Source organism: Lycium ferocissimum, chromosome 11 (assembly GCF_029784015.1).
Source record: "Lycium ferocissimum isolate CSIRO_LF1 chromosome 11, AGI_CSIRO_Lferr_CH_V1, whole genome shotgun sequence".
Taxonomy (NCBI): Eukaryota; Viridiplantae; Streptophyta; class Magnoliopsida; order Solanales; family Solanaceae; genus Lycium; species Lycium ferocissimum.
The window spans coordinates 23,662,260-23,734,348 of NC_081352.1; the positions used below are offsets into that span (position 1 = coordinate 23,662,260).

At 34.8% G+C, this 72,089-nt stretch overlaps 3 protein-coding genes across 4 annotated transcripts; 2 read left to right on the plus strand and 1 right to left on the minus strand.

Moving 5' to 3' along the window:
- The first annotated feature begins 11,614 nt into the window (after positions 1-11,614).
- On the plus strand, positions 11,615-24,416 carry LOC132036786 (uncharacterized). Of its 2 annotated transcripts, none has more exons than XM_059427167.1 (10): positions 11,615-12,041; positions 17,347-17,442; positions 21,202-21,286; positions 21,477-21,598; positions 21,750-21,774; positions 21,867-21,950; positions 22,035-22,064; positions 22,480-22,585; positions 22,685-22,749; positions 24,155-24,416. In XM_059427167.1, exons 1-9 carry the CDS (start codon positions 11,949-11,951, stop codon positions 22,746-22,748), a joined length of 705 nt encoding a protein of 234 aa, XP_059283150.1. In that variant the 5' UTR covers positions 11,615-11,948; the 3' UTR covers position 22,749; positions 24,155-24,416. The 2 variants fall into 2 exon arrangements, with proteins under 2 accessions (XP_059283150.1, XP_059283149.1); XM_059427166.1 differs by lacking the exon at positions 11,615-12,041 and adding an exon at positions 15,086-15,285.
- Positions 24,417-29,003: 4,587 nt separating this feature from the next.
- LOC132037039 (mannose-6-phosphate isomerase 1-like) lies at positions 29,004-34,651 on the plus strand. Its single transcript, XM_059427475.1, has 5 exons — positions 29,004-29,312; positions 30,422-30,589; positions 31,690-31,902; positions 32,541-32,807; positions 34,198-34,651. Exons 1-5 carry the CDS (start codon positions 29,004-29,006, stop codon positions 34,510-34,512), a joined length of 1,272 nt encoding a protein of 423 aa, XP_059283458.1. The 3' UTR covers positions 34,513-34,651.
- A 7,894-nt stretch (positions 34,652-42,545) lies between these two features.
- Positions 42,546-44,109, minus strand: LOC132038141 (uncharacterized). Its single transcript, XM_059428863.1, has 4 exons — positions 43,791-44,109; positions 43,554-43,697; positions 43,423-43,469; positions 42,546-42,716 (listed from the first exon to the last, which is right to left on the minus strand). Exons 1-4 carry the CDS (start codon positions 44,107-44,109, stop codon positions 42,546-42,548), a joined length of 681 nt encoding a protein of 226 aa, XP_059284846.1.
- Between the last annotated feature and the right edge of the window lie 27,980 nt (positions 44,110-72,089).

The window sequence follows — 72,089 nt, forward strand, 5'->3', positions numbered from 1 at the left end:
GAACGGTTAATCTTGTGCCAAGTAATTTCCTCTTATTCCTAAGTAAATTTAATAAACGGGGATTAATGCCCTGAGTTCTTGTTACCTGTTCTTACCAAACCCTGATTTACCTTCCCAAATAAACAAGGTTTATGGCTTAAGCTAATGTTTGCAACCATCAACTAACAATTTAGAACAAAGAATAAGTAAACCCTAACAATCCATTATGCATATATCAATCTCAATTCCCAATCACATAACACCCATCCTAGGGTTCACAACCTTAGTAATTGATTTAGCTACTCATATTGAAGAAAGAAACACGTAATATCATAGAATTCATAATGCTTACGATTGATTGGAATTAGAATAAAGTAATTGCAATTGTCTTGTCTTATTCTCCAAAAACTCCAAAAACAATAGAGTATTGAATGCTAAGAGAATAGTACTAAAATCTAACCAAGAATAATCTAAATAAACTCTACAATAAGTATTTATAATGGTCAAAGTCATGAGAAATAAGATGACAAAACTACCCCCCCCCCTTGGCACTATTCTGCGGACCGTATACGGTCCGTTAAAATTCCTTCATCAGCCGTCAAACTGCTTTCTTCAGACTTTCTGTGCTTCCTATTTGACGAACCATCAAATATTATACGATCCGTATAATTGCTCCGCAGAATTTCCCTTGGATGAGTTGCTCTCTGCTACTGCTTGACGGTGGTTTTTACGGTCTGTAGAATATTCTGCGGACCGTCTTTTACTCCGTGATATTTCACTTGGTTTACAAGTATCCTGTGACAATTCTACAATACATTTGACATTCCGTAGAATGTTCTGTTGTCTGTCTATTGTCCTGTCAAAATGCATGTTCAGTTAACTCACCATTTTACACTTATTTTTGCAGATTTTCACGTACCTATCCAACTTTCTCCATATAAACACTGAATACCTGAGACACAACCAAATTCACAAAAAACGATACGAACTTGCTTGAAAACAATTAACACTATCCGTTAAAAGCATCAAATGTGCCAAAATTATGCGGCACATCATATGTGTAACAACCTGTTAGGTCATTTTGTTAGTTTTTCCAATTTTGCCCTAAACAACCCCTCCCTTAGCTTTACTTTGATGTATTTGACTTTTGGGGATGGGTAGCACAGTTATCGAGGAAATCAAAATAGTATCAGAGTGAGAAACCTAAGTTTTGAATTCTTAAGCTTGTTCATGGGTAAATCTTTAACCAATAGTTGACTATTAGGTAAATGTATCATAAATAAAATTATATTAGTTCAGTTAGGTCCGAAATTTAATTTTCGACTTGGTAGGATAATTGGTCCCGGGCATTCGGGTGAGACTTGGGTCATTGGTCAGAAAGTTAAGATTTTTGATGTTTTGGGGCTGACAAGCAAGTTTGTAGCATATTTTATTATTGAAATGCAAGTTTGGTGCACGTAATGCGGGAGGTCTTGGGTGAGCTTCGGGTGTTGGATCAAAGTTTGGGACTTGATTTGGTTTTCTGGTGTATGATGTCTCGCACTTGCAATAAATGGCTCCTACCTGAACATCCACACCTGCACATGGTGGATCGCAGGTGCGAGGGAGGGTGAATTGGGCTAGGCCCGAACCTGCAAGGAAATAGCCGCAGGAGCGGCCCTGCCCCTGCCAGACCTGGTATGCATCTGCGGACGTGGGCAATTTAAGTGGGCCTTGCATGTGCAGTATTTGGATGCTAAAGCAGGCTTACTGGTGTGGATTTTGGACTGCTTCTGCGAGGATTGTTGGGCAAAACCTAAAAAATTCACCGTTTCGAGTTTAGTCTATCCATTCACAAATTTGGAGCTTGAGACCTTAGTTTAAGGAGATTTTGTGGGATTTTGCAAGATTCTTCCAGTGCATAAGCTTCTAATCCTCTTTTTTACCTTTATATTATCGATTATTAAGGAATTCCAGGTTAGAAATTATGATTTAGGTTGGAAAATTGGGGGTTTTAGCCCTAGGTTGAAATTGGGGATATTGACAGATTGAAGATCAATCCATGGTTAGTTTTGCTTGATTTTCTGATTTTAGGCTAACTAGACTATGGGTAAGCTATTTCTCAAATAAAATTCTAGTTTTTCCCTTAGGGTGCGCGGATTGGAAAATTTTGGATTCATTTTGGGATTCCTGATTAAAATATAGCAATATGGGTGTTGTTAGATTCGTGTGACCTCGTAGAATACTATTTTGTGACCTCGTAGAATACTATTTTGTCCTTATCAAACTTGAATTCTTGATAAATTACCATTCTGACCTTTGAGGTTTAGGACGGGATTTTAGATGGACTTTCAAATCCGAATCTATTTTATGGCAATATTGATATCCCTAGAATCGTGTTTTAATGTAAAATTTATATCTTGATAGACTTCGCTCATTCGGAGGCTCTTCGAAAAGGGAAGGTTCAAGTTTGAAGTGTCTGTGGCACCCGCTCGGTCTTGAGGTAGGTTACGGTTTACTCTTTTAGAATCCAAATGGAGGACATATATAGTCTATAAATGTTGAAAGGGTATTGGGCGTGAAAAAGGGTCCCACCTTAGTGGTTGTGGTGAACACTTGATTGGGTTCCCGTGTATTTGTTTGAGGAATTGTTGCATGTTAGGATGTTGTGACGGAGATAGCATAATAAACCTACAGGCATTGGTTGTGGTGATAAATCCGCTTAGTTTGGTATGGTTGTTGCTTATTTGGGCTAAGCTGGCCATGTTTGACTATTGCGTATACGAATTGGTTCATTTGCATTCATCACACTGTATCCCATTTCTATTATAGAAGTAGGATCAATCTTGATCTTAAGTTGTTATTATGTGATTTGTGGTGCATATACATTCATTATCTACTTCATGACTCTGTTGACACATGTTACCGTGCATTTTGTACTTATATATATATATATATATGTATGTATGTATATATATATATTCATTGTGATGAGGCATGTTATGAGATATGAGATGGTCTGTCGAGGCAAGGAAAAAGGTAAGATCGATGTGTTTAAGCCCAAAGGGAAATGGTTCCGAGTGATATGATTTGCGCGAATGTGATATGATATGATTGATATAGTTCTCACCAATGCGAGGGTACATGTCAGATGGCATTGAGAGGTATATGAATCTCACGAGTCCCCTATGGGTCATGACAATAAGGCATGGCCTATAGCATGCGTGTACCAGGTATGAGATTGTACAGTGCATTACATTCATTCATTTGATCCACTTCATTCCCATGTAATTACGTGATTACCTATTGAACGCTACGGAATGATGTTCGTAAGACCCAAAGGGAAATGGTCCCAGGTGAGATGGTAAAAGTTGGGTCGATAAATCATTCGTTCACTTGATCTACTGCATTTTCTACGTGATTACATGATTACTTTTTTGATTGTGTGAAGCATAACGTAATGGTTAAGCCTAAGGATTGTTAGCTTTAATGTACCACTAGGTGTGTTTTTCAATCTTTATATGCTTTATGTGTGATTCCTTCATTGACGGCCTATACTAAATATATTTTGGTCTTTACTTTCCGCTTATTGAATAAAACAGTGTAGTTAAGGGAAAGGTTCGCCCACCAGGGGGGATAGTGTGGGTGCCCGCACGACCCCGAGATTTTGGATCGTGACATAAAGCATGTTCAAAGTTCAAAGCTTTATCATTCAATTTCAATCGACCCTTGAGAGGTAAATCGCAGATGCATACATATAATAAAATATACATAAGGTTTAGTGCGGGCTTGTCCCTCACACACACAAACCTTACAAAAGAAACCATTTTTAAAGGTTGAACAGTATTTCGAAAAGAGACATACCTCAATTCCCTCTATATCGCTACCAAATGGATTTTTTGAGGTTCAACAATCACGCTACAATTGATTTAGATGAAAAAGATTAGAGCTTTACACTTTTCTCTTGAATTTCCACCCTTTTTGAAAACTAGGGTTTTTAAGCCAATTTCACGTCCTTGCTTTCATGCGATTCATCCATGGATTCTAATAGTATATAGAAGATATATAAACCCAAAACAATGCTCATAACTATACTTAAATTTCATAAACTTACCTTACAACGAATTCCCAACAACTTTCCTCTTCCACCGTTCTTGAATCGAATTTTCACAACCTATGGAATAGGTGAGGTCCCTAATGTTAATCTTCATTATATTAAGGTAAAAATCATAGGAATTGATCAAGAACTTACCTTAGATATGTTGGGGAAGCCTTAGGGTTGTTTGCTCTCAAAACCTCATCCTTCAAGGGTTTTCTACAAAGTTGGAATGTCTGATAAATAAATTTTTGAGTTAAGTGTTGAATTTATAGGATGGGGCATTTTGGACCCTACACCTCACTGAGCAAGGTCTATAGCATGACCCTATCTCGCTTTGAGCTTATCTCAACAAGCTCTTAGGTCCATGTTATACTTAGCCAATTTTTTTTGAAGTTTTTCATTTTGAGACCCTACACCTCGCTAAGCGAGGTCTATAGCATGACCCCCTCTCGCTTTGAGCATAGCTCAGTGAGCTTCTAGGTCCATTTTCACACTTAGTCAAAATTTTACTTTTTTTCAACTTGGTCGACAACGTTTGGTAAAATGAGTATAGCTCCTATTATAGAACTTCGTTTGACTCCACCTTATATGGATGGAAAGCTATCTCAAAGATCTATAAATTTCATGCTTTGGATATTCTCAGATTCCTAGTGAAACTACCCGGGAGATGGGAATAAGTTAGGATTATCGCAGACTTAGACAATTTTAAGAACTCTTATGAACTTCACTATTTAATTTGACTTCAAAATGAATATTTTTCACCCAAATTCGTCCCGAAAGGATTCATATTGCTAATATGTCGCATCAATACTCATTATACACATTCACACCTAACCCAAATTTACGCGGTGTTACATATAGAATCTCCACATTCCTTCTCCAAATTAGGTGCAACAACTAATAACACGTTAAGTAATTAAATCATCACACTCGTCCATCACTAGAGTCATTTCTATTAGTCGGTCACCGTTTCCCCTAGAAGCCTACAACGTAGTCAAACTTACCGATCAATTCATGTTCCTTTAGCATTTACTTCCTAAACAAAGTAGTCTTACAAAATAAACAAGCTCATAGTTTTAAAATGACTCCTTTTTATCACCATACCCCTGAGATATCAAGCGAACTTGCAAGCACGGCCTTTACTAAAAGACTCACTCTACTATTCCCACAAGGTTCAATCATCCATCGTAACTTTTGCCCAGACGAGCACATCCACCACTTGTGCTCGTCCTATAACTGAGATTATCCATTCGGATTACTTTCATTACATCTTTGTTCTGTCGAGTAATCGAAGACTCTTCGCACGCAGCCCAATACGAAATTTGATTTCCTCGTACCTTATCATAAAAGGTCATCTTCCATGTTACTTCTCTTTATAGCCTCATCAACTATTCCTCTTGTCCGATCAATTGATTCATCCAAATTTTCCCTTTGTCTTAAGAATATTAGTACATGTCCCATCCTATTGCACCTTAAGAAATCATTATGTTATGCCCAAACCTTCCAAGCGTAATCCTCAAGGCCACAACGCTTACCAGCTAATTATTTCACTAACTGTTATATCCCGTATTTTGTACATTGGGATAATCCGAGCTAACCATGATAAGTTAAGGGCAAGACTATTTCGGGATGCAAAGTAGAGACTTTTAACCACGATTTTGTTTTAAGACATAAATTGCTTATGATTTTGTTGGCATGGCATATTAAGGAAAATTTGGGGTTAAAAGTGAATATTGAAAACTTAATATTTCATGAACAAAAGGCCATATGGCCGTGTGGCATATGTGTGGGCCATGGGCCACATGTGTTAATTATATATGTGATATTAAATGACAATTAAATCACATTCATCATCTTCCACCCTTTAGAAAATTCAAGAAGCTTGGAGAAAAGAAATAGAGAGACATTCGGCCATGGCTTGGCCGAATTTCATGTCCAAATTATGATCAAGAAAAATAATTTCCTTCTAGCTTTTCTACTAATTAGAAGGTTCTCTACAACATGGAGTAGTTGTTTGAGCGAGCAAAGCGTCCATTCTTGCGAAACACACCCTAGCCGAGTAGTGAAGGCAAATGGAAAAGGTAAGGTTCAATCTCCTTTTACATATGTTATGGATGATTTGTGCATGTTGTGATATGTGGAAATGAGTGAAATTTATGAAAGTATGGATGTTGATGTTGAGCCGTGTGTGCTGGGTTGTAGCCGTGTGGTGTGTGTTGTGTAGGAGTGATGAATTAATTGTATTTAGCATGTTTGGGTGTTGTTGTAGTGTGTAGAAATGAATGAAATTCATGAAATTATGTATGTTGAAGCTTGGCCGTGTAGGGGCTGTTTTTGGTGGAACATGGTGAACTAATTTTATGTAGTATTTTGGTTGTTGTTTGTTATGGATTCTATGTCGATAATGAAGGTTTAAATGATTTAAGTTGAAGTTATAGCCGTTTGTGGCTTGTTGTAGGAGCTAATGGAATTTTAAGATAGTTTCTTGTATTTATAAGTATGATGTTGTTAAAGTGTGGTTTGTTGGTGTAGTTTGTGAATTTTGAAGAAAGAAATGCGTTGTTGTAGTTCCTATGGAAGTTGGAAGGTTTCGGGTGGCCTTGTATATTGGTTGGGTTGTTTGGATCATTGTGCGGATTGTTTGAAATGTTCTTGAATCTTGCTTGAATGATCTTGTATTAGTACTTGAACTTGTGAGCGTTGATGCTAGCTTGAAAGTATGTAGTTGAATTGAATGTAATGGAATGTCGTCGAATCATGTAGAAAGGAGTTATTGATGTTAGAATGCGTTTGGAATTGGTTGTTGATGTTTTTAATATAGTTGTTGGTATTGTTGTTGATGATTTGGCCGAGTTGAATTCTCGGGGTTGTTGAATTTACAGGGGAAATGCTGCCCAAATTTCTGTAGATAAAGTGCTAGTTTGGAATGGATTCCTAAGTGATTATGACTAATGTTTGGTGTCTAACGACGTTATTGTAGATTTTGAGAAGCCAAGACTTAAGTTCGAAATAGCTTAGGAAGCGGACGAGGTATATAAAGCTTACTCTTTCCTTCTTTTGGCATGTCGTAGACGGAAGTAAGATGTGACATGATTTGTGCCTTGGGGTAACTCCACTCTTATGATTCGAGCATGTTTACGATTCATTTCCACCTCTTAGTGTTGGCATTCTTAATGTGGTAGAACTATGGCCTTTATGTCTTTTGTATGATTGAATTCGAACATGGTATAAAGAGTTTTGCTCCAAAAGGATTTTATGTTGAAAATGTCCCTAACTTTCATAGACAGAACCGGATTGCTTTGATATGCTCGTAAATGATTCTATAACGTATAATGACTTTAACTTTCATGGGCGGGCCCGGATTGGTTTGATACATATCCGTGGTCCCCGAGATTTACCTTTGTATAGTCCTAACGACTTGTTTTTGAAAGAACTTAACATGATTTCCGTTTTGACTCTCGAGCGTCGACTACTTACTTATCCATTGAGTCTGTAATGATGATTTATGTGCATATGGTTTCTCACTACTCTGCTAGTGCATGCATCAATGCATCTTTCACTGAGTCCCGGGCCAGGACACGCATTCGTGCACATTCCACTGCATTGTTCACCGAGTCCCTCACTAGAGGGCCGGGACACGCTATATATATGTATATGATGATGTGATGATATGGGGATGGTGGCCAGGATGGCATATGATGATTCTATTCACCGAGTCCCTCACTAGAGGGCCGGGACACGCTATGTATATATATATATGATGACATGATGACATGAGTTTACTTACCGAGTCCCTCATTAGAGGGCCGGGACACGCTATATATATATATGCATATGTACATGAGTTAAGTTTCAGAGGCAAGCCTTACAGTTTTCTGGTTACTGTACTGATTTTTTGTACTCCTTATGTCAGTATGATTCTGCTTATTGTATTTCATGCTTTACATGCTCAGTACATATTCCGTACTGACCCCCTTTCTTCGGGGGCTGCGTTTCATGCCACGCAGGTATATACAGGTGAGTAGAAGATGTTCCAGCTGGATTGGCGAGCTCCATTTCCTCCCGGAGTGCTGCCGAGTCAGAGTGCTTATGTTATGGTATCTTGGGTTATGTTAGAGACTTTGCAGACAGTGTCGTGTATATAAGATGTCAGTTTTGTAAGCGGCTATGTAAGCCGATGTATCATTAAGTACTATGTTACAGATTTTTTATGATTACAAATTTTATTTGATTTAAAAAAAAGATGAAAGGCATGTGTTCTTTGAAAAGCTTTCCTTATGCATTCTTTTCACGATTTAAGGACCCAGTAAGGTTTGAGTATTACGGAAGTCAGCGGGTTCGCTCGGCCCTAAGTAAGGGTCGGGTGCCCATCACGCCCTATCGCAGGTTAGGGTGTGACACTAACCCTACCATATAAAATCATAAATATCTTCCCATCACTTTTTATATCATAAATGCACTTCCACAACTTCCGAGCCACTAAGCGCTTAACTATCATATAGTTATTTGCACCCTTAATCACATTTCATAGGGATATCATGAAACTAGAGAATCTGAATCACAACCCCACTTAATTGAATCTTCAAGTCATTATTGCAATTTGTACTTGATCTCGCGTCATTATCACGATGGCACATCTCGTACCATACTGCGCAATGTCACATCCAATCACTCATGAGCGAACTCGAGATTGTGTCTTCACCCTTAGTAAGAGATTGAAACAAAGAAGTTTAAACCTTGAACTGAATCACATATGCACGAAAAGGAATGAAGGAATGGATTTTTCCTAAGTGCTCCATAGGCTCTCGAAGATAAGTACAGACGTCTTTGTACTGATCCACAAGACTCTACTAGACATTATTTTTGTACTCGGGAGACCGGTGAACCTAAAGCTCTGATACCAATTTCTCACGACCCAAATTCTAAAGCCGTGAAGGCACTTACCCCTACCTGGCAAGTGAACCATCCACAACCGATGAAGCCACTTGTAACAAGTATATAATGCGGAAAGAAATAAATAAAGCCATTTCAGAGTCATAAACTAAGTCTCATATTCATAATTATGCATAATAAGTACAACCACCCAAAACCTGATGTCACAAGTACAAAAACTGCTAGGATAGCAAATACAAGTCTAGAATATCATCCGAAAACACTTTTGAATAAAAGTAAGACATAATAATGTAAAAGAGAAAGAGAGTCCGATGAAACGGATCAACTAGCAGCTCACCCCGAATACTTAAAGACAGGCTCCTCAGATCGATGAAGCCTCGAGCTACATTAGTGCTAGCGACAGACTCTGTACACCAAAAACAATATGCAACAGGTGTAGAGTGAGTACGGGAAGTCAACGTGTACTCGGCAGCATCGTCGACCGACCCTAAACTAAAACATAGACGAGGGTTGGTCTTAGAATACTACTTCAACATGTAACCGTTACTAGTCCATCATAATAATAATCATAATAATCACCGGTTACAAGCCTAGGTAAGATAACCTCTTAGTCCTCAAGTCCGTCTAAGTAGCCAAATAAGCAAGTGAATACAATTCAATCAACAGTTTAAGCACGTCATCCAAACAAGGAACCAATGAGATGATATGATATGCAAATGCTATGCAATGCAAGGTCTTTCCAGCACTACTACACACACGTTCAAAAACTATGAATCGTGACCCATGGAGGACTCGCGAGGTCTATATACCACCCGGAATCATTTCCTTTCGGGTTCCTAGCCTTACTAGGCTTCCATATTATCAACTCAGCCCGTTAGCTCACATTACATGTCACTATGCAATTGGGCTCATATCATCAGCACCACTTTGTCCGGAACCATTTTCCCTCAGACCTTACACATGTATCCTCAAAGATGCATGAGACACCAGATAAAGCATGAATATGACATGCACAATAACAACCAATCAAGCTAAGCAATAAAGACTCAATCTTTAGCTTTTTTCCACTTTTAAACGAGTATTTCGGAGTGATGAGAACACATAATTACAATTAGACTGGTAATAAGCATAGAAACAATAAGCAAGGGATCTCATGTCCCAATCATGAAACACAAGTCAATCTATGCTACCAGCTAATGCCCCAAGCATGACATTCAGACCGGACTATACAATGTAAATATACGCAAATACCCATAACATGGCACAGGTACTCGATACAAGTGTTCGTCACCTCACAAGTATTGGAACCCCCTTAGTTACCCCATCACTCGCTCTTTATTAGTCCATTTTAACCAATCACGACACTTTAAATAAAGTCAAATAAGGTCTCAAATTGCCCGATTTGAAGGCCGAAGCTCAAGTTGCATTTCAAAATAGAGCTTAGTAAAATTAGTGAGTACTTAAACGGTTTTTTATTTTAACTTCTTTAACTTAAATGGTTTTTTATTTTAACTACTTTCTATTATAACATTTGGGTAGAAATTCTGTTAAATTTTTTTTGTTGCATATAAATAATGTCATGATATTTTATTTTTCATAAGTGTCATTTCTTCGAGAAACATATTAATTCATCGATGAACTTTTACTTTATTCTTCTTCCTTATAATTCCATCCATGGAGGGTAATAACATTAGAGGGGGGCAAAAGATTTCAATGTCAAAAATAGAAAACGAAGATGGTCGCTATTTGACATTTTCTAGATATCACTCGGGTTTATACAAAAAGGCAAGCAAACTTGTTACGTTGTGCGATGTAGACATTGGAATAATACTCCTATCCCCTACAAGTAAACCTTACTGATTTTCCACCCTACAGCTGAAGCGGTCATTGATCATTTTTTGAATCCCAACTTACAATGAAGTGAAAGTACTCGCTTAATTGCGGGTGATGCACGACACAAGGTGAATAAGCTCAACGATACGTGTAAAGAGGTTGCGAGTGTAGAAGAAACTACAAGTGTTCAAGCACTTCTACCTGATAAAATGAAAGAACATGATCAAAAAGATTGATAGAAGTTAATTGAGCAGCTTAATAAAGACGAAAGTAACAAACCTTCGAACACCCCTAGACTACTCCTTAATTAAATGGAACCCAAAAGTTTGAAATACTCCCTTTGTCCCATAATAAGTGTCACCTTAGCAAAAAAAACACGTATATTAAAAAATCAATAATGCAATATGAAGTTTATCAAATTATCCCTATATAATCAAATAAATTACTTTTACCTTTTGATTAGAACATGCACAAGAATTAAACCTTTTGACATTGAGAATCCAACAATACCAAATTATTATGTAGCTTTTTCAATCATCATTTAGATGTTACTTTATTGTCTAAGGGTAGAATTGAAAAAGCTAGCCAATTTATGTGTTGATTTCCTAAGGTGACACTTATTATGAGATAAAAAATTGATTAAGGTGACAATTATTATGAGACGGAGGGAGTATAAAATTGCCTTTCTATATGTCTAAGAGGATCTACGTGGCAACCACGTATTGGGCAAACGAGGAAAAGACCTTTCGTATCTGCACAAATTACAGTGTCTTCAAAGTTCAAATATAGTAAACGACAAAAGTCTGCTCTGTTACTTTAGTCAAGAAGAAGAGATAATTGATTGAAACAATCTACTGCCAGTTAACAACTCCACCAACTCATTTGTAAACTAACTAAACGTTGTCGTATTAAACTTCTTCATCTTCCTTATTTCTTCTTTCTCACTTTCGTGGAAGTTACAGTGGTCAACCATTACGCGCAAGTCCCAAACTGTTTTTTTTTTTTTTGGTTGACGAAACCCACATTCAACAAAGTCTCTGTTTGACAAAAAAAAAATGAAAATTTCAACTGTTTTTGTTTAGCCAGTCCCAATTAAATTTGGGATTGAGGAGTAAGTTGGGTTTATAGGAGCAAAAAAGATTGAAGCTTTTTGAGGGTTTAAAGTATGAATCCAAATTGGGAGCTACAGAATTGTTGTAACCGTGACCAAAAGTTCTTTATTGGTACCATTGCTGTTTTTACTGTTGTCATTCTTATAGTAAGTCTTTCTTTTCTTTCTCTCTTCGGTTTTTTTTTTTTTTTTTTTCACATTGTGCTTTGGATCAAGTTTTGCTCCTTTTTGGTAGATTGAGATTTGTAAGTAAAGAGTTTTAGATTGAGATTTGTAAGTAAAGAGTTTTAGGCTAACTTTTGAAGTTATATGTTTCTGGTTTTTGTGGCTAACTAGGAGAGAAAGGCTAAATTTCGAGGTTATTGATATGGTTTAATTTGAAAAGTGAAAAGGGAATTTGCACAATGCTTTTGGTCCTTCTGAAGTCTGAATCCTCCGTTTCAATTTATGTGAATCTATTTCTTTATTAGTGTATGCCAAAAAGAATAACTCATTTCTATATTTGGAAATAATTTCATTTCTATATTTGAAAACAATTATCTTTCTACAATGATTTATAGCTACACAAAATATACGTGACTCATTTAACATCACGGGTTTAAAAGGCTAAATTTCGAGGTTATTGATATGGTTTAATTTGAAAACTGAAAAGGGAATTTGCACGATCCTTTTGGTCCTTCTGAAGCCTGAAATTTGATTGACTCTATGACTAGTGTATATAGCTTTAGAGCTTCTGAGTAGTAACTTTGGCCTAAAAGAAATACTCCCTCCATTTCAATTTATGTGAATTTATTTCTTTAATCTATTTCTTTATTAATGTGTGTAAAAAAGAATAACTTATTTCTATATTTGGATTCAATTACTCCCTCCGTCCCAAAAAGATAATCCTCTTTTGACTTGGCACAAAGTTTAAGAAATAAAAGAAGACTTTTGAAATGTGAGGTCCAAAATAAGTTTTAGATATTTGTGTGGCTGTAAATCATCTCATAAAGTTAAATTATTTCTAAATATAGAAAGGAAACAATATTTTTGGAACAGACTAAAAAGGAAAGATGGGCAATCTTTTAGGGACAGAGGGAGTATCTTTCTATAGTGATTTATAGCTACACAAAATATATGTGACTCATTTAACTAACGTGTTTAAAAGTTTCTCTTCTTTTTTAAAGTCCGTGCTCAGTTAAATGGAATCCGAGAACTTTTATAAAGTCAAATTCAGTTTGAAAGGGGGAGCATATTTTTATGTACAAAATATTGTATCTTCCCATTCTCTATTCTGGTCCTTGACACTCTTGACACCCTAAGAAATTACTGGTAAAATAGTGGTCGCCAGGAAATGGATAATTTAGGCGTCTGCTCGCAATGATGTGTCGATAGGATTTACGTCTAGGTGAAATGTTTAGCTAGCACCGAAAGGTGTGGCCTAGCGGTTGATTAAACTAGAATGAAACCATGGAAGCCTAGGGATAGAATCCCAGCACAGACAAAAATGTTACGTGATTTTTTTCGATCTACCAAAATCTTTATAGTTAGAGTTACCCTATATATATAGGGGTGGATAGGTATCCAGTGTAATAGTCGAGGTATACACATTTTATATTGAAACAAGTGAATAATTTAGCTATTTGAGTTGACATAGCCCTCACCCCTATGTCTGCATTTCTCCTCTCTTTACCTTTCATTTCACTTCCTCATCATGTAGTATATATAAATATCAATACACGTATTATGCCATGTGTATATGTAAGTACAAACATTGATATAATAAGTGAATCTTTTAAAGCCCAATGAGGTTATTAATTTGTTTTTAAAGTTACCCTTCTCTCTAATGGGTTTTCAAATCCCAACTTTGACTATTTCTACATTTAGGGCCTGTTTGGAAAGCCACCCAGGTAATTGGAATTGGGTATCATTGAGTGTAATTCTGGCAGTTTGGCACTGTTTGTTTGACGAAATAATTACCGATTAAGTGGGAATTAGTGTAATTGAGAGGGTGTAATTACACTCTCCAATTCTTAAGGGGGGGGGGGGGGGAGTTGAGAATTAATTAACTTTCTTAAGGAGTGTGTCAACCCCCAACAATTCACTTATTTTGGACTAGACGGAGCACTTAAATAAAATTTGTTGATGGCTAGTACTCCCTGCATTTCAATTTATGTGTCTTAGTTTGACTGGAACGGAGCTTTAAAAAGTGAAGAGAATGAATTTTGTGGTATTAAGCTAAAGATATAGATAATATATCAAAATACTCTCTAGTCTTGTTATCTTAAACATATCATGTGCGATGTTGGAATTAAAGAGTTTCCAAATTAGGAAAGAAACATTGTTCTTGAAATAGACTAAAAACGAAAATAAGACAAACAAATTGAAATTGATATAGAATATTTTTAGAGCATAAGGCAAAGGAAACTTTATCAGTTAATGATGATTTGAGTGAATCCCACATCGGCAAGGACGAGAACTCTGAGCTCCTTAGCAATCTCCCTTTGAGCCATCTTTTGGGATGTGAGGAAGGCCCATGATCCACTTAACATGTCAAATTAGAATCAATGAATATAAAAAATTTAATGAAAAACAATACAAAAATTTTAAAATTATTCATAAAACTTAATATATTGGGTATATATAATTTGTCGATTTAGTTCATTCTTTCTTTGATTGCCTTTAGTACAATTAAATATTATCAATATTTTAAAAGTTAAAATTAAATCAAACCAAAAACTCAAAAAAAGTATTAATTTTTTAAAAATTAGTTTGATTCAATTTTGGGTTTGAATCCATTTGTCACCAAACGGCTGTTCACCTTTCAATTAAAAAACTTTTGCCACGTAGATCCTCTAGGACAAATAGAAAGGCAACTTTACAAACTTTTGAATTTAAAATCCATTTTATTCCTTAATTAAACAGGACCCAAAAGTTTGAAATATAAAGTTTGCCTTTCTATTTGACCAACTTGGACAAGTGGATCTATGTGGCAACCACATATTGGTCAAAAATAGTTTGACATGGTAAACGACAAAAATCTGCTATGTTACTTAGGCAAGAAGAAGAGAAGATTGGCAGTAGTTAACAAACTCCACCAACTGATCTGTCAACCAACAAAACGCCATCGTTTAGACTTCTTTCTTCTCTGATCACTTTCGTGGAAAAAATAAAAAATCTCTGTTTGAAAAAAAAATAAAAAGGAAAAAATCTAAAAACTTCAACTGTTTTTGGTGGAAGCAGAAATCTTGAAATTTATTTGGGATTTGTAGGAGCAAAAAAGATTGAAGGTTTGGAGGGTTTTTATTTATTTTAAAGTATGAATCCAAATTGGGAGCTACAGAATTGTTGTAACCGTGACCAAAAGTTCTTTATTGGTACCATTGCTGTTTTTACTGTTGTCATTCTTATTGTAAGTCTTTCTTTTCTTTCTCTCTTTGGCTTTTTTAACATTGTGCTTTAGGAGTTTCAGACGGATCCAAAATTTAAACTTTATGTGTTCAACCTTTAGTATTAAGTATATTGTATTTTTAAAGTTATGAATTCATATCATTTACTATTACCTCCGTCTCAATTAATGTGATACTTTTCGTTTTTTTGAGAGTCATTTTGAGAGTCAATATGACTAAACTTTAAAGGTAAATTGGATTAGATTAACTCAATATTTTAAGATTAAATTTATATATTTGAAAAGTACTATAAGTTGCAACTTTTCTCATATCAATTTTGATGAAAAGATACACCTTAAAATGTTCGTCAAAGTTCATGCAGTTTGAATCTCGGGAAGTGAAATGTATCACATAAATTGGAAAGAGAGTATTTTCTAAAAAAAAAAAATTTAATGGATATTTACACATACATTTATGCTATGCGTCGAAAGTACCGGTCCATATGAACCCGGTACTATGCTGCACCCAAGGCTGTTAGGAGCATGGAATGTTGTCTTTTTTTTTTTTTTTTTTGTTTTTTTTCTTTTTTTGTGCTTTGGATCAAGTTTTGCTATTTATTTGTTAGATCAAGACCTATAACTTATAAGTAAAGAGTTTTAGGCTAATTTTTGCAGTTATATGTTTCCTGCTTTTTGTGATATCTGATATTGTTTGATTGAAAAGTGTAAAGGGGAATGTGCCACGTCTTTTGGTTCATTTCCGAAGACTGAAGTTTGAAATTCTAAAAGTGGCTCTATTTAACTAGTGTCTATAGCTTCAATGCTTCCTACATTTCGTCATCACTTTGTGGAAAATCGTTAGGTATAGTATGTTAGATACTTGTGATTCGATTGGTAAAATAGTATCTCTCTCTCCGAAAAAAGCATATTTTTTCCTTACCGACGCACAACGAAAATATTTTGTTTTGCTGCGAATGAACAAGATATTGAGTAATTGTCCGTACGTAAAATTAGAATTATTGATACGGGCGTAAGTATCTCTGGTCTTTATTTGCTTTGTTTTTTTGTAAAAAGCTATATGTAGTTTGGGTATTAAAGAGGATATCCGAAAATGATTATGAATTCGGGTTCAGTTTGTGAGAAGGAGCATATTTTTATATACACTATATTCTATCTTTGTATCTTTCCGTTCTAGTCATTAACAGTCGACACCTTAAGAAATTACTGGTAAAGCAGTTGTCATTAGGAAATGGTTTATTTAGGAGTCTGTTCCCGATTGTGTTGATAGGATTTACGTCTAGGTGAAATGTTTAGCTAGCACCGAAAATTGTGGCCTACTGGTCGATTAAACTGGAATGAAACCATAGAAGACCAAGGTTCCAATCCCATTATAGAGGAAAAAGTTACATGATCTTTTTCCATTTGCCGAAACCTTCGTAGCTAGAGTTACCCGATATTTGTACTGGTGGGATAATATAGGTATCCAGTGCAATAGTCGAGGTAAACACATTTTATGAATTAAAACCAGTGAATAATTTAGCTATTTGAGTTAACATAGCCCTCACCCCTATGTCTTCATTCTCCCCTCTTTACCTTTCATTCCACCTCCTCATCATGTATATAGAAATATCAATATACGTATGATGCATGTGTATATGTAAGTATAAACATATATAAATGATCGATGTGGTTTCTTAATTGGTAATTAGTTCCAACCTTTTCTTTTGCAGCAGTGCATGAGAAGATGGAAATGTATCATATAATAGACCTTTTATAAGATATAAAAAGTATCTTATAGCCCAACATCCTAATCCAATACTTTGTGATAAATGGGAAAATATGTCCACTGGCTTTTTGGTCAAAGTCGCTGTATATTACATAAAATAGTTTCTTCATTACATCTTTTAAGAAAATCTAAGTGCTGAGTTACATCCACATGTGTATCCAAAGTATCTTTTAGGTTCGGAGATCACTTTCTTGGAAACCTGCTTTATCCAACCATTTTTCTACTACTCTCTGCTTTTTTCATAAATGATTTGCATATTCATTTTGCTTTTTTCTTTTTTCTTCTTAATATCAAAACAGTTATGGAGGACATTTCTCCTGACACCTTTCAAGCTCATTACTGTATTTCTTCATGAAGCAAGCCATGCAATCGCATGTAAGCTCACATGTGGTCAGGTAAATTCTCTTTTGTCCTGTATTAGACACGCACTTGTACATTGGGTGAATTTCTGTCTAATTTTATTCTATTATATGACGGTTTAGGGTTCAACAGCTTCAATTGGTATTAAAATTATTTCCTTTTCTAATGTTGCTGGACTGCAGTTCCGTAGGATTAGGTAAATTATTCTGCTTTTTGGTTCTGATAAAGAGATTTAAGATATCAGTATTTACAGGAAATCACTGGTGAGACTTTACTTAATTTTCATGACATACTTTCACTTCATAAAGTGCAAGGCAATGGAGATGAATTTGACTTTTTCTCCTTAGCTTCAAGTTTCTGTCTTTTGCTCTTTTCTTGTGTCTATGCATGTGTTATTTTTTAGAGATAAAGGAAAATGACTAGATTCTTGTCTTGAGATGTCCTATGAGATCTTTAGTTCCTGGATTGCTTGAGTAGTCCTGTCAGAAATTTACCAAACTAGTTAAAGCTATCCATCAAAGATTCCATGTGTTATTAGCATCTCATATCAGCTTAAAATAGAGCTAAAGCTTCATGAACAATGTCAGTATCAGAACAAACTTATATAGGAAGATTTTCCTCTCGTTCTGGCCTATCTTTTTTCATATGTGGCACTTTATAGTTATTCCCACCTTTATCTTTCAGCAACTCAACCATGCGAGATTGCTGAGTACGTAATTCAGTCGTTCAACTTACATCTGATTAAAAAATCTCTCAACTGCACTTACTAACTCGTCAATAGTTGAATGAACCATTTGATATTGAAGGGATTGAATAGCTCTAAAGAATCCGAGGTCCAAAACATTTCAATCTGGTTTGTCAGGAATTTGAAAGCATAGCCTAATATCAAATCTAGCCTAATATCAAATCTATCTTATCGTGCAACTTCAATAAATTCCAAGTCATTTTTCTTAGAATTGGTAAATATAGTAAATTCCAAGTCAGTAACATTAAGGTGAGGTCTTGCATTATCTTGTTGGATAAAAAGAAGAGCATTTGATAGTGAAAGTGGCCATTATATCAAATTGTTGGAAGAGTTTTTTAAATTAAACAAATCCCAATAACATCTTTAGTAACATATAAAATAGGCTTTATTTTTAAAATTCTTGCAACTCGACTTGCTATTCTTTTTGGCTGGTTCATTGACCATAAAGGGATAGATTCTTATTTTTTCCTCAGAATTTTCCAGCTTCATCAAATCTGCGGTGCACAACAACACTCATAAACATAACTTTTGTTTTGAAGGTTTTACTTTTGTAAAATCTATATGCGTTTGGCTCTTGTTCTTCAGGAAGAAGATTCAAATATTTTTGACAGAAAGGACCATTTTTCATCACTATGAAGATAATTGAACTTGTTTAAAAAAATAGAATTTGAAGGGAGTGTACCCAAATAAAAAGGCAAGACTTCGATTCTGTTTATCAATGTTGAGTCTGGCAAACTCCATTCGAATCGCATGTTTTTAGGCATGTTCATATTGATGAAAATGGTTCTTTTTGTCCAAAAATCTGAAATGTTCTACCTTCTTCTCGAAGAACAAGGGCCAAACCCATATAGCTCTTGCAAAAGTTAGTCATAATAAAAGTTGTGTTTATGGATGTTGATGCACGACCTATGTTTGATGAAGATGGAACTCAGGTGTTTGTTTAGAAAAAATGGGATCTTCCCTTTTGTGGTAAAAGAACTGACAAAAATCAAGTTGCAGGAACTTTAAAACCAAAGCCTATACTAAATGTGTTACTAGGATTTATTCAAATAAAAAGTTCTTATAGAGGTTCGATCAAAATGACCACCATCAAATGCTCTTACTTTTATTCAACAAGATAATGCAAGACCTCACCATAGTGTTAATGACTTGGAATTAACTGAAGCGGCAAGATGAGTTTGATATTGGATATGCTATTAACCTCCTAACAATCCAATTTGAGATATTTTGTACCTCGAATTCTTTAGAGTTGATCCATCACTTCAGTATCAAATGACTCCTTTAACTATTGGCAAGTTAGTATATGAAGTTAAGAGATCCTTTAATGAGATGAACGTTGAAATGATTGAATCGCGTGTTTCTGACTTTGTAATCTCGCATGATTAAGTTGATGAAAGATAAAGGTCGGAACAACTACAAAGTGCCACATATGAAAAAATATTGGCTAGAACGAGCGGGAGATCTTCCTATTCAAGTTTATTGTGAAGTTGCTTTAGATTTACTTTAAGTTGATACGAGATACTAAGACGTCAAGGTTATCTACAACTTATTTTGTAAAGTTCGTATCTTTGTTGTACCCTTGGCCATCATTTAGTTTTGCGTAACCTCTCTTTTTGTACAAACTTGTGTATTTAAACAAACTGTAACATTAAGTCTGTAGTTTTTTAACTACCTGTCTATGTAAAGAATCGTGTATTTATAGAAGCTTTGAACATTAAGAAATAATGTTACTTTATATTTTCAATGCGTGTTTAGTGGTAGTTTTGGATAAAAATAGGAGCAATTTACATATGAGTTGCATTTAACCAAAGTTGGGGAAAATAAGTGTAATTGCAGCAAAAAGTTAGAAAGAACCAAATCTTGACAAGCATGGAAGAGATCTGACACGTTCTAACTTCTAGCTTTTTAAACTTTGGCTTCTCTAGCTAACAAGGTATCACAAATTATTTACTTTTAATTCAGTGGGTACATATTAGTTTTTTAAAGGAATGATGGTATGTATAATATTCTAATCTTAAAAGTAAATGTTTACCAAATTTAGATATGTGTCATTTTTTCGGAAACAAATAAAAAGAAATTGCCATATAAACTGGAACAAAGGAAATATATTGGAGACAACTGGTGTATTCTTTATTCCTCGCGAACAAGCTAGATTGCATAGGCAAGGGATGGAATGTGATGAAAGTAAAAGAAAAGGGATGGAATTTTATTATTATGTTTTTAGTTCTAAAAAATGTAAAAGGAAAGGTAAATGAAGAACTTTAGGCCCTAGGGTAAATGAAGTTCCTAGAGCTCCATTCCCACCCTATACGTAACTAGGCCGTTAAAATCTTCTCATCCCTTCATGATACTTTACCAAAAGACTGCATCCCTTATGTTACATTCCTACTAAGGAACTACAATGTGGGGTGTGGCAGGTGCAAATCATGAGTCAAGCCCTGCCAAGGCTTAAGGGTAGAGGGGCTGGCCTATATTTCTCCAAGTTTTAAACCTATGCCAACTGGAGTTGGACCAGCTAACCCACATGGGATTTTTCCTGGTTATCAAAAAGAAACAAAAAAAAGGGACATGAAGAACTTTAGATATTAAAAGAAAGAAATGAAGAACTTCTACATGCAAATCAATGACTGTAGAAGCTAAGTTCAGAGAAATGGGTGGGATAGATTTGACATCTTTAAAGAATGGCTGGTTCGCACCTACTGAAATAAAATAAAAAATAGAATAATAGGTTTTAAATGAACAAGTAAAAGAAGAGGAAGAACAAACTAACGTGGAAAAAGTAGAGTCAAAGAGGGAGCAATTCTGTAACACTTGATCATATAGATGGTACTAGATTAATTTGAAAAGGAGAAGCTGAAGTCATCCAACTAATCCCGGATTATTCCATATGGCTAACTCAAGGAGAGTGATAGAGCAATGCCTTGGTTGTGCCTCCATGCTAAATTGTAGCATACAATTTTGGTTTCCCTGGTAAATTCAAATTCATACTATCTGGCAAATGCTGAGATCTATGCTTTTGTATTCTAAACTACATATTTTGTGGTTACAGGTGGAAGGAATGCAAGTTCATGCCAATGAGGGGGGAACAACAATAACACGCGGTGGCATTTATTGGTTGATCTTGCCAGCTGGATGTAATTACTTTCTTAAAACAAATTCCAAAAAGTGCTTACTTACTTAGTTTCTAAAAGACATTGAAGTGTTCCCTACTCAAGTTCCCTGTTGATGATGTGTTTTAAGTTACTTTTCTAGATGCAGATTGCTTTGTCCATTTGACTTCTGGCTACCTTTTATTATGCTGATTAATATTGTACTTTCCTGAAGATCTTGGTTCGTCTTTTTGGGGGATGGTTCTCATACTTGCATCGACAAAACTTCTCACTGCAAAAATTGCTGCTGGTTGTTTCATTGCTGCTCTTCTCATTGTGCTCTTTATTGCCAAAAATGTACGTAGCTAAGTAAAAAAACTTTAATTTGACCTTGTACATTGACGGCAGATAATTCACTCTTTACATTACTTTTTTCACAAGATAGTATATTATGTGTATATTCCCAGAAGAACTTCCAGAATCTTACATGGTTTACTTTCTTGAACAGTGGACATTGCGAGGACTTTGCATCGGTTTGTACATTCAGAATCTTGATTAGTGTCAATACTTGATATATGTTTGCTTTTATGCTTGGTCATTGATCCCCACAGACTGAACTTGTCAGGATTTATCATTTTCATTGCTGTAATATGGGTTCTGCAAGAACTAACGACAGTTCGCATTCTTCGATACGTAATTCTCTTCATCGGTAAGGATTTATCCAGTCCCCCAACTTTCTCTCCATTTTAGTTTTGGTTGTTGTATTGCTTATATTCCTTCTGGTGAATTGCAGGTGTTATGAACAGCTTGTTCTCAGTTTACGGTATAAACTATCCATTCTCTACGATCTGCAGCCTGTTTGGGTAAAAGCCTTTAGGAAGCTACAAGTGTTTTTTTTTTTTTTTTTTTTTTTTTTTTTTTTTAAAAAAGGTTATTTTAGTAAGTTGAGGGTGTTTGGCTAGGGAAAAGTGCTTTTGAGTAGTATCAGTAGTAGTATCTCAGAAGCTAAAAAAAGTAGTTTTTTCCCAGAAGCACTTTTGGAACATTGGCCAAGCACAAAGAACTGACCTAATAGGCAAAAGTGTTTTCAAATTGATTAGCCAACACAAATTGCTACTCTCCAAAATTACTTTTTCTAAAAGCACTTTTGCAAATAAGCAGCTCCTGGAAGCTTGACCAAACAGGCTACTACTTTTTCCCTGGTGGTGTGATACTATCTGACATATATATGAATGCAGATATATATGATGACTTAATTTCTAGAAGAGTGAACTCAAGTGATGCTGAGAAGTTTGCTGAACTTTGTCCCTGTCCTTGTACTGGTGTTGGTTGGGGAGTTATCTGGTTAGTCACCACTTCAAAGGGAATTTGAATAAACGAATGTTTGGAATTGTTCTCAACATTTGTGAATCACAAATCCTTCTGTTGCTTGGACTTTTGCAGGGGAATGATATCTTTTATATTTCTTTGTGGAGCGATGTACCTCGGACTTGTCATTCTCTCATGAGGTATCGATCTTCGTTGGTTATCTTGATTACCGCTTTACTGCTTCTGGTTTTGGCTGATTGTTATTTGGCTTTATTTAATTCCAAGTGCTAACCTTCGAATTTTACAAATAGATATTAATCATTTGCCATGTTCTCAACCAGCTTACCAACTTTTGCATTGACAAATGCATTTAACAGTTATCACGTTCTCCGGAATGTGGGTAGTTTTACTTTTAATTAATACTACTACAGACTGATTGCGAAGGGGAGCCTTGGCGTAAGCGCGGTAAAGTTGCTGCCATGTGACCAGGAGGTCACGGGTTCGAGCCGTGGAAACAGCCTCTTGCAGAAATGCAAGGTAAGGCTGCGTACAATAGACCCTTGTGGTCCGGCCCTTCCCCGGACCCCGCGCATTGCGGGAGCTTAGCGCACCGGGCTGTCCTTTTTTTTTTTTTACTACCGACCGATTGCATTTCTAGCATTTTTTTGGTACACATAGCATTTGATAGTTAATTTTGCATTTAACATCTAATAGGAAAAGGATAAAGTGCTCTTTACCTCCTAGTTACCCATTACAACAACAAGAACAACATACCCAGTGTAATTACAAGTGGGGTCTGGGGAGGGTAGATGTACGCAGACCTTACCCCTACCTTTGTGGGGTAGAGAGGTTGTTTCCGATAGAACCTCGGCTCGAAAGAAAAAGAAATCAAAGCATGTTTGCTAGCAAAAAAAATATGACAGCACAATAGCAAGGTACAAAGCAACTAAAACAAGATATCAAGACAGGCTAGAAGGAAAAATAACAGCAGCAAAGTGGCAAGATGGACACAGCCAAAGAAGCAACATGTAACTAGTTACCCGTTCTCAGTTTAAATTTTTTTAAGTGAAATGGAAAGTAATGATTCATAAAACGGATTCCCGCTAGCTTGGTACTATGGCATAGTTGTTATTGCATTACTGAACCCTCTTATGTAGAAACTTACTTCACCAGTGCAATGTGTTAGTGATTAAATAGAGGAAGAAAAGAGAATGAAAGTTCAATTGCCAATTCTTAGACAGAAACACAGAAGATATGCCATGGAATTCTAACTCAGAAGACAGAAAGATATTCCATATTTGCTTAGCTTTCCATTCAGCTTTCATTGCCTTATTTACTCTTTCGAGTTAAGGGTTCTCCGAACCAGAAGAGAATTCAGGATTTGAACTAGATGAGTTCAGCCTTTTAGGTTCTTAGCACTGATCTCATTGTACTTTTAAAAATATCGGCTCAGATTTTAATATTTGTTGTGATTAGTGATTTTTCACATATATTATCATGTTTTGTGTCCAAAAGACTGGGCTCAGTTACTCCATCCGCCTGTACTCCGAACTATTTAACACCTTTATTTCTACAATTGGATTCTGAATATGTTCATCTTTTCAGGTTCATGCAAATGAGTTTATGGACCTTACAATCCCGAAGAACAAAGTAGCTGCAGTTGTTACTCACTAGTTCATTGCCATTCCTTCAATGCTGCTGTATAGCGTTTAGACATTTATTTTTGTCCCCAGGTGCACTGCATGACTAACCCTGTGGACTCATTCTTTCACATCCTTTTTGGATGGTGTTAACATAGTCATAACTTGTGTTTATATACCAAAATCAAACCTTTATATTGAAGAAACTGAAAATTGATTGCTTAGCATATGTATGTGTTGGTTTACTGTGATTAAGTTCAGCATTAGCTAACGGTTTATAATGCCTGAATATGACATGTAGCCCTTATGTCGGTGTTTAAGCTGGTCAAATCAACTTACAAACACTGGTTGGTTTATTAATGTGTTTCGGCAAATGCGCTTACAAGCCAAAATCAGTTTATAAGCAATTTTGGTTTGAGCAATAATTCTACTATTTATCTCTTTTATCTTTTGTGATCCCGGAAAAACTAACTTTTTTTTTCATTCTACTTTTGTCGTTCATCTTCTTTGTAAAAATTGTAAATTTTTATTTTTTATGTATAGTTTTAAGGGCATTTTAGTTATTTTAATAGAGAAAGTGCTGATTAATATCTTTTCATCAAACACATCAACTATAAGGTGGTCAAGCTAGTTTGTAAGCACTTTTTAACTTATCTACTTGTTTGGTAAACAACTAAAATATTAATAAGTCAAAAGTCAAAAGTTAGTCACCTCTAATTTATTGCTTTTTGTCATATAAGCACTTTTAATATGATGTGAAACCGTTAAAAGAGTAATTCTATTTTCTCTTGATTCCATTTTCGTTGTTTTATTCTTATCCTTGTATGTGTACAACAACAACAACAACATACCCAGTGTAATCCACAAGTGGGGTCTGGTGAGGGTGGGTTATATGCAGACTTATCCCTAACTTGTGAAAGTGGAGAGATTTTTTCCGATAGGCCTTCGGCCTCCTTGTATATGTATTGTTTAATATTTATTGTAAATTATGTTAAGGACGTATTAGACATTTTAACAGATAATTTTCTAATCAACACTTTTTCACCGACACACATCAATTATTTATTATCAATTTCAGTACTGTTATCTAAACGCGTAACTGCTTATTTATAAAATTAGTTTCAACACTAAGAAGTATTTTTCGGCGCTTAATGCTTATCAGATATTTTTAATCGGCTAATCCAAAATGAGCTCACTATCAGTTTCAATACTTTTATCCTAATATGTAACTACTTATTTATGTAATAATCAAAATCAGGACTTAAAAGTGTTGAGCTCTACAAGGAGTAAAATTTTGGGGGGAAATTCTGTGACCTTTTTGGTACTAATATTTAATTTAGGCATTTTTTGGCTTGCAAAAGAATATTCTGTTTTTATCTCAAGAACAAGATCTAAACAGATTTGAATGAACTCGTGAACCTTTGAACATAATTTAATGGTCTGGAAACATCACATGGTTGGGGCACTTGAAACCAAATTTCAACCCACAAAAGATCATTAAAATAGAATCTCCATGTACTATTGTTTCTAAGCAATGTTTTTTTAAACAAGCAAAGCTCGAATCTCTAAACAAGAAAATACTTAGTTCAAGATGATGCAACCCTAATTTCGAGTTCTTAAATAAGTACAGATTTGATTCATTTTTTTGCACGGATTGCCCTTCGTTTGGGGTGGTCTTTAAATTTTACCCCTCAAATTTGTGGTCTTTAAATTTTGCCCTTCATATTTGTGGTCTTTAAATTTTACCCTTTGCTTGGAAAGATGAGCGAATACGTGAAGTTAGGTTCGAACCCCGCTCGAGGCATAAAATAAAAAAATAATTTCGCAAGGAAGGACGGGGAGTGTATGCGGATCCAAGACAATCTTTAAGAAAAAGTTAAAGTTATGCCGGATCCGGATAACTAAATGTCTGCCCTTCAAGGCAAAGTACGCCCCCTCAGACTTTTAGTTATGTTTAACTAAAAGTCTACTTTTAGAAATAAAAATTTAAACTTTACCTTATAAGGCAAGACCGGTAGTTTACTCATAGCTGTGGTTTTGGACAAAAAAAAGTTACGTAGTTTATAAAGATGCTTTAAGGATTAATTGGCTCGAAATATGGACTTGAAGTGATCTCGCTTTGTTTAGATTCTAAAGAGTGTACATATTTGAAGGTATCGGGAAGATAGTACGTGGGAATTGAAAAAGAAATTAAGTACATCAACGATTCAATATTTACATAGGTTTGTCGGATGTTTGTAACTCATTCTAACACGATTGAAGTGGTTACAAAAAAAATGCATATATATATGCTTCAAGACAAAGTTTGCCCATAAGGCATAAGTATGCCCCCATCGGCATAAGTTTGGTAATTCCTAAACAAGTTTATGCCGATGGGGGCATACTTTTAATGGGAAAACTTTTATGCCGGATCCGGCATAAACTTGTGAAGGAATTATCAAAGTTATGCCGCAAGGCATACTTATGCCAAGTCTTTATAAGGCATAAGTATGCCGGTCCGCATAACTTTGCTAATTCCTTCACAGAAGTGTATCTTAGATGGGGGCATAGCGAAATTTAAACTACGCCTTGCGATTTTTTTTAAAATTTTGACCGTGGGGGTTCGAACCTGAAACCCATGGGATTTAGCGAAGGGCAAAATTTAAAGATTTCAATTATGAGGGGCAAAATTTAAAGACCACCCCAAAAGAAGGGCAATTCTGCGAATTGCCCGATTTGATTCGAGATAATACAGGCTTTAAATATTTTTAGGTAATCATATAAAGAGTAAACGTCTGGTGAGTCCGTGAGTACTGAGTATAACGCACGTTCCTAAAACATGGCATGATTTTCTCGTGAATTATTCACTTTATATGTCTCAGTATTACTTGATGCGTTTTAAGAAAGAAGAAACAATTTCTTAAATGTATGCATTTTAACGTATGTGAACCTATTTTACTAGACACAAAATTTGAGTAAGAAACACTTTGCAATTGTGATCTTAAACCTATAACGTTTGTGTGATTGTAAAACTTCTTGTTAAGAGTGAAATGAGAAGTTTAAATTTGATTGTTTTCAAATTTAGAAAGGAGTAATATTTTTAAAAAATAAACTAAAAAAGCAGGTTCACATAAATATATATTCATAATCTTTTAATGCAGATTCATAATCTACAATTTGCCATCTTTCTTCCTTTTCTCCTTTTTTCTGTTTTTTCAGTTTTCACCTCGTAATTCACCATATGGAGGAGGTAAATGGTGGTGGGTTGATCAAATTGATATGTTGTGTTAAAAATTACGACGGGGGTCGCATTGGTAGTGAATCCACTATAGCACGTCTGTATTATCGTAATACTGGAATATTAATAAGGATCAGCCATATGCTGAGTTTTGGATGGGCACCCACGAGTCCGGCCCATAAACAATTTATTTTCATTAGATTTGACATAAATAGTGGGAAATTTTTTTTAATCATAAACACCTAGAAAATTCATGAAATTCTAAAATATGCAACACAAAAAACTACACTAAACACTAGACAAATATAAAAGTAGCAGAATTACATCTCAAAAAACTACACCACGCTTTAAAAATAAAAAAGAACAATAGAAATACCTCTATGGTTGTGTTCTGTACGAAAGAAAATGTTTTCCTTCTTCTCATGTTCGTTTAGTTGGTAGAAAACATTTTCAGGAAAATACCCACCCAAGCCCCACAACTCCACCCCCACCCCACCCCTCAACCACCAATTTTTTTCTGAATTTTCTAAACCACCACATCCCTCCCCCCCCCCCGGTGTGGACCCATACCACACCAACCCCCACAACCACCCGCCCTCAATTTTTTTTTGGAGGGGGTGGTGGGGTGTCGGGAAAGGGGAGTGGGGGTGGGGCAAAAAACCAAAAAAAAAAATCAAAACTTTTTTTTCAAAACAAAATTATTTGGGGTGGGGGGTGGGGTGGAGTGGTGCCAAAAACAAAAAAAAATCAAAACTTTTTTTTCAAAACAATTTTTTTTTTTTTTTTTTTTTTGCCGGGGGGGGGGGGCGGGGGTGCGTGGGTGAGTGGGGTGGGGTGGTGGGAGTGGTTGGAGGGTGGGTCGGGTAGTTGGGAGTGGTTGGAGGGTGGGTCGGGTAGTTGGTGGAATGCACTTATAGACTTGTTTTCCCTATTTTTATTAGAGAAATCATTTTTCCCATTTTTGAAGAACTTGTTTTCCTAAAGAAAATATTTTCCAAAATTTTTGACCAAACGAATATGAGAAAATTAGAAAATGTTTGCCTCCATGCCGAACACACCTTATATGTGAGTTCTCACTCATTTCCTTTTCTTATTTCATTAAATCTAACGTATAGAGTCGTTAAATATTTGACGCAAACTAAAAATGTTCACTTTTGACAAATTTAAAGATCCACAATTGCTCAAATAATACTTCCTTCGTCCTAAAAAGATTGTTTTAATTTGACTTGGCACGAAGTTTAAGAAATAAAGGAAGACACTTAAAATGTGTAGTCCAAAATTATCTTAGATATTTATGTGGCGGCAAATAATTTCATAATTATTTATAGAATTATACCAATTTTTTTTAAATAAACTAATAAGGAAAGTAAGACAATACTTGTGCTCGAAAAATAATACTTAAGAGACTATTTTGAACATACTACCAAAACAAAGAGACCATTCTTGTCATTCTGGTTTTCTTCATAGAGATCTCCATTTCTTCCACGTTTAACAGAAAAATATTGAATTCCCACCTTACCCAAAAGCTTACCAGATCAAGAACGCCATGCGTTACTTTAAACTACAACAATGAGACCCTCCAAATCTACACCATTCCATGGAAGAGACAAATGGTGGATTAATCAAATTGATGTGTTGTGTTAAGACTTATGACTGGGGTCGCATTGGTAGTGAATCTACTGTTGCACGTCTGTATTATAGAAATACTGGAATTATTATTAATAAAGATGAGCCTTATGCTGAGTTTTGGATGGGCACACATGAGTCTGGCCCATCATATGTTTTGAAAGGAGCTGACAATGGTGAAAAGTTGACGTTGAAGGAGTGGATTGAGAGAAACCCAACTAGTGTTCTTGGAGATATTGTTGTCAATAAGTGGGGTACCGACTTTCCTTTTCTCTTCAAGGTTTGCTCTTCTAGCCTTTGTTTTCTTAAATGTCTGTAGTTACATTCTATGGCTTTGTATGGACTGATCTTGAGGAGAAATCAAAGAATCCTTAACCTGTTACTTAGTGAATCATCTCAAATGCTGTCTGGTATCAGTTACTGCTGCCCAATTTTAAACGATGGTATTTGACTAGAGAAGGAGTTTATGTATTAACTTGATTTAAATATTATAATAGTGATAGTGGAAGATAAGATTAGGAATGAAGAGGTTCGGGACAAGGTGGTAGTCGTTACCATGGTGGACAAGATGTGGGAAGTAAGGCTGAGATGGTTCGGGCATGTGAAGAGGAGCTACACAGATGCCCCAGTAAGGAAGTGTGAGAGGTTGGCCATGGTGGGCCTGATGAGAGGTAGAGGTAAGACAAAGAAGTATTAAGGAGAGGTGATTATGCAGGACATGGCGCAGCTTCAGCTCACCGAGGATATGACTGTGATAGGAGAGCATGGAGGTCGAGAATTAGGGTAGAGGGTTAGTAGGTACCAGGAGTATTAGTAGTATTCTTCTGTTTGCTTATTCTTAGATTTTTAGTACTAACTGATTGTTTACTTCCCTTCGTTTATCTTATTTATCTTGTTGTTGTTACGACTTATTATCACTGCTTCCCTTTTCATCTTTCCTGAGCCGAGGGTCTATTGGAAAAGTCTCCCTGCCTTCACAAGGTAGGGGTAAGGTTTGCGACACACTACCCTTCCCAGACCCCACCTATGGGATTACGCTAGTTTTTTTGTTGTTGTAATGGTGATACTGGAAGAAAATACTAGAGTACTGGTTGATAGTTTTATAGAGAAACATCACATCAAATTCAGAATTTGAAAGCTTTTAAACGTAATTTTTAGAGCTGTATAGTAAAAGAATGATAGCACAAACCAACTTCCGACGTCCCAAAATGGAGAAAGTACTAGAGTGATACCAAAATTTAGATCTTTGAAACCGACATGTCCCTTTCTCAGAGAATCCAGATAAGCAAGAAAATCAGATTAATTTCATTCATTTAAAATGGGTGAAAGTCTTTTATACTTATTTGTCTGTATGGTTAAATAGGTTTCTAACATTTCTTTTGTTTTTAGGTATTATCTGTTGCCAAAGCTTTGTCCATACAGGCCCATCCAGACAAGGATTTGGCCACTTCTCTGCATAAAGAGCAGCCATCTGTTTACAAGGATGACAATCACAAACCCGAGATGGCTTTGGCGCTGACTCAATTTGAAGCTTTATGTGGGTTTGTCAGTCTGGAGGTACTTGAGGACTTAAGGTTTATGTTAGCCTAGTTAATATTTGGAGTGTTCATAGGCTTTCTTACTCTCAAATGATGCACATTTCAGGTGCATATAAGTTTCCTGTTCCTTAAAAGTTATTCTAGTAGAAGCACGTTTATGTAATATTCTGGGGCCCTGGGCTTAGTTCGAGTGGCAAAGGTTGAGGGACTATTGTAATTTAGGTCATAGGTTTGAGCCTTGCGCCATGCAAACTAAGCCTGGTATTTGAGTGGAGAAGGGTAAAGGGGTGGGCCCAGTATCCCGGAGTTTCGAAGGCTGTGTTGGTCCTTGATGGATTTCTCGGTCATCAAAAATAAATCTGTGGTGCAGTCAACAGGCTACGGTGCCCCATTTTTGATAGATAATAAGATAATTAAATCACTTGGCTGCTGTTATTTACATGTACCCTCTCATTTTGGAATCTGATATTTTGTCATGCTTTTCTTCATTGGCAATATCATGAGTGTGAAACCGTCCTATTAAAAATTGTTTATGAATTGCTTAAAGTTAGATGATTGTTTCCATTTATACTATCTGAACATCCCCTTTTAAAAAAGGTAATAGTATGAACTTGAGCTTGTTGTTCCTCCCCTGACAACCAGATGACAAAATTTTAAACTTAAGGGAGAAAAATTATAGGAAAGTGGAAAATGAGTTCCAGACAGCATTTTTCACGCCCTCCTTCCTTATCTATTGTGAAACGAAAGGTTGCCAACTGGGTTTTCTGGTTAGCATATGTGTTAAGAAACTAGTATAGTTTGCTTTCTTTTCTGTGCTCAAAAGTTATGCAATTTATGTCAGGCTGCAGGTATAAACGGCTAAGTAGAAGACAGTTGGACTATATGAATCCTCGTTGACCATGTCGCTTCATTTAAGCCACCTAGTGCCATTATAATACAAACTAAAATGAAGACAAAAAGTAGTAGAAGTTCTCTGTATTTTCAATTGGTATATAAATCTCTGACAAGACTAAAAAAAATCCAAAAAAGCATAGGACCTTAAGTGTACTAACATGAATACACTATTAACTAGAGAACATATTTGATTGTGATAACAAGTATATTGAATTTTTTTTCCAGGAGCTCAAGGTGATTGTTCGTACTACACCCGAGATTGTGGAAGTGATTGGTAATGCAAAAGCAGAGCAAGTTTTAAACTTTAATGAGGATGATGGGAAGGAGGAAGTTAGATTACTGCTACGATCAGTATTTACTGATGTAATGACAGTTCGCAAGGATGTGACTGCCGAAGTGTTATCCAAGCTGATTAATCGCCTAAACGTTGAAGACCAGGTAGTCCAAATTGATCCATGACCAAGTGAAAGTATAATTTTTTTGTTTTACTTGAGCATTAGTTGGAGTGTCCTTTTTGTTCTTTTGTGTGGTCGTAACTTGTTCATTTGGAAAGTAATTCTCTTAGGTTTTGGAAATGTTTGGTCTTTATTGTCTTAGTTTATGTGTTTGTGTCTTTGACCAATTTCTTTACACAAAGACATGCTTGCATACGTCTACCAACTTACAATTAGACTCTTTCACAGTGGGCAAATAAATGTAAAAATAAGTTAATTTCTGAAGAATGTGAGGATTAGAGTATCGCAAGGTTTTATTAATTTGAGTATGAGATTTCTGGATTTTAATGCTACAGCTGATCTATCTTATCCTTGTTCATTCACAAAAAAGAAAAAACGAACTTGTTCTCTTACACATTAACTGTGTCAGGGTTAGCTGAAATGAAACTGTTATAACCTCCGTCAAGTTGTGCAATTTCCTATGAAGGTGCTAATTTGTTTGGACTTGATTTTCCATTTCAGTTGCTATGTGATTGATGCAAACGTGATGAACTGCGTATGGTCTCTTCAGGCAAACTCTTGCTGCTTATATTCAGATTTCCAGTTGGCTCTTAATATGCATTCAACTTTTCATGTTTGTAGGCGAGGCTTCTAACTGACAAAGAACAACTGATTCTACAACTTGAGAAGCAGTATCCAGCTGATGTTGGTGTCTTAGCTGCATACTTGTTAAATTATGTGAAGCTCAACCCTGGTGAAGCTTTATATTTGGGCTCAAACGAACCTCATGCATATTTATATGGTGAATCTGTTGAATGCATGGCGAATTCAGACAACGTAATACGTGCCGGTCTAACCCCAAAGCACCGAGATGTTAAGATACTCTGTTCAATGCTCACATACAAACTGGTATTGTCAGACACCATTACTGTTTTACTTCATTCCCCATGTTGGTTAATCTTTGTGATATATTAGCCTGTTTGGTCAATCTTCTAAAATCAGCTTATTTTGAAAAGTGTTTTCAAAAAAGTACTTTTGGTGAGAAGCAGTTTGTGTTTGGATAATCCGCATGAAAATCACTTTGAGCAGCAATTAGTGGCTGACATGCTTTTAAAAAGTGCTTCTAAGTGTATTTTTTTAAAAGTGCTTTTCAAAAAAGTACTTTTGGGAAGAAACTAATTTTTTCTACTTCTCAAAGCAGTTTTTGCTTCTACTCAGAAGCACTTTCTCTTCACCTAAAAGTTTGGCCAGAAACCTTAACGTTAAAAAAAAAAAAAAAAAAAAAAAAAAAAAAAAAAAAAAAACTTCTAGCCATGGAGAAGTTTGGCCAAACAAGTTAATAGTTGGAGACTAATGTTCACGACTAAACTTTGAATAAAGCAGCAACTTTATTATGTACCTCAAAGAATAGGAGTCTAAACAACTATAGATTAGGCAAGAGTTCTATTGTTTGAGCTCACTGTGGTTACTGAAATTGTTTGGGATATCTTCTTTTATTACGAATCCTATCAAAGAATTGATTCAGCTATAATAGAATGATTGGTGGCTTTGAATGTGCATATCCTTCATATTAATATCTTTTAAGAGCCAAGGTTTCACGAAGAATTGTCAGAAAATGACAAAAAGGGTCCCTTATGTTTGAGGTAGGTTCAAAATAGTTCCTTAAGTATGCACTTAACAGTTTTGTCCTTTAAGTTTGCCAAAAGTTAACACTTTTAGTCTTTGTAAAATATTACCGAACTCTGTCGGTTAAATTTGATGAAAATAGTGGGAAAAAAGATTTTAACTATAAACACCAAGAAAGTCTCGTCAAATCCTAAAATATGCAAAACTACACTAAACACTAAAAAAATATAAAAGAAATGCAGAATTAAACCTCAAAAAGCTGCACCCGACTAAACATTACCAGTTTTCAAAAAAAAAAAAAGTTGCACCAGACTCTAGAAATAAATTAAAAATAGCAGAAGCTACAAAAATTGTACCTCTAAATATGATTTCCCGCTAATTTACTTTTTTTCATAGTTCTCGTCAAATCTTGCAGACCGAGTTCGGTAAATATTTGACTGCGACTAAAAGTGTTGAACTTTTGGCAAACTGAAAAGACGAAAACTGTGTAGTGCATACTTAAGGGACTATTTTGAACCTATCCTTAAACATAAGGGACTATTTTTGTTTTCTCAAGAGTTGTTGTATATGGATGTTTTGATATGAGAGAAGATTTTTGAGTTATGGCCAATTGATTCTCTAAACTGAAATACATGGCATTGCTATGAATCTGAATCAGCATTTTTTGTTGCAGGGCTTTCCTGAAATTCTGAAGGGTACTGTGGTTAATCCATACACAAAGAGATACCTCCCTCCTTTTGATGAATTTGAGGTGGACCGTTGCATTCTTCCCCAAAACTCAACAACTGTATTTCCTTCCATTCCCGGTCCTTCCATTTTTTTGGTCATGGGGGGCAAGGGAACGATGACCACATCATCAGACGAGGTAGTTGCTGAAGGTGATGTCTTATTTGCATCTGCAAATACCAAGATTACTGTTGCAACCTTGTCTGGTTTACATCTATATAGAGCAGGAGTTAGCAGCAGGTTGTTTGGGTTGCATAAATAGTGTATTTTATTTTATTCAACTCTAGCTAGGATTTTGATCAGATACCAGGAATATAATCTTGCTGTATAATGCGCATCTACACAGAGAAATTTGTTGTGTCAAGGTGATATTAGTGGTAGATGAATTCTTCTCGGGTAAACATATTTTCTCCCACTTTTTTGACATGTAGAATCAAACCTCTCTATAACCGGGCACCCTCTATGGTTTTTTATGGAACTGATCTTTCATGTTATGTTAGTATCATTTTTTTATAACTGTGGTGTCTAGGTACCAAGTATCTCTGTCCACTACGGTTAGAAATCACCTAGTGTTTTTTATCTTTGCTGAATTTGAAACTGAGAGCTCATGGTTTTCAATCCACTTCATTGACCACTAAGCTGCACCCATGGGCCTTGGGTGCTATGTTATGTTATATCATACATTCTCTGTAACAGCGTTTAGTTATAGCAGCAAAAAATATTGGAACAAACGATACTATTAAAGAGAGGTTTGGCTGTACAGGAAACTGACCCCTTTTTTTCTGGAAAAAAATAATTAACCAAGAGGAGGACAAGAAAAAAAGGTTCAAAGGGAAATTTCCTTTGTTTGGTTTAAATAAAGGAACAGGAAAGAAGGTAGAAGGGAAATGATCATTTACTTCTTGGTTGAACTTGCAAGTTTTTGCAGCATATTCAAATAGGAATTTCAGAGCAATATATTGATCAGGACTTTTCCAGGATGCCTTAATCCATAATTAGAAATCCATCCTTTTGTTCCGTAAAATTTTCATTGACGCCTTGTTTTGGTCACCTCATTTAAGTAGTACTTGCCTTGAGTTTTTTTTTTTTTTTGCACGAATATCCACTTAATTAGATAACTTTCAAACCTTAGTGACTGCTTCTTCTTGCTAAAGCAACATGTCTTGAGCTCAGTTTTACATGTAGTTCATGCATGTATGCATGATTTGAAGTGCAGTTCTCTTCTCTGTCAACCATGACCTGGGCTCATGTTAGGCTAATGTGCGTCCCTGTGGAATCCATGGCAAAGGGGAGCAAAAGAGGGTGAGGCCGATCTCGGAAAGAAACAATTGAAACGCTAGGGAGCTCAATTGGAGCTCGTATTACGGTGGCTAGTGGAAATAATCCCACTGCGCAGGGGAAATTAACACCTATTCAGTTGGGATTGGGGAATGTTCTTGAAGCTGGATCCTCTTCTTTCCGGTCTACGAAGGTAGCTAAGCAACTAAATTTGAGTGAGAAGCAACCTACCCCTTAAGCGGGCAAAGCAAAATTGACAGAATCGCCTGCTCAATCTAATGGAACAGTAACCGATGTGGATGCCCAAACTGTTTCCGAGATTGCAGAGCATGCAGCCCCCACTTTGCGGGAAATAGGTGATGAATCTAGCAAAGAAAAGGATGGATCTGTGGTGGAAAAACCTGAACCAGTAGCAGCGGAACCAACCAGAGCATGGAACGACCTGTTCCAGAAGAACCGAACTGCTTCCCACGGTATGAATCCAGACTACTATCCCCCTCAAAAGGTAGATGGCAATGTGGTAGTACCACTAGAATAAGTAGAGGTGGAACCAGAGGAATTCAAATGGAAATGTGCACTTATAGCTTATATTATAGGGAAAAGCCCTGGTTATAATGTTACGAGACGATACATAGCTTTGAACTGGGCTGATGTAGCAGATCCTGATATATACTACCATGATGAGGGATATTATGTTGTTAAATTCCAAAATAGGGAAGATATGCAGGATATCCTCTGTGGAGGACCTTATACCATCAACAACAGACCAATAATTCTAAAGCCTTGGACACCAGTATTTGACCTAAGCACAGAATTCCTAACAGAAATACCTCTGTGGGTCACTTTTCCGAAATTGCCTATGAGGAGTTGGGGTTGTGCATCTCTTGGAAGAATTGCAAGTGCAATTGGAAAGCCTGTCTATGCAGATGAATGCACCACCAAGCAAACCAGAATATCTTATGCAAGGATTCATATTTAAGTAAATTAGTGTCATTTGGCCCGAGCTAAGCCCAGGCCCAAACTGACATTAAAATTTTAATTTGTAGATATCTTTTAAATTTTTTCTGCTTTTGCTGCTTTGTTTTTTTAACATCAATCTGATACTTCGAAAGACTTCCAAAATATTAAAGTACAAAAATGTACCTGAAAATTAAAGGGAAGTATTTTTCTTAGTTTATATATTAGATTTAATAAAAAAAAAATCAAACATTTGAAAGCTCTTCTAATTTCCATTTTACTTAAATTTTTTGAGATCAAAGTCTCCGATGATCCAAATTGAGTTTTCATATGTTAAACTAATTTTATTGTTTCTTTGAATTGAATCCATATTGGGTAACTTATTTTTTTACCAAAGATATTACAGTAGCATGATGAAATCAATAAAGTTAACTTACGAATAAATATAAATAATTAAAAGGCTTGATATTGCAAGAAATTTTTGTAGATTCTTTCAAATTATATCAACAAAAAAATACTGAAAAGTCAATAGAATTCATTGTTCTAACTTTAAGCTTTCTTTTACCTTCCAAAAGATGCATGTTAAAATTTTTTTTTACCTTTTCTTAATTTAATAAATCATTTTATGAAATCTACATTGTAATAAATTTTTCATGTTAAACGTAACTATTTTATCCTAAACTATATAAAATATTGATTATCTGATATTTTGCAAAATATTTTAATATTTAAGAAAAAAGTAAAAAATATAGTTTTTGTAATTGTCTAGTATTATTACTATTTGAAAATCAATTGTATTTCAAAATATATAAAAATAATATTTTATAGTTACTCTTTTAATATAGTAAATTTTAATAGTGTGCACACGTAAAATTTATTAATTAATTGCCGCACTTCGGAATTCATTTTTACGATTGAGATGGAGGGACTGTAATTTACATTTTTGAAATATTTAACAATGATATAAGTTATTTATATTTATGTTCTTAATTTAAAACTTAATCCGAACTTAAGTGAAATCCTTATAAATTACTTATGTTCGCCAAAGATATACGGCGTAAGATTGTAGGAGAAAATTAAAAAGAAATTACTAAATGGATGAATAAAAAATTTAAATAGCAAATGATAAATGGTAAATAACGTTAATAAATAATAAATAGTATTATAAGAATAATATTTTAGTTCAATAATTAAGCCTATATTAAGATAGAATTGAAGACATGATAACTCTTTATGTGTCTATAATAAATTCTTAAGGAAAAACATAACTTGAAACAAGTTTAATAATATTTCTACATAAAAGATTCAAAAATTTATGAGTATGCTTTGTGGGGCCTCTATAACCCTTTTCATAACATCATCATTTTTAGGGGGCATGAAAAAGTCCTTAAAGTTCTAAAAATTTACCAAAATGTGTGAAGATTCACAAAGCCATTAAAATTTGAATTAGGGGTAAAAAGAGTTAAAAAAAAAAAAATTCATGTGAAGACTACAGAAAATGGGTATTCTCCCTTATATATAGTAGTAAAGTAATGAAAAGTAGACAATTAAATTTGGGACCTAAAAGTAATTAATTGAAAATTTTGACATTAAGTTGGAAACTTTTGTGAGGACTACAAATACCCCTTGGTTGTCCCTTATATATAGTAGTAACATCACTAAGGAGTTGCCTGAAGAAATTACTGTGAAGGATATTAAGGGGAATCAATTTCTATAGGATGTACAATTTGAATGGAAGCCTGACTACTGCCACAAATGTCACACCGTTGGGCATTGCTGTAAAGAGCCTCCTAAACCTGTAAAACCTGAGCCAATGCCAAGAAGAAAGAGGAGTAACAGGAAAGTCACCCAGGAGTGGCAATACAAAGGGCCTGTCCCGGGAATACCAGCAGGGATTCCAAAGCAACACAATGCCACAAATATCCCTTCTACTAATCAGGTGGGCCCTCACACTTCTCCTGCTCCTCTGTACAGAATCAACAGGTCATTACACCTACTAGTCCCACGCAAACAGTCCCGGCACAAACTAGATCTCCTGAGTCCCAATCTAGTTTAAGTAAGCCAACAGCGGTAGTGATCCTTGCCTTTGATCTCTCAAACTTCTCTCTGCTGCCTACTATTGCTAATAAGAAGGTTGGTGATGCTGTGCAAAAGAGGAATAAAGATAAGGCTACCTCTTCTCCTGATAAAGGAGGAACCACAACTATATAATGACTTGGCTATTTTGGAATGTGAGAGGCATCGATAAAAGGAATAAACAAAATGAACTGAGGAACTATGTGAAAAATGAAAATATAAAACTGGCTGGGTTGATAGAAACTAGAATGAAGTAACACAATGTAAATAAAGTTTGTCACAACATCTTTCCTGGATGGGCAATGTATCATAACTACCAAAGTGTTGTTAATGGGAGGATATGGCTAGTTTGGGATCCTAGTTGGTTTGATGTAACTATGCTAAGAGAGGAAGATTAAATTCTACATTGCTTGATCAAAGAACAAACAGGATGCTGTAATTGGCTAGTAACTGTGGTAGATGGATTCAACACTGTAGGCCTGAGGAGTACACTATGGCAATATCTGAATACTATAACTTAAGTAATTGTTGATCCATGGATGATATATGGGGATTTCAATGCACTTCTCTACTCCACTGATAGATGGCAAGCTACTCAAGTCACTGCCAATGAGATCAAGGAGTTTGCTGACTGTATCCAATCCGCTTCACTATCAGAGCTGGTTTGGAAAGGTGAACAATATACTTGGTCGAACAAGCAGTTTGGGCAAGATAGAATTTGCACAAAAATTGACAGAAGCTTTGGCGACCATGCTTGGATGATGACTTGGGGTCATACAGTGGCTGAATAGGATCTTCCTCATTTCTCATATCACTCCCCAATGTTACTATCATTGAAGGATAATCAGTGGCAATGGAAAACTCCTTTCAAATTTTTCAACATATGGGCTGATCACCCTGATTTCTTGAGCATTGTAAAGAACAAATGGGACTGTCAACAAGATAGATATGCTATAAAGAACATTTTCCTGAAGCTCAAGGCCTTGAAGATGGATTTCAGGGCTCTGAATATGTCACGACCCAAAATGTCGTGATGGCACCCACGTTAACCCCCATGGTGGCGAACCATCCCCTTATCCGATTAATCATTCAAATATCCAAATAACTTAAATAACAACAAAAATAATAATAATAATAATAATAATAATAATAATAATAATAATAATAGTAATAATAATAATAATAATAATAATAATAATAATAATAATAATAATAATAATAATAATAATAATAATAATAATAATAATAATAATAATAATAATAATAATAATAATAATAATAATAATAATAATAATAATAATAATAATAATAATAATAATAATAATAATAATAATAATAATAATAATAATAATAATAATAATAATAATAATAATAATAATAATAATAATAATAATAATAATAATAATAATAATAATAATAATAATAATAATAATAATAATAATAATAATAATAATAATAATAATAATAATAATAATAATAATAATAATAATAATAATAATAATAATAATAATAATAATAATAATAATAATAATAATAATAATAATAATAATAATAATAATAATAAGAAGAAGAAGAAGAAGAAGAAGAAGAAGAAGAAGAAGAAGAAGAAGAAGAAGAAGAAGAAGAAGAAGAAGAAGAAGTCTAAGTCATGCCATAAATAGAAAATAGGTGCGGACTACTACATAATACAATCCCAAGAACTGAAAGTTATCGTACAAGGACTCTAACCAAATATATTGTCTAGGAATACATAAGTGTCTGAAGTAGAATAATAATGTCTAGAAAGTAGAATAGGCATCAATAAGAGATATCTCCAGGCGGCATGGCTGGATAGGAGCTCACCCTTGGATCTGATCAGAAGTAGCCTCGGGCTAGATGTGAGGTCTAGAGAACGGTCCTGGTACGTAATCTGCACTCAAAAAGGGTGCAGCAAGGTAGTATCAGTACAAATACTATGTACCGGTAGATATCATAGGCCCACTAATATTAGCTCATGCATACATTCATAAAATCAACAAGATAGACAGATAGGCACAACAACAACAACCAAACAACTCAATCATAGGAATAAGATGATGTCCAATGCAATGCAACCAATGATAAGTAACACAACTGTACACACATGCTAAAGGCCTTGTTCACACGATAGTCATAACCCGCGAGGGACCCATGGTGTCTATGTACCACTAGCTCCGGAACCGACCTCGGGTCACGAGTCCACAACTGGGCCATCTCCTCACCCCCTGTCAAATGTGCCTTATATATATGTCTGTATACCAGATGAATCTCAAGCTATGGTTAAAGTCTAGAACCCCTATATGAAACACCAACTCAATATAAGCATGATCAATCAATGAAATCAAATGCAAATAAGAGTACAAGTCACAATGCCATAAGCCGTAGCAAGACTTAGATAAATCAACTCAACAATAGAATGAATCATACAAACTATCTCAATCAACACAAGAGTATATATCAACCCTTTCCTTCCAAAAACACAACAAATACACCTCATGGTTCAATACATAAAGTAACGACGACAAGCCCACATAATCAGAAATCAATACTAACCTAAGAGCATATCCAAACCAACATCGTGTCAGGAGACCTACTCATGCTTTCTCCCGTCAATTCTACTATATATACATTTCACTAATCAAAGTCTAACTTAAGTAAACCGTAACCTACCTCGAATGCAGAACTGGAGCCACAAACTACTCCAACAGAGCCTTCCCTTTACGAAGTGCCTCGGAACGCTAAAAGTCTAACAAATAGTAATGCTAAGTAAGAAATAAACCAACTAATTGGAAGAAGAAACGATTTGGGGAAAAATGCCCAAAATACCTCTAACGAATCATATGGGTAAAACCGAAAATTAAGGGTGAAATTACCCTACCCATAGTCCCAACAATCATAATCCTTAATTACATGGGTTTCTAATCACATTAGACCCTTCAATTTCATCAATTAGTCAAAAACCCCAATTTGGGTGAAACCCTAAGTCTCATGATTAGATTCTTGAACTATAGAGCAATTCAATCCTAGAATGTGTTAATCTACACTTCTAGATGATATAAACAGTAATTTGAGCAACACTTAACCAATTTATAAAAAGGGTTCATGAATAATACCTTAAGTCTCATCACCCCCATACTAGGACCATAAATTACCATGGAAACTCAAAGAAGGAGGTAGTAAAGCTAGATAGTAGATTGGAATTTACCCCAATAGATGATTTCCCCCAAGATCTTCAAGAATCGCCTCTCCTAGCTCTTGGAATTAGGTCTTTGGCGTTTTGGACTAGTGATTCGAACCTAGGAAGATAACATGAGGATCTAGTCCCGTCGATCCGCCACGGCGGTCACGAGGATTGCCATAGCGGTCCCGCCGTGGCGGTTAGACCAAACGCCATGGCAAAAATTCATTAAAACACAAGCCCTTGCTATGGCGGTCCCACTATGGCGGCAGTAAGCCCGCCATGGGGAACACATTAGAAACTAGAAATATCTGGTTTTTCACAAGTTAATCCCAAACTCCCGACATCAATCCGAGGCCTCCCATACACAAAACAGATACGAACTCACTCATGGCCTCAGAATTCCAACGGAGGTCTAATTTACCAAGTCAACCCCTAAACTGATAAAATTAAGTTTCCAACCAAGTGTCCATAACGCAACCGAAAGCCTCGAGAACCAAACCATCCACCCCACCAAGTCATAATTGACTCTCCGGACCTCACGGAATTGACGAAAATTTGAAAAGGGTACGTTTACCCAAAAGTCAACTATTGGTCAAACTCTTTCACTTAAGGATCTAAGTCCTTCAATTTTCACTAGAATCGCTTATAATCTCAGGAATTGGGTCAACAAGGGTAAAATGGTTAAAACGCACATAACGACCTAACAAGTTGTTACATAAGATACCAATTAAACAAATGTTTGTCCTCGAACGGACAAGGAAGGAAACTAGAGAAAGGGTACCTGACTAGGTGAAAAGCTGGGGATATCTACTACGCATATCAGACTGGGTCTCCCAAGTAGCATCCTCGACTGAGCGATGCTTCCACTGAGCTTTCACTAAAGCTATTTTCTTCGGTCTCAACTTTCGAACCTCTCTATCCAAGATGGCTATCGGCTCCTCCTCATAAGACAAATTCTGATCAAATAGAACCGAACCCCACTGAATGATATAAGAACCGTCCGAATGATTTTTTTTTAGCATAGACTCATAAAACACCGGGTGGACACCCGACAACCCTGGAGGTAATGCCAACTCATAAGCTATCTCTCCTATACGACTAAGGATCTCAAATGGACCAATGAACCTAGGACTGAGCTTGCCCCTTCTTATCAAGCCTTATCACACCCTTCATGAGCGAGACCTTCAACAGAACCTACTCCCTAACCATGAACTCAAGATCTCGGACCTTTCGATGCACATACTCCTTCTGTCTACTCTGAGCCGCTAAAAGCTTGTCTTGAATTACCTTCACCTTATCCAACGACTCTCTCTAAATATCGGTACCCCATGGTCTTACCTCAAAGGCATCAAACCAACCAATAGGAGACCAACATCTCCTCCCATAAAGAGCCTTAAACGGAGCCATATCAATGCTCGAATGGTAACTGTTGTTGTATGCAAACTTTGCCAAAGGTAAGAACTGGTCCCAATGACCACCAAAGTCGATCACACACGCTTGGAGTATATCCTCAAGAACCTGAATCATCCACTCAAACTGACCATCTGTCTAAGGGTGAAAAGTTATACTGAGATCTAATCGAGTCCCCAACTCGGCTTGTAAGCTCCTACAGAATTGGGACGTAAAGTGAGGGCCTCTATCAGAGATGATGGAAATAAGAACCGCATGCAAACAAACAAGCTCACAGATATAGATCTCGACCAACTTCTCTGCAGTATAGGTAATCTGAACGGGGATGAAATGAGCAAACTTAGTCAACCGATCAATAATAACCTAAACTGAATCATACTTGCCCAGGGTCTTCAGAAGACCAACAACGAAATCCATAGGAATCCTCTCCCATTTCCACTCGGGAATAGGGATCTTCTGAAGCACACCACCAGGTCGCCGGTGCTCATACTTGACTTGCTGACAATTTCGACACTTAGCAACAAAATCTGCAATATCTCTCTTCATCAAACCCCACCAGTAGTGTTGTCTCAAATCACGATACATCTTGGTAGCACCAGGATGAATAGAATATCTAGAACTGTGGGACTCCTCTAAGATTGTCCTAATCAAATCATCAACACGTGGAATGCAAACAAGTCCCTTGATCCTCAAGACTCCCTCACTATCAATCATGGCCTCCTTGGCCTCACCACTCAAAACTTTATCACGAATCTTGCACAACTTAGCATCCTCGAACTGTTTTGCCTTAATCTGATCCAGAAGCGATGATCTCACCTCAACACAAGACAAAACTCTACTCGGATCTGAAATATCAAGCTGCACAAGACTGTTAGCCAGAGTCTGAACCTTCATGGCTAAAGGACGCTTCAAAGCAATCAACCGAGCCAAATTGCCCATACTCACTGACTTCCTACTCAAGGCATCCGCTAGCACGTTTGCCTTGCCCGGATGATATAGGATGGTGATTTCATAATCCTTAAGTAACTCCATCCATCTCCGCTGCCTAGAATTGAGATCCCTCTGAGTAAACACATGCTGAAAGCTGCAATGATCGGTGAATACCTCACAATTTAATCTTAGATTTTTGCTATGCTTGATTGAGAAAATAGTGCATTTAATGTCGTTTACTTCCATTTTGTAGGTTTTATGTGATTTAGAAGTGATCCGAAAGAAATTAATTGAAAACAAGTCAAAAAGAGACCAAATTGAAGAAAATGAGAAAAGTGGCTGAAAACACAAATCTGAAAATCTAAAGGCTATTTTCGTCATTTTTATGGGGAAAATTTAGGAACTACAAAAGCAACACTTGAGAGATTTTCTTATCATCTTTGGCCATCTTCCAAGCTTGGAGCAAGAAACTACACCTAGGGTTTGGAGATTTGGAGGCACACAATGAGAAATTATTTACCCATTTCTTCAACTCTTGCCTTTTAATGTATATCTAAGTGTGTAGCATTTTATTCCACCACTTTGATCTTGTTTATGGACATCTTCATTTGCAAAGTTGGATAATATCTCTTGTTATGCTTATGTATTGAATGATTTTTTATTTCTAATGAAGTGGGTTAATGTTTCTCTATTTATTCTTCAAGATTTCATGTCTCTTAATGGTTGCAAACATTAATTGTGCCTAGTTACCTTTACTTTGCTTGGAAAAGAGAGTTAAGGGTTAGGAAAAGAGTACATAGCAGGGATTTGAGGCTTTAAACCTCATCTAATAACTTGAGCTAGGAATATGATTGTTAAATTGAGGTTAAATTGATTGTGCCTAATATCACACTATAAGGGTTGGAAGAGCTTAGAGTGAAATTCATTGATTTGGTTGGAAGACTTTCAATGAGATTTTAGAAAGCATTACCTATTAACAAAAACTCGCTCTTAGTTATAAAATCGTAAAATGCATTGGATCGTTACATGAGAGTAATTTCCCTTGTATCCGTGCTTGTGGTCATTGATCATTTTACTTGCTTTTTAGGTTATGTTTATCTTTGTTAGATTTTAAATCAAAAATCAAAATTGAAAAAGTGTTTGGCTTAGCTTAGTTGGTGAAAATTCGTTACTTGCTTGATCGCCTAGTATATTGTTCCCTGTGGATTCGACCCCGACTCATAGTTGGGTAAATTATATTGCGACGACCGTGTACACTTTCTCTTTGAGGAGTGGATTTGGACATTATCAATGAACACCATAAAGGTAGTGTCTCCAAATCTTCAAAGCAAAGACCACCGCTGCCAACTCTAAATTGTGGGTAGGTAGTTCTTCTCATGAATCTTCAATTGTCTGGAAGCATAAGCAATGACTTTCTTTTCCTGTATATGTACAACAACAACAACAACAACAACAACAACAACAACAACAACATACCCAGTGTAATCCACAAGTGGGATCTAGTGAGGGGGGGGGGGGGTTATATGCAGCCTTATCTAGGCTTGTGAAAGTGGAGATTTTTTCCAATAGGCCTTCGGCTCTCCTTGTATATGTACTGTTTAATATTTTTTGTAAATTATGTTAAGGACGTATTAGACATTTTAACATATAATTTTCTAATCAACACTTTTTCACCAACACACGTCAATTATTTATTATCAATTTCAGTACTTTTATCCAACGCTTAACTGCTTATTTATAAAATCAGTTTCAACACTAAGAAGTATTTTTCAGCGCTTATGCTTATCAGATATTTTTAATCGGCTAATCCAAAATAAGCTCATTAACAGTTTCAATACTTCTATCCAAACATGTAACTACTTATTTATGTAATAATCAGAATCAACCCTTAAAAGTGTTGAGATCTACAAGGAGTATAATTTTGGGGGGAAATTGTGTAACCTTTTTGGTACTAATATTTAATTTGGGCATTTTTTGGCTTGCAAAAGAATATTCTGTTTTTATCTCAAGAACAAGATCCAAACAGATTTGAATGAACTCGCGAACCTTTGAACATAATTTAATGGTCTGTAAACATCACCTGGTTAGGGCACTTGAAACCAAATTTCAACCCACAAAAGAGCATTAAAATAGAATCTCCATGTACTATTGTTTCTAAGCAATGTTTTTTTAAACAAGCAAGGCTCGAATCTCTAAACAAGAAAATACTTAGTTCAAGATGATGCAACCCTAATTTCAAATGCTTAAATAAGTACAGATTTGATTCAAGATAATACAGGCTTTAACTATTTTTAGGTAATCATATAAAGAGTAAACGTCTCGTGAGTCCGTGAGTACTGAGTATAATGCACGTTCCTAAAACATTTTGGGCATGATTTTCTCGTGAATTATTCACTTTATATGTCTCCATATTACTTGATGCATTTTAAGAAAGAAGAAACACTTTCTTAAAATGAATGCGTTTTAACGTATGTCAACCTATTTTACTAGACACAAAATTGGAGTAAGTAAGAAACACTTTTGCAATTGTGATCTTAAACCTATAACGTTTGTGTGATTGTAAAACTTCTTGTTAAGAGTGAAATGAGAAGTTTAAATTTGATTGTTTTCAAATTTAGAAAGGAGTAATATTTTTAAAAAATAAACTAAAAAAGCAGGTTCACATAAATATATATTCATAATCTTTTAATGCAGACTTATAGTTCAAAACAAGGAAAGACTTGGTTCGAGATAGTAAATGACTCGTGAGTATAACATACTTGTGGCGGGTGTTTACACTATATTAGATTTAATTAAAAAAAAATCAAACATTTGATTGCTCTTCTAATTTTCATTTTACTTAAATTTTTTGAGATCAAAGTCTCCAATGATCCAAATTGAGTTTTCATATGTTAAACTAATTTTATTTGTTTCTTTGAAATGAATCCATATTGGCTAACTTATTTTTTTACCAAAGATATTATAGTAGCATGATGAAATCAATAAAGCTAACTTACAAATATAGTATTCATGATTCAGTTGAGTCGATTATCAGCACATATAGTATATTTATATATTTATGGCAGGAAAAGGGGTTTTGATTGCTTTCCTTGAAACACTTTCTACTAAGGATGTGTTTTCTACGAAGCAAAATGTTTTTTTTTTTACGAAATGAATTTTCCTAGAAATTGTGTTCTTGCAAAATAAGTGGTTTACTTATTTATTTTTTAGTGTTTGGTAAATAAGTAAAAAAATATTATCTCAAAAATATTTATAAAAAAATTATGCAAACACTATGAAAGTGAGAATAGGGTTAAGGGTGTGAGGCTGGTGGAGGTGAGGATAGGGGATTGGGGTGAAATTAGTTGTGTTGGAGGACGAAAAGCGATGAAATGTCATTAATCAAACTTGTCTTTCCTATTTTTATTAAAGAAGTCATTTTCCTCATTTAAAAAAACTTATTTTCATAGAGAAAATATTTCTCAAGAATTTTGATCAACTAAATGTAAAAAGAATAGAAAATATTTTCCTCAACACCAAACACACCCGTAGTGTCTGTGGTCTCTTTATATATACTAGCTAGTGACAATATATCCATGCTCCGGTGAAAAAAAAAAAAAGACACCATGCTCGTGCTGAACACGGGCTCAAACCTACACTAAAATTAAATAAATTTTGCTAATTTATTTTGTAACATCATGTTTATCATAATTAAAACGGCCCCCAAAAATTTCTGATAAGAAAGACTTCTTCCAGAAAGATCAAAATTTACCAAGCTATCTTTTTACTTTCTTATTTCAGACTTCTTTTGATTTTTGAAATACGAACAGTACCATATGAATATAAAAGAGGTAATTCTTTTTAGCAATCTATTTCTTCTCTATGATTTGAAATCAATTACAACAACAACAACATACCAGTATAATCCCACAAGTGGCATCTGGAGAGGACAGGGTGTGTGCAGACCTTACAGGGTGTACGCAGACCTTGGGAGGTAGAGAGGTTGTTTCTGATAGACCCTTGGCTCAAAGAAAAGCGAACAAAAGCAATTCGGACAAAGAAATAACCAAAAGTAAAGGAACAATAGATAATAACAAAATTCAGAATGAAAAAAAAAAAAAGGAATAATAGCACAACTGCAATAATGCATGTATTTACAGGTACGATCCTTTTGTTTTTATTAATTTTTATGTTTTTAGCAAACCATCCAACTCCATTTCTTGCAGTTCTAACTTTTTTTCTTTACTTTGGTTTAGTTAGTTCTTGAGAAACTTGAAAATTCCAGAAATAGCTGAGTGAATTATTATTAGGATTTCATGATATTAGGAATTTGATTTGTTATATCGTTAGCTTTAACTTTATTGTTTAGTGAAAAAAGTATATTGTCGGCATTAAAATACAAGTATACAACTTATTCCTAACCACAATTTCGAATTTCAATAGGACAAAGGATCAATCAGTTGGGGGTGGAAATGTGTGATTTCAAAGCTCAATATAATACTCCAAATGGAAAAACGAAGTTCAAGAAAATAATGGCAGACAAGAACTTCGTTTGATGTTATGGCGTTTTTTTTATGTGTCTTTTGTTTTTACGAGAATAAGCTTAAAGATATAAAATACTAAGTAGTATTTACACTAAATAAAAATTCTGCAGATCTTCTTATAAGTTCAAATGTCGCAATTGTACTATCTGCTCGGTGATCTGGACGCCTTGTTTGCTATTAGCATATGTTGGGAAGCCGAGGTGATATGTTACGTGGCATTTACCACTTCAAAATGTCAGTGACAAGTGTGATTGGCCGTTCACCTTGAACAACCCTATCTAATGAGGGAGTATATCTGAACCGCTTAAGTAACGGTAGAGATATTTTTGTACTAATAGTATAATGGAGGGTAAATTGATCATTTTCGCAAGAGATAAGTAAAATTGATCCTATTTTTACTATCTTGAGGATTTTTTAGGTTTTAATGTCTTGTCTTTTAGTCTTCTTCGCTGAAGAAAATATTCAAGCTTTTGTTTTCTCCTGGAGTAAGACTCTATTTTGTTCTTTCTATATCAGTTATTTTTTGATAGGGGTTATATGTTTTTCGGAAATCAACTTCTCCATTAAAGCTTGTCCTTATATAAGTAACTATTTTGCTGTTTTCTTTCTAGACTATGTAGGCGTTTGGGCATGAAAACTAAATATTTTCACTTGGAATTGGATTTGGAGTTGAAGATGGAGTTGCTTTTGGTTATAGTTTTTGCAAAGAATATTTGGTTGTTTGAATGTACTGAGAGTGAAAAAAATTAAAAAAAAAATTAAAAATAAAAATGAGAACAGGGTTTTAAGTGTTTTTCAAATTCCAAGTACAACTCCAAGTTGTATTTGAAATTTTTATGGCCAAAGACTGATTTTAAAATAAAATGAAAAAAAAATCCGGAGAAAAGTGAAAATTCTCGTGGCCAAACAGGTCCTACATCTAATCTCTTTTCATAAATAGACAACGTGTGATTTTCTAAAAATATTAATTTGGACATCGGATCTACTTTCTTATAATGGCTTAATAAGCACAAAGGATAATCACAAAAAATATGGGGAAATTTCATAAATATACAATTTGCTCACTTACATTGCGAAAAAATAGCCCCAAACTTACATTGCAAAGCTTTAACACACACTTACATACATAAACACTCATATACACCCATATACATCCATATACAATATTATAACCCATATACACCCATATACAATATTATACACCCATACACCCATATACACCTATATACAATATTATACACCCGTCTACCCATATACACCCATACATACTTATATACTACTATTATACAATATTATACACTATTATAAAAAATAAAATAAAAACTAACTCCAACACCACCAACGACAGCAACCGCCACCAGCCATCGCCGAAGACTCCAACACCACCACCAGACCTGAGAGAGAGAGAGAGAGAGAGAGAGAGAGAAATTTCCAACGAAAACCACCACCAAATCTGAGAGCGCGAGAGAGAAATTTTCGGTGAAAACCACCACAAGATCTGAGAGAGAGAAATTTGCAGTGAAAACCACCACCAGATCTGTGTGTGTGTGTGTGTGTGTGTGTGTGTGTGTGTGTGTGTGTGTGAGAGAGAGAGAGAGAGAGAGAGAGAGAGAGAGAGAGAAATTTCCAGTGGTGGCGATCGTTGGCTAGGGCAACGCCGCCTTGGGAGATGCCGGCGAAGAAGAGAGAGAGGAAGGAGGAGGAGGGAGTGGGGGCAGATAGAGAGGGGGAGAAGGAGAAGAAAGTGGGTTATTTTTTGCAAGATTTAGAAAAATGGATTAATTTTTGATAGCATTGTTATCCTAATTAACATAGGGTGTAATTGTCTCAAAAAATATCACATGAAATTCTACCTCCAAAATTAGCAAAACTGTGGGCCCCATGTGAAATTATTTTGCGTTTGGAGAAAAAGATAATCATGACAAAACAAGAAGGTTAGAATCGTCAAAGCGGATGTCAACTTTCAAAGGAGCTACAATAACTCCTTTTGTTATTCAATGAAAATAGGTAGAGATAGACACCTTAACTTCACTTCAACTGGCAACTAAACGCTCTAATTTTGAAAGTGCACATTTAGACACTTCAACTAGTTCTCGCTATGTCTCGTGGACACCCGACGCTGATGTGGTACATAAATTTTGGAGATGTCTAGAATCTAGATGATCATTTTGTAAAGTTGAAGTGTTCAACTGATACAGTGGAGACGCATTGAGGTATCTAGATGTGCATTCTCGAAGCTGGAGTGTTCAACTGACACAATGTAGACGAGGTGAGGTGTCCAAATGTGCATTCTCAAAATTGGAGTGTTTAGTTGTCACTTAAGGCCAAGTTAAAATGTCTATCTATATATTCAACGACAACAACATCCCCAGTATATTCCCACAAGTGGGGTCTGGGGAGGGTAGAATGTATGCAGACCTTATCCCCATTTTGGGAGGTAGAGAGGTTGTTTTCGGTAGACCCTCGGCTCAAGAAAAGGCATTTCAAAAAAGGTTAGACAAGAATATACAGAAGTAAAGAAATCATCGCAAAATACAATAGAAAGCATAATAAAGTAGTAGAAAAGAAACACTAACTACAACAACTAATACGATAATCGAAGTACCAAAGACAGCAGATAGTGACAGAAATCGAATATATTATGCCATAAAATATCTTAATTTAATACACTTACAAAAATGCCCTTATAACCCGAAAAGTAATCGGGCCCTAACCTGAGGCAGCTCTCACTCTCCATTATTAATAGTAGGAAATAGGAATGTATAGAAGGTGCTCCCTTTTTTAATTCTCATTGGTTACTTTCTTTGATTTCTTGGTTGAGTATTCCCTCTTTAAGCATGGCTTTGGCTTCTCATTGTTTTTGCCACTCTTTTATCTCACCCAAGGTATGCTCCTTATAGTTTTATATCTTAACTCTATGAACTATGTTCTATATAGCAAAGATTATATTCATCAGAAATTGATTAATTTACGTTAGTTGTGGTTAATCTTCTCCGACCCTCCACTTTATTTTATTCGAAGTTAAGATTGGCAATATGAGCAAGCTCACATATTTGAAATTTTAGTGTTTATTTTATTTTATATATATTGATCTGAGATGTGCTTAAACTAAAAAACATGATTAATGAAGATTTATATATCCAACCTCAACTTACTTAAGATTGAGGCATAATTTTTTTTTTTAAGAGCAAAGTACACAATATCTACCTGGACCTATTACCCTTACCCATATGCCCATTAATAACCTAAAGCACCAATGAGGCTCAAATTAATTACTATGCCCATTAAATGATCAGCCATCTTTCTGGATTTTTTTTTTTTTTTGTATTTTCCAATTATTAGTTCTTCACACTTCTTAAATTTGTCATGTGCAAGATGCAAAGTGGATCCACTTAAAATTATTTCCTTTTTTCAGCGAGTGTGTATGTCCGCATGTGAAAGTGAGATTAGGTTAGTTTATTTTCTTTTATTTTTGTTTTTTCTATATTTTATCTTCTTCTTTTTTTCAAAGAACATAAAAATATTAGCTAACTATTTTAGACTAATAAAAATATAGAAAAATAAATAAAATATCGGTAGGTAATAACTAACAATATTATTAATCACTAACTGTAGAATTACAAAGCTTTAGCTACACTAACACAATGAGCTAATCTCAAACAACAACATAAAGACAAGATGAGTGAGTCTGAATAGCACACCTCCTAGAGAAGGTTTCTATCAGTCTCAGCTAACTACAAGACAAAATAATCTGTTGTTAGCACACTACAATCAAAGTTACATATGCCAAGAGTGCACCAACAGTTATTCCACAAACTCTTTGTGACTACATAATTGCAAACAAATGATCTCTCGACTTTAGTGCTTTTTTGCATAATGAACAAATAGGATCTGCAATGATTCCCCATTGAATGAGCTTGTCCACTGTCAAGAAGTAATTAATAAAAATACTAAAATCACTAGCTTATTTATTAAAATTTAAATTAGTACAAAATATATGTGTAGAAAACTTTTGCAAGAAACAAAATTTATATCTAAAATATGACTCTATTTTTTTTTGCACAAGTAAAACATGCTAGAAATGATATAAAAATTAAAATATCAAAATTAAGCTTAAACTCTAATTTTTTGTATTTTTTATAATATATTTTCTTTTGAAGGAATGAACAACTTCTTCATGATACCCTGTTAGTATATGATATATACCATGTGAGTATCATAGTATATTGTAACAGTATATAACTTTGCAATAGTCTACTGCAACAATATATTTCAACTGCTACTGATATATTATTTTTGGCATATTATATACTAGGGTAAGTTATTTTCTGATAATTGATATAGGAAAAAGTAAAAAAAAAAAAAATGTACTATATCAGTTATTTTTTTTATTGATATAGAGAAATCAGAAAAAGGGAAAAAAAAATAATAAAGGGACAAAAATAAAGGAGCCAAAAGGCGAATAGAATTAGATTATAAAAAAAAAAAAAAAAAAAAAAAAACGAAATTAGAAAAGGATATAAAGGAAAAATGAAAGGAATTAAGAAAAAACATGTATAATGTGCGTAGCTATTTTGAAAACTGATTTAGAGAAAAGAACATGAGAAAAATAAGACAAAACATATTCTATTAGTTATATATATTAAAAAATGAACGAATATTTACCATATCAGTTATCTTTTTATTATATATAAAAAAAAAAAAAGGAACAATAAAGAAGAAGTTAAAAAAAGTGAATGAAATTAGATTATTGAAAAAAAGAAAATAAAGAAAAATTGAAATTAGAAAGAAAAAAGAAATAAAGATAATGAGAAAAAGCAAGAAAAAGAGAAATAAAAAAATGAAAATAAAAATAAAAAGCCAAAAATGTGTATGAAATCATATTAAGGTGAAAAAAAAAATGAATAATATAATTTGAAAAAATACAAAATAAAGGAACACAAAAGGATAAATATAAAGAAAAAATAAGGAAAAAAGAGGAGGAGAAGAGAAAGAAAAGAAGAAGAAAAAAAATAGAAAAATAAAAAAGAAGAGGTAATTATCCAGAAACTCTACAATGGAGTAGGAATCTAGTAGCTCAGTTGGTTGACTACCTGAACTTTCACCTTGTTAGTGAGGGTTCGAATCCCACTTTATAATCTCCTTCCCCATTTTCCTTTCCCCTACCCCTATGTAATAAAACAAAAAACAAAACAAAAAAACGCTACAATGGGTATATGTTGTAACTAGTTTAATGGGATAATTATGGCCTGATACACTTCGCTAGTCTACTTTACCAATTGTAGCTCAATTATTATTCGGAAAAGGGTCAAAAATACCCTTGAACTTTCAGAAATTATTTATTCGTACCCTTCGTTATACTTTTCGTTCAATTATACCCCTACCGTTATACTTTGGTACAGATTTGCCCCTCATTTAAACGGAGTGCCATGTGGCAGATTCCTAATTTTAATACCCAGTTCTAATTAAAACCCAACCCCAACTTTGACCCACTACCCGACCCACACCCAATGATCCTCAACTTCTTCATCTCTTAAAAGTTCTCCACCATTTCTCATCATCTCGTCCCCTCTGTCTTCTCCGGCGACGAGCTCCGACCAAATGACCTTGCTCCCCCTCTTTCTCCTCTCTTTTCTCTTTGCCCTCCTTTTTTTGATTTCTGCTTAGTGTAGTGCATCACAAATGTCACTTCTATAGTAGAACTATACTAATAGTAAATCAAGAATCAAACACCCACAAAGGTCCAGATTGTTCAAAAGTTTGCTATCATCCCACAAAACCCTCTAGCTAAACCAAATGTAAAATTGTGTGAACTTAAACTTTTAAATCCAATGGCAGTGGATACCGATTAGGCTTCGTTGTTTGAGAAATTGAAGTTGGAAAATCTGTATTTGCCATCAAGACCTTGGGAATCAATTCCATCAGAAAGCGGAATTGCTTCTTCTTCGAGTTCCGGCAGTTTCTGTGAGAGTACCCTTTTCATCTTTTTTGTGTTATATTTTATTTCTTTCTTTTCGTTGTATTATGATATTTGCATATGGGCAATGTACATGATTAATTGTGTGTTGTACAGCTGGTGGAGTGTTGTTTTATAGTTATACATTGCTATAGCATTTTTTGGGACGTGTTCTTTGAGGTTCGGAGTGTTTTCCGGCGACCTTGCTCGATTTTTCCGGTGATTGTCACTGGTCGGCTCCAATTGCTTGCTGGCTAACTGTTTCTTTCTTATTTTTCCTCTTATTCCTTGACTGATCTTGGTTGTTGCCCACTGGTTTTTGAGTCTTTCCGGTGACTAATGAGTTGAAGAAGATGATGAGGGCAGGTGTCGGTCCCACATTTGCCATGTGTACGTGTTTGGTTGGTTGTTTATTAATTCAATAAGTTTTGGGGGCAATTGGGTCAAGTAGTGGGTCAAAATTCGGGTTGGGTTTTAATTAGAACCGGGTATTAAAATTGAGAATGGGTCATTTTATTCTCAGGCTGCCACGTGGCACTCCGTTTAAATGAGGGGCAAATATGTGCCAAAGTATAACAGTAGGGGCATAATTGAACGAAAAGTATAACGAAGGGTACGAATAAATAATTTCTGAAAGTTCAAGGGCATTTTTGATCCTTTTCCGATTATTATTATTATATTAGTGCATTGCCCATTGAGACAAACCTTTAGTCCTCATTCTTACTTTTCTCTCTCCCACGTGCCCATTTCTTTCTCAGCTTCTTTCTAAATATTTTTCAAAATAATACAGTATCCTACTTAACTACTTATTAAGTTTAACCAAATTGCAATGAAAGAGGGGTAGGGCCCTATTACATGCCACAAGCACACATGCATGGAAATCACACAGAAATTTTGCTTGGATGGAAATAAAGCCTCCAAAAGCACAATGTTTTTTACCCTCACCGTTATTACGAGACTAATATTTCATGAATTTTTTTTTTCTTGCTGAATATTTCAGGAAATATTTAATATTTGTTTTGACTTCTATATATATTTCTTTCCCTTCGATTATCGTATGATTCTATTGCAGTTTCGCTATTATTCCTTGTTTTTCAGACTGATTTTTGTTATTCTCTATTGTTCCTTTAATTACTTTTTGGTAATTTCTTTATCCGGATTGTTTTTGTTTGCCTTTCTTTGAGCCGAGGGTTTTTCGGAAACAACATCCCTACCTCCCAAAGTAGGGGTAAAGTCTATGTGCACTCTACCCTCCCGAGACCCCACTTGTGGAATTACACTGGGTATGTGTTGTGTTGTAATTCCGTATATATGAATTTGAATTTTTAAAAAAAGTCAATTTTGGTTTCATCATTATTATCTTCCTGACAGTCAAATTAATTAATTAATTGTTATACAAAACATAAACATTATTTGTGTATATCTATATATATATATATATATATAGAGAGAGAGAGAGAGAGAGAGAGAGAGAGTTGGTTTCGTGTGTTTATACATGATTATACAAAGCATATACATTTTACATATAGAGTATATGAAATGTTTATATATAGCCATACAAAACGGATACACTAACACCGATGATACAGTGGGCTACATTGTTTGCAAACTAGATGTGTGGGCCGTATATATAGGTTATTACTGCTAGTTTAACGGGTATGATTGTAAATAGGTAGGCAAGGGTAATTATTTTAGTTTCTGCGACTGGTTATGTACTTTTCTACCTTGACTTAGTGTGAATAACTTATATGGTCATCCAATTATACTAAATTATCTACTAAAGTCATTTATGTTTATTTATATTAACAAAGTCACCCATGTTAGACTAATTTACCCAAAAAGTCAAAAAAAACTAAAGGGATAATTAACTTCGTAACACTTGCTTCCTATGGAGTTTATGATATTAACTTACCTCTCTTATTTTAATTTCTTTGTAACAATTATTTTATACCAATTATTAGCATACTCACAAATTCTTAATCTGTACTCAATATTTACACTAAATCAATTAATTTAATTTAAGTGAGAATATATATCACTTAAGCATGGTTAACTAATAAAGTGATAGATGTATGTATGAACGACACTTCTATTGTATTCATTGATTTGATGTAAACACCCAATGCAGTTAGTTTTGCGTCGATTCGCTATTTTTATACCTACTGTGAATACTCTCTCCGTCTCATGCGATACACTTTTCATTTTAGTCACCCTTTCGATATTTAGAAATAATTTAACTTTAAAATTCTTATTTAACACGTAATGAGATGATTTATCATCGTACAAATGTCCAACACATATTTTAGAGATAATTTTAAAAGTATTTCTTTCTTTGTTAAATTTTCATACCCAATCTAATAAGATAAATTGGGACGACGTGAGAAATTAATATCTAGATGCTGTAAAATCAATCTAAAAGAATTAGTACAATATATCAAAAGATGAAGGCAAGAACAATAAAAGATAAAGAGTGACAAGAGAGGATAACATTTCTTATTCATCCAAATGTGTTCAGGTGTGACAACATCATTCTCAATGCCTCTATTTATAGGGCTATATTGAGTAACATAAAAGGGTATCATAAACATGACATTTATCCTTGAGAAGATGAGAAAGATTATAGGGTTGTGGGAGATCAATGAGGGAGTAGTGGAGGTGTGGGTATTACTACACATAATGGTGGAATAACACCTAAAAGTTATGGACATCCACATTTATAATAGGGAAAATGACTTAATAATACTACTTAAGACACTATATTACAAAACATAAGAATACTTTTGTAACGACCCATTTGGTCGTTTAGCACTTTTAGGCATAATATTCCTAAAACACCCTTTTTGTGGTCTTATTTTGGTGTCTATAGCGTGCGATAACGGGTGATTCGGTTATTTAATTGACGAGTAAATTTTAGAATATATATATTTAATGTGTGTAAATAGTTTATTCATAGAAATATAATTTGCACACATATAAGGTGTAAGTGGGTAAATATGGTATTTGACGGAGTGAATAATTATTAAATAAAAAAAAAAAAAAATGGTTGAGTAAAAAGATTATTTTGGACAATGATTTTATTTGGGGAGTAATAGGACAAGCCCATAATTAATGATTTGAGTAATTGATTAATTAATAATGTTAGCGGGAAACATGTCATTAATTAAGAGTGGTAGTGGAATGTTAGTGGAAGACAAGTAGTTAGTTGTTAATGTCATGGAAGACACGCGTGGTTCAATGGAATAAGAGTCAAATATTAATGATCAGCTTGGGATTTTTAGCGGAAGACTAATAAAGTGATTAGTAAATCATGGAAGTAGACATAGTCCACGTGGCTGGTTGATATAAAAAGGGAGTGACTAAAGCATTAATTTGTAAATTTGTCACATTAGGAAGTGAGTGGAGGCTCATTAGTAAGTGGGCCCCATAGTCCACTAAATGAGGTGCATGAGTCATATTTGCATGTTCATGAAATGAATATATCTTGAGATTCTTTCATATCTGAGTAAACATATGTTGTTTCCACGTTTTCAGTAGGTAGGGACTATATATGCTTATCTTTCTTCTCATTTTAGATGAAAAAAATAATGAACACAAGGTGGGCTACATGTATCACATGGCATGTGATGACAAAATGAAAAAGGGCCCAACAAATGACATATGTCTATAGTGGAGGGCCCTCTTAAAACACTTATACCCCTTTGTTGACTTCTTATCTAGATAAATGGGATGGTGCACGTTTTATAGTTGTAAAGGGACATTTAGTGATTCACTTCACTTAGGCATATCTTTTTACAATCTTACCTAAAGGAGGTGCTGCAACCATTCCTTTGTAAAATTGATCCTTTCTATCTATGAAAACTTAACAAAAACGTACAAGCAGCTTTCTTTTCTTTCTTGGAAATTTTATGAGCTGCAACAAAAGAATTTTATCCTCCTTTCAATTTCAATGAAGCATTAAAAACACCTTCACCCTCCAAATTAGTTTACACAAATCTTGTTCAAAGACTATTTGAGTAAATCCGGACTTTCTTCGAAGTGACGTAAGGTGGAAGAAGAATATTTCTTGGCACATAAGGTAAGAATCCTCCTCTCCTAAATATATTCAAATTCATCTAGGTCATTGCTAAATTGTGGGAATTGATGAAAATATGAAAGAAGAAAGGTTAAGTAGTAAATGTTAGGGAGACAAATTACAATATGCTTGTACATGATATAACATTAAAATGATATTACTAACAATGATGACAAAAAGAGATACATACAAAAGAAATAGGCATTGTGATAAATGGAAGTATGATAGACTACAATAAGAATCTGAATGCAAGGCGTAATAAATAACTGAATACATAAAGAAATAATCAAGATAAATCGAATAGGACATAAGTAGGTAAAATCAATAATGACATGAACAGCTAACACATATTTATTTGTCATTTGAAAATTATGTTAATATTATAGTTGAGTTATATAACACACGAGTTATAATATAGAAAAACAAATATACACAAAAAGTTAAAACAATATATACGTATAATTGATGAAAATAAAAATAAGGTTGAATCAATTGGTATTGTATAGTATGGGTGATGGTTGGAAATTGTAGTAAATGAGCTTAACACGGTGAACGCATAATAAAAATAAGGCATTGATAGTAGTATAAAATTATGTTAATATTATAGTGGTTATTGTAGTATTAGATGTACATAAGGTGGCGTTGTTGATGTTGTTGTTGTGATTTGGAATTAATTTGGAGTTCGCATTGTTGATGGTGAATTATTTAGAGGAGAATTATTTAGATGCCGCCCGAATTATATGATCCTTAGATAATGGGTGAAATTATTTTTCAATAAAATTTCAAATATGCCTTTGTGGGCCCAAGGCCACTTTTTGGAGTGCGTTTTTGGATTTCGAATATAGGTATAGCAATATGGGCGCTATTAGATTCGTATTCTAATGTAGATTATATATTTGATAGACCTTGTCCGTTCGGAAGCACTTCAGAAGGAAAAAGCTTTTGCGTGAAAGTTCGTGATACCGTTCGGCATTGAGGTAGGTTACGGTTTACCTTATGGTGAGACTTTGATTAGCGAAGCGTATGTTTAGATGATATTGTCGGAGAATGCATATAAACTGCGGGTATCAAGTTGGGTTAGATATTTTCTTAGGTTGGACCTTGTTGTATGATTTGGGGGATACACATCCCGTTGTGTTGTTGACTTATCTTGATCTATTTTTTTTGTGTGCTCGTTGCCACTTGAGACATTGAGTATACGTGACTAATGATATATCATGACTATGATATTGCGGTGCTTTACTTGATTGATATGGAGATGAGAATGGTGATCCCATCGTGGCTTTTTGTGTAGCCTTATTCTTGATATTACTTGTATTCCATGTGCGGTACCGTTTCGGATTGAATTGGTTTTTAACATTACATTTCATCATACTCATATGCATTTCCATGATACATTGATATATGCATGGTTATGGCACTAATGATGATATGTGAGAGAGTGTAGCCTCCGAGGTCTTTGCTTGGAGAGGGTAAAAGAGAGATGAGTGTTTGTTGCCCGAGGTTTCTTGCGGAACGATGGAGTGTCCGATGCCCGAGGTCTTTGCCGGGATCGTGAGAGTGTGCTCGTGATCCGAGGTTATATTCGGAGCGAGTGGTACATGGACTTCGCGGGTCCCCCGGGTCATGATCGCCGAGACGTGGAGTTAAGCTCCGTCGGGACATGTTGTACAAAACTGCATATGCATTGCATTCATCCTACATACATTATTGCATTGCATTATATCTTGGTTCTTTTCTTGATTGTTGTGATACTACTGTGATGTACTGATTCGGATTGATTATACTAAGACTTGGCACAATTGGGTTTAGATGCTATAACATAAAAGATGACTTGTTCTGTGGATATGGATTCATATTGACTTGTACTTGTTGATTTATATGTTTTTCTTGCTTATTGTCTTTATATACGTTATCTAGTCTTAGTCGGCCTATGATACCTACCGAAGCCCGTTGTTTGTCTTGACCTACACTTGCTGCATTCTTTTATGAATGCGAGTACCGACCGAGATCGATTTCTACTCTTCGTGGCTAATATTCGAAGATTTCGATTCGAGTCCTTCGGGATGAGCATGAGGACGATCGATGCCGATGACTCTTTTTATCCTTATGTCTTGTTTCATTCGAGACATGATCTTTTAGGCTACTATGTATTATTATGATTCGGACTTATAGTATTTAGTTAGATGCTCTTGTATGACGACCGACTCTTGGGGTTGGATTCTCATTATTTCTATATTTCTTTATATTATTATCGTGAGACTTACGTTATTTTATCTTCTTCCGCTTTATATATATATTTTTGATTGTTGGAATAAGGGTTCGCCTACCGAGGTGGGAAAGGTAGGTGCCCGCACGACTTAGTGAAAATAGGTCGTGACAAGTTGGTATCAGAGCTTAGGTTACCCGGTCTATAAGTACAAGAGCAATGTCTAGTAGAGTCCTACTTATGGGTGTGTTGCGCGCCACACTTATAATTGGGAGGCTATGGGACATCTAGGAAAATTCAGATTCTTTCATTATTTCGTGCTACTTCATTCAAATTGGTATCTAGTTGATCCCAATTGGTATCTGAACTTCTCTGTTTTACCTTCTTCCGGATGATGAGAGCTCGTCCTTAAATTCTTGTGCGAACGGTTGTTTCCGACATGTGGTACAATACGAGTTGTGTTGTCCTAATTTAGATGCGTGACTAAGTTCGGTTTCTAGATATGACCTAAGGTTTCAGGCAAAAGTGTGGAGTCGTGGTTAGGCTCGTTATTGTAAGGTTGGTTGAAGGAATGGGAAAGGTGATTCATAGGGTCATAAGATCTCCATATTTATAGTATTGGGTTTTCTCGAAAGAGGCAAGAACGCATTTATGGCTTAATAAGAGCGATTTGTTTCGATGGTATGATCGGTTTTAGGAAGCGTATAGCAAAGTAAGAGTTCTTATGGTATAGATGAAGGATTATCGGGTGCTGCATCTAAGTTTTCGAATGAGAATTATGGGAAAGTTGTGAAATGGCTACTGAAATTCGTATTAAAAATCTGCATTCTTTCCAAAACTTGAAACCACCATATCTCATTCATTATAAGGTCAAATTGAGTGATTCAAAAGCCTAATTTGAGTGAAATTTCACAAGGAATCCGTTGGAAGCATCAAAAGCGAGTTTTGGGATCCGTTGGCACGAGAAACGAGACTGAACAGCTGGGCATTTTTGTTATTAATGTTGGATTGTAGTGGGGATAAAAGATAAAAATAATTTGATCAATGGATTAGTGCTATGACTTTTCCTTTCTAAAGGTTGGTGGCAGTGGAACCTAATTATGAAAAGGTGAGAATAGGGTATAGATGTAGTGGAGTGGTCATTTAACGAACGAATTATTCAAAGTATTTAATTATTTTATTTTAGGATTGTCCACCTTATAATAGGACTTCATTATTTATTTGGGTTTTTTTTTTTCCACCTTATAATAGGATTTAATTATAGGCTTACATAGGCTTCGGTCACATTATTAGAAATCTTAATTTTATTTTCCTTGCACATATGAACTACTTTTGACCTGATTCCTCCAGCTAGTGTCAGCAATTGCAAGATTCAGATAAAGCAAAGGGCAAAGCCAACTTAATACCGATTAAATTTGAAACTCACAAATTTCTTTGAGTGCAGGAACTTTTTAGACGTGAATTTTGGAAGGGTAGAAAATCCCCAAATCATTGGCACTGCATCATTAATAATCATAGATCAAGCACCGCATTTAGGCTAGTTCGCCTTTAATTGATCATTTTAGGTTTGTTCGCCTTTAATTAAACATTTTAGGTTTATTCGCCTTTTATTGAAAAGAAAAGGAACTGCATTTCAAGAGCACTTGTGATATCGACGGTCTACACAAATGGAAGTTTTAAAGAGATTGATTTCACCACACAAATCGGACATTTTACCATTGTCCCAACTACTTTCTTCGAGTAGCTAATAGGAACACACAAAAAAAAAAAAAAAAAAAAAAAAAAAAAAAAAGTTCAATCATGCAAGGTTGAGGCTGCTGAGTTGAAACGATCGGCAAGAAGAGACTTAATGACTTCATCTTCATCATCTTCCTCTCTATGGCCATAACCAATAGCAAATTATTGTCTCCGCAAATCGGACCACTATCGCAGTAAGTATCAAAAGAAGCCTGCAATTCTGCCATACCCATAAGCTTTCTCTTCTTGTGGTTAGCCTTGAAACAAGATTGCCTTAATTTCTTTGTTTTCTCCTCAAGTTCCATGTCTGGGATTTCCTCCATCCTTTTCTTCTCTTCCTCTAATGAATCTATCACATCCTTCCACTTCTGGTCCATACCATTTCCTTCCCCCCTCTTCAATTCCTGCAAATATTCATCATCGAAACAAGGGTAACATGTCTATATAGAGAATATCTTAACGTTCTTTTCTAAACGAAATATTAAGAGAATATAATATTATTACATAAACTAAAAGGTGAATTTTTTTTTTTTTTTTTCTATTTGAAACAAGAGTGTAAAGAAGATGTGTATATAGAGAGTGAACCTTAACATTCTTGATTAGGGTTTGAAGACTCATTAACTTCCTATGTGGCCACCTTCGAATTCCCAAATCCCTACATCTTATCTTCAAAAGTGTCACCCCAATATTGAGTTCCTTGGTCGCTTGATTTATTGGCATGTAAAAACACTTTGAAATTGCTTCTCGAGACAACATTTTTTGCTTCCCTTTTTCCGTTATAATTATCTTTTCTTGATTGTTGTCACATGACAACAATTCACAGTTCTCATTCCGCCCAAGTAATTGGGTACTTAATCCAAATCCACCGCTCGTTTCGCTCCACATCCCCGCACCCATAACATTATAATACATTAGCTAATTTATTTAGAACAAATACTATTAGTGTATACAAATAGATATTCGAATATGACCATCACCTAGGGTAGGGTTATAAAAAGATGAATAAAATGGATCTTCAAGAGTAAATCCATCATCAAAGGATTGTTAGCGACATCAAAAGCGAAATCATACCGATGATCGATAGTGTAGTGGCTTGAATTACCTTGCATTCTTTCTTTAATTGGGTTCGTAAGGAAGGATCCTAGAGGCATATACGCAACAGACGGTTCTATATGAACGAAGAGTGCATGAACGAAGGTCAGCTAGTGTAATCATTCATGTACATCACTCTTCCCTATAAATTGCTTAATCCAAGTGGACGGCTGATCTTGAAGATGCCGTCTGCTTTTGCTTTTGGAAAGAGGACGGCTCTTTTTACAAAGTTGTCGGCCATCGGGGTTTTACCGAAGGGTAAAAGCCTTTTTGAGAAGTGGAACGGGTGCTTTTTATAAAGCTTGTCGGCCACAAAAATCAAATGAGCATATATATATATATATATATATATATATATATATATATATATATAAATAAAAAAAAAAAAAAAAAAAAAAAATCCGGAATTGTGTATAGATACGTATTGTTTATTTTTAAAATACGTAATTAAGAATAGACGTATATAACCGATAACAAATCTGTAATACGTCAAAGCCATGATATACAAATCAAGAATCAATTAATTACGTTATATAAGTACGGTTAAGAAATCTATATTGACAAGAAATAATTTGTATTGGTACTTATACACATAAGAAATATATAAAGACAAGACTAAGTACTTTAAAGTAAATTATCTACCCTAAGTCTACAATATAGTGACTTATACCTTATATTTGACTAATTTAGGTATAGTTAAGTAAAGGTCGGTTATTCATATGTAAGCACCTTTTTGAGGACTATCGAATAAGGCGTGGGTCAATGGAATTATTTACGGTGACGAGAATGATGAAGGTGTGACTAGCACTAATGGTGAAATACTTTTAGATATCGGTGATCACGTTAGTGAACTTATGAACTAAGGAGAAAGGAAATTATTTCCATTAAGGATTTTTGGCAAGGGTACTTCGACGAAAGAAAATTTAAGAATGGTGAAAGAAGGGTTAGTGAAATCAGAATACTTTACCAGTTCAGAGTGGGCAAGGTTTGTGTTTTAGTCCAAAGGTTGGTGTGGTTCTAAGAAAAATTGTGAGGCCTATCGATAACGTTCATAGGTTTGGTTATATAGGATTAGAACATTTTTGACAAAAGCAATGGTTATATTCGGAAACTGAGGATGGGGGAAAATTTTGAATTTGGAAATATGAAAATTAGGTCTTTTATCTAAGTTAGAGGGAGTTCCGACTAGTAAGGAGAAAGAGAGAAATGTTTATGGCGTATTCCATAGAGGTTTTCCGCATTGTCCTATTAAAGATTCTTTAGTAACCGTCAGCGTTCATTCTCTCATGTCGCTCGAGGACGAGCGATTGTTTAATTGGTATCTAATGTAACGACCCATTTGGTCGTTTAGCACTTTTAGGCATAATATTCCTAAAACACCCTTTTTGTGGTCTTATTTTGGTGTCTATAGCGTGCGATAACGGGTGATTCGGTTATTTAATTGACGAGTAAATTTTAGAATATATATATTTAATGTGTGTAAATAGTTTATTCATAGAAATATAATTTGCACACATATAAGGTGTAAGTGGGTAAATATGGTATTTGACGGAGTGAATAATTATTAAATAAAAAAAAAAAAAAAAAATGGTTGAGTAAAAAGATTATTTTGGACAATGATTTTATTTGGGGAGTAATAGGACAAGCCCATAATTAATGATTTGAGTAATTGATTAATTAATAATGTTAGCGGAAACATGTCATTAATTAAGAGTGGTAGTGGAATGTTAGTGGAAGACAAGTAGTTAGTTGTTAATGTCATGGAAGACACGCGTGGTTCAATGGAATAAGAGTCAAATATTAATGATCAGCTTGGGATTTTTAGCGGAAGACTAATAAAGTGATTAGTAAATCATGGAAGTAGACATAGTCCACGTGGCTGGTTGATATAAAAAGGAGTGACTAAAGCATTAATTTGTAAATTTGTCACATTAGGAAGTGAGTGGAGGCTCATTAGTAAGTGGGCCCCATAGTCCACTAAATGAGGTGCATGAGTCATATTTGCATGTTCATGAAATGAATATATCTTGAGATTCTTTCATATCTGAGTAAACATATGTTGTTTCCACGTTTTCAGTAGGTAGGGACTATATATGCTTATCTTTCTTCTCATTTTAGATGAAAAAAATAATGAACACAAGGTGGGCTACATGTATCACATGGCATGTGATGACAAAATGAAAAAAGGGCCCAACAAATGACATATGTCTATAGTGGAGGGCCCTCTTAAAACACTTATACCCCTTTGTTGACTTCTTATCTAGATAAATGGGATGGTGCACGTTTTATAGTTGTAAAGGGACATTTAGTGATTCACTTCACTTAGGCATATCTTTTTACAATCTTACCTAAAGGAGGTGCTGCAACCATTCCTTTGTAAAATTGATCCTTTCTATCTATGAAAACTTAACAAAAACGTACAAGCAGCTTTCTTTTCTTTCTTGGAAATTTTATGAGCTGCAACAAAAGAATTTTATCCTCCTTTCAATTTCAATGAAGCATTAAAAACACCTTCACCCTCCAAATTAGTTTACACAAATCTTGTTCAAAGACTATTTGAGTAAATCCGGACTTTCTTCGAAGTGACGTAAGGTGGAAGAAGAATATTTCTTGGCACATAAGGTAAGAATCCTCCTCTCCTAAATATATTCAAATTCATCTAGGTCATTGCTAAATTGTGGGAATTGATGAAAATATGAAAGAAGAAAGGTTAAGTAGTAAATGTTAGGGAGACAAATTACAATATGCTGTACATGATATAACATTAAAATGATATTACTAACAATGATGACAAAAAGAGATACATACAAAAGAAATAGGCATTGTGATAAATGGAAGTATGATAGACTACAATAAGAATCTGAATGCAAGGCGTAATAAATTATTACATAAAGAAATAATGATAAATCGAATAGGACATTGAAAATCAATAATGACATGGATAATATTCATAATGTGCATGATAATAGTTGTAACATGGGGCAAGTATACACTGACTACTATGTAGTAAGAATGACATAATAGAACAAACAAATAGTACTTTATCAATATACAAGAGTGGAAAGTTAAAACAATATATCTGTATAATTGTGATCTACAAACAAAATACAATGATGTACACGAAATAGTTGAATCAATAAGTAAAGTGAATATACCAACTATAGAAATGGGTGATGGTTGGAAATTGTAGTAAATGAGCTTAACACGGTGAACGCATAATAATGCAGCATAATAGTAGTGGAGGATAAAATTATGTTAATATTATAGTTGAGTTATATAACACACGAGTTATAAATAGAAATATACACAAACACATGGTGGCGATGAAAATAAAAATAAGGCAATTGGTATTGTAGTATTAGACGCATATAACAGACTATTGATTGAGTGTTATAGGTGGTATTGTAGTATTAGATGTACATAAGGTTGTTGATGTTGTTGTTGTGATTTGGAATTAATTTGGAGTTCGCATGGGGTGAATTATTTAGAGGAGATGCCGCCCGAATTATATGATCCTTAGATAATGGGTGAAATTATTTTTCAATAAAATTTCAAATATGCCTTTGTGGGCCCAAGGCCACTTTTTGAGTACGTTTTTGGATTTCGAATATAGGTATAGCAATATGGGCGCTATTAGATTCGTATTCTAATGTAGATTATATATTTGATAGACCTTGTCCGTTCGGAAGCACTTCAGAAGGAAAAAGCTTTTGCGTGAAAGTTCGTGATACCTGTTCGGCATTGAGGTAGGTTACGGTTTACCTTATGGTGAGACTTTGATTAGCGAAGCGTATGTTTAGATGATATTGTCGGAGAATGCATATAAACCTGCGGGTATCAAGTTGGGTTAGATATTTTCTTAGGTTGGACCTTGTTGTATGATTTGGGGGATACACATCCCGTTGTGTTGTTGACTTATCTTGATCTATTTTTTTTTGTGTGCTCGTTGCCACTTGAGACATTGAGTATCTGTGACTAATGATATATCATGACTATGATATTGCGGTGCTTTACTTGATTGATATGGAGATGAGAATGGTGATCCCATCGTGGCTTTTTGTGTAGCCTTATTCTTGATATTACTTGTATTCCATGTGCGGTACCGTTTCGGATTGAATTGGTTTTTAACATTACATTTCATCATACTCATATGCATTTCCATGATACATTGATATATGCATGGTTATGGCACTAATGATGATATGTGAGAGAGTGTAGCCTCCGAGGTCTTTGCGGAGAGGGTAAAAGAGAGATGAGTGTTTGTTGCCCGAGGTTTCTTGCGGGAACGATGGAGTGTCCGATGCCCGAGGTCTTTGCCGGGATCGTGAGAGTGTGCTCGTGATCCGAGGTTATATTCGGAGCGAGTGGTACATGGACTTCGCGGGTCCCCCATGGGTCATGATCGCCGAGACGTGGAGTTAAGCTCCGTCCGGACATGTTGTACAAAACTCGCATATGCATTGCATTCATCCTACATACATTATTGCATTGCATTATATCTTGGTTCTTTTCTTGATTGTTGTGATACTACTGTGATGTACTGATTCGGATTGATTATACTAAGACTTGGCACAATTGGGTTTAGATGCTATAACATAAAAGATGACTTGTTCTGTGGATATGGATTCATATTGACTTGTACTTGTTGGTTTATATGTTTTTCTTGCTTGTTGTCTTTATATACGTTATCTAGTCTTAGTCGGCCTATGATACCTACCAAGTACTGTTGTTTGTACTTGACCTACACTTGCCGCATTCTTTTATGAATGCGAGTACCAATTTGAGATCGATTTCTACTCTTCGTGGCTAATATTCGAAGATTTCTGATTCGAGTCCTTCAGGATGAGCATGAGGACGATCGATGCCGATGACTCTTTTTATCCTTATGTCTTGTTTCATTCTGAGACATGATCTTTTAGGCTACTATGTATTATTATGATTCAGACTTATAGTATTTAGTTAGATGCTCTTGTATGACCTGACCAGATACTGGGGTTGGATTCTCATTATTTCTATATTTCTTTATATTATTATCGTGAGACTTACGTTATTTTATCTTCTTCCGCTTTATTTATGTTTCATAATTGTTGGGATAAGGATTCGCCTACCGAGGTGGGAAAGGTAGGTTCCCGCACGACTTAGTGAAAATAGGTCGATGTGTCCGTATCTCAATAAACCACAAATTATTCTCCTAAACCAGAACTCCCGTATAATTGCGGTATGGTTGTATCTTTATACATTTAATATATATATAAGTATACATTCTTCTATTATTTTTACATTCTCTTTTCCCCCGCTTATCTTTAACCTTTTTTTTTTTTTCCTTTCTTACTTGCCTACGCAATCATTTTTTTTTAAAATATCAAATCTTTTTTTTTCTTTTTACTTTAACTTCCTAATAACAAAGATAAGTAATAAAAAAAATTAATACCTCAACTTAAAATATATTAAAAAAAGATATTAAAGAAATAATACGTAAAAACATATTACTATAAGATATGAGAAGCATAGATATTATTACACATTAATTATAATTTAATTTGAGAATACGAAAAATACCAATATAGTTAGGAACATGAAAGAACAAACAATTTAATTGGAGAACAAATTTATTGTGAGTACGGAAAGAACCACTAAACTATAGTAATATATTTATTTAATATTTTTATTTTTGATCATTAAATATTTAAATTATTGCTTAAAATCCTAATATATGTAGCATGGTTCGTACTGGTAGCCATTTCCTTCTTTTTCAATTTTGTTTTACCATATGTTATTGGTTCTTTTAATTATTATGCAATTCCTAAATTTCTAAGATTGCAACTAGTTTTAACTTCTAAAAATCATTTAAGCAAAAAAAAAAAAAAAAAAAAAAAAAAAAAGAAAGAAAAAAGAAGCATCAATATATGTCACAAGACTGTAGTGCATGGGTAGCCATATATCTAACCAAATTTAAACATTCATGAATTTAGAGATTGAATATAATTACCTTGGAAGAAATACATTCAATGTCGAGATAGATATGACAGAGTGTCCAGGCTTCTTAGCAAATACTGAGTAAGAAATAATTAGTAGATTCAAAAGAGTAAAATTTTCAACCAAAACATTAGCATATACCTTTACCCAATAAGAATTGATTCCGAGTGTCCTGCATTCATTATGTAGATTATGGCATGACACAAAATATCAAAATTCAGCAAATACTGAGTAAGAAGTATTAATTGGATTCAAAAGAATAGACTTTTCTACCAAAACTTTAGCATATAACTTTACGGCTTTACCTGTAAAAAATTTGATCCACTTGAATATGTCGGGGGAAACGATACAGACAAATAAGTTCAATCAAGATATGAAATATTCATTAACACATAAATCTCATAATACAAATCGGGACAATGAAAAGTGAAAAAAAAAAAAAAAAAAAGAAGCTAAAATTACAGTTTAACTTTCGGTGAAGAATTTCTTGAATGCAACGTTGAAGAATTATTTTCTTGGGTTACAACTGTTGAAGCTAAAATGGATGGATGATATAGCTGCTAACATAAGGCCTAGGTTGTTATACCCTATTTTAACTGGGTTAAATTAAGGTACAACGTATTGGTGATTCCTATTTTGTTTTATTATTTTTTTTTTAGAAGTCGCCACCTAATTGATTTTAAGGTGAATTAGGGCACCTAATTATTAACTTAAGGTAAAACTAACCTCCGTTAATAGTCTGCTTAGCCAGTGTGATTCTAGGTAAGGGTTCTATATTATCCTAAAGGGAAGGGATTAGGCATCCTTTAGAATCCGTTAACTTACGGTTATCCGACCAAACTTAGGTTAATTAATTAAAGCTAAAGACGCAAATGTAATATTAAAAATTTAAGAAAATGGCTTGTAACTATTGCTAAGGTTTTAAAGGAAAATAATGTTGTTTGAAATAAGATTTGAAAATAATAATTTGCATAAAAGATGTCTTTAAATTATATTTAAAACAAGGTTTAAGACTTTAGATGAGAATAAATAATAATGCTAGATAAAATGAGATTCACAAAATATAATAATTTGTATATAAGCAGAAGGAAAATGCAGGTTTATGCAATATTTTGATAAATACTTAAAACAACTCAAATGATGAAATATTAATTGATTTTGCAGTTTAGGAACATAGACAAGATGGAGTTTTCCTTCTCCCTTTCATTACCTTTTATTAACTATGCTTAATTAAGAAAAAATGCATGATTAATTCAAACTTGAAGAGTTATTTATAAAATATACTTGAGCTTATATTTGCGTGTTAATGACGTTTTGAAATTTTAAGATAGTAAAATAAAACCTAATTCCTTTGATTATGTAATCATGCAGCTTTGCAAATTAATTGTTCCAATAAAATAAATATTATATAGGCTATAAATAGTTTAACATAAGAGAAGCTTATAGGACTAATGGTGAGTTTTCTCTTAATTAACTACCCATTATACTAGAGCTAACCCCACTAATTTACTAGAATTCATCTAAGTTAAAAAAAAAAAAACAAAGTAAAAAGGGTAGTTGCATCATATAAAATAAAGGCACAAAAATAAAATAAAAGGGGACCAAATAATATCAAATGGGCCAGCCCGTTTTGGGCCACTGAGATCCATAGGCCGCGGTTGGGCCGGCCTGATTATTTTTAGTTTGCTGGCCGCCACTGATCGTTCCGATCTGTTGGGCTTTGGCCCAGGAATTTTATGTCTTTCTATTTTGTTGCGGATAGAGAGCTGGACGGATAGAGGAAGTCATGTTGGGCTTTTAGCCCAACGCCAAACGCGGAGGAGAACGGGTCCCTCAGACTCGCATGCGATTGTCATGCATAAAAAGAGAGGTAAGGAATTAGTATAAGATCAATGGATAATGTTAAACATATAGGATATAAACTCAAAAAGACCATTGGATTATGTATATACTATGTATATTTAAGTATATTTCATGTATACACATTCATAGGTATACAACCTCACTGCCTTAACGGCACTTATAAGTATATGGAAAATATTTCAACCAATTAACCATACGACAATCACTGAACATTGCAAAACCAATTACAAAATGTGCTCGGGCAAATAATCTCCACAAGCATCTATTTTCAGAAACAAAGGTTTACAGATTGTGAACAAACTCATAAATCATATAATCTCACATAAGAGAATACTGGACAAAGCATAGCTACGGGTTTGAGGTCTAACATAAAGCGTTTTGATCCTATTTAACTGAAGCTAGTCGAAGCAGGGTAGAAGATTAACCTTGTCACAACATAACTAGATGCAGATCGTCTCAAGATATTGATGAAATAGGTATAGTATGACACAGGGGTGACCATGCTAGAATCAATAGTGGTAGAGTGAATGCTCACAATCGATAAGTATGTCTAAGCTGAAA

What these genes read in the sequence shown, in the direction of transcription:
- LOC132036786 (XM_059427167.1), top strand. Translation starts at nt 11,949, where the DNA reads ATGAATCCAAATTGGGAGCTACAGAATTGTTGTAACCGTGACCAAAAG. An exon ending in TTACTGTTGTCATTCTTATA is followed by an intron (nt 12,042 to 17,346) that starts GTAAGTCTTTCT and finishes ATATCAAAACAG; the next exon opens with TTATGGAGGACATTTCTCCT. An exon ending in GTAAGCTCACATGTGGTCAG is followed by an intron (nt 17,443 to 21,201) that starts GTAAATTCTCTT and finishes TTGTGGTTACAG; the next exon opens with GTGGAAGGAATGCAAGTTCA.
- LOC132037039 (XM_059427475.1), top strand. Translation starts at nt 29,004, where the DNA reads ATGGAAGAGACAAATGGTGGATTAATCAAATTGATGTGTTGTGTTAAG. An exon ending in ACTTTCCTTTTCTCTTCAAG is followed by an intron (nt 29,313 to 30,421) that starts GTTTGCTCTTCT and finishes TTTTGTTTTTAG; the next exon opens with GTATTATCTGTTGCCAAAGC. An exon ending in GCCTAAACGTTGAAGACCAG is followed by an intron (nt 31,903 to 32,540) that starts GTAGTCCAAATT and finishes TCATGTTTGTAG; the next exon opens with GCGAGGCTTCTAACTGACAA.
- LOC132038141 (XM_059428863.1), bottom strand. Translation starts at nt 44,109, where the DNA reads ATGGGCAATTTGGCTCGGTTGATTGCTTTGAAGCGTCCTTTAGCCATG. An exon ending in AATCTTAGAGGAGTCCCACA is followed by an intron (nt 43,698 to 43,790) that starts GTTCTAGATATT and finishes GAGATATTGCAG; the next exon opens with ATTTTGTTGCTAAGTGTCGA. An exon ending in AGCTTGTTTGTTTGCATGCG is followed by an intron (nt 42,717 to 43,422) that starts GTTCTTATTTCC and finishes CTATTTGATCAG; the next exon opens with AATTTGTCTTATGAGGAGGA.